The sequence below is a fragment of the Quercus lobata genome, chromosome 12 (genome assembly GCF_001633185.2).
Source record: "Quercus lobata isolate SW786 chromosome 12, ValleyOak3.0 Primary Assembly, whole genome shotgun sequence".
NCBI classification, from domain to species: Eukaryota; Viridiplantae; Streptophyta; class Magnoliopsida; order Fagales; family Fagaceae; genus Quercus; species Quercus lobata.
In genome coordinates, this window is record NC_044915.1 from 13,989,193 (window position 1) to 14,061,281 (window position 72,089).

The following is a 72,089-nucleotide window of genomic DNA, read 5'->3' on the forward strand; positions in this document are numbered from 1 at the left end:
AGAGAAGATGTTGATGTTTTCACTCCACAACAGAATTTTGTTGTGGAGTATAAACACAACTATGTTGATAAACAATGCCATTAGATGCAAAGAAATCTGGCATGTTGAATTCTAAAGCATTATTAGTCCTTATTTGTTTAATTTTGACGTTGAATTGAGTAAGAACCATGGTATGAAAAGAGACAATAGGAGACCTAACATCAGATTTAGACTTCATTAAGTAAATCCAAGTAGCTCTAGTTGCATCATCAACAATAGTCAAGAAATACTTGTAACCACCTAAGGTAGGAGTAGAGTATGAACCCCAAACATCCATATGAAGTAAATCAAAAGCAAAAGTACTGAGATTATTATTGAAAGGAAATGGCAAACGTTTTTGCTTAGCCAAAGGACAAACTCCACATGTATTATTACAAGAATTCTTTAGAAAAGGAAAAATATGACCTAGAGCTTACAACCTAGAATCTGATGGATGCCATAATTAGCTATGCCAAAGAAAGGAAAGTGTACTAGTTGAAGTTGCAATTGAGAAAGAATTGAAGGTTGTGCTCAGATTGTGAGTTGCCAGAAAATCATCAAGAGAAGTTGAAGAATGTTGTTGAATGCCACCAAATTGTAACAGGTACAAACCATCATTTGCTTGTCCCACTCCAATCGTTCTCCAATAGGTGAGGTCCTGGATGAAGCAAAAAGTAAAGAGAAAAATAAGGCAGCAAGGTTAAGACTTAGTTATGGTGCTAACAAATAGAAGATTAAAGGTGAAAGAAGGCACACACAAGACATTATGAAGGGTGAGAGAAGATGATAGAGTAATGGTTCCAATATGTGTCACAGAAGTAGTTTCACCATTGGGCAATTCAACTACAGACTGAGGAATAGCAGTGATAGAAGACAAAAAAAATTCAATGAACAAACAATGTGATCAGTTGCTCCAGTATCAATAACCCAAGTGTCAGAAGTATAAGCCCTTCTGTTAACAACCTTTGTAGAAAAAACAGAATGGGAAAATCCATACCTGCTAATGCAGAAGTTGAAGAAGATGATACACATGTTAAAGAATCATCCTTGCCTTGAACAACAGAAACAAGAGGAGAATAAGGACTAATCAATGCAAGAAGCTATTAACACTGCTCTGGAGTAAAAGCTAAATTGGTGGGACTTGAGCTAGATACTAACTCTTGTGGCTGAATGACTGAAACCTGATGAGCCATTGAAGGCTTGTTCTTGAATTTAAAGCTAGGTAGAAAGCCATGTAATCTATAACATTTGTCTGCTATATGGCCAGTCTTACCATAGTGTGTGCAAATATGTTTTTCCTTGCCCTTGACACCATTACCACCAAAATTAGCATTAAAATTTTGCATCTTTGCAACCAAAGCAGTTGAATCAACCTTTACACTAGAGTGATTAGTAACTGATCTTTGTATTTCTTCTTGAATCAACAAAGCATAAACCTTGCTAACAAAAGGCAAAGGATCCATGAGCAAGACTTGACTCCTTGTGAAAAAAAATCATTTAATCCCATCAAAAACTTCATCACTAACTCTCTGACTTGGAGATCACTAAGTCTCTTAATCACATTGCATACACATTTTCCTCATATACATGAAGGAAATGGACTGTAACTTTGCAATTAGTCCCAAAGCACTTTCAATTGAGTAAAGAAATCAGTGACAGAAACTTCACCTTGGTGTAGATTTGCAATTTCCTTTTGAAGATTGTAGATTATTAGTCAATTGCTCTGAGCAAATCAATTCCTCAGATCAGTCCAGATCTCCAAAGTCGTGTCATTATAGATGATACTTGCTTGAAGTTTTGGTGACACTAAATTGGTTAACTAGGTTCCAACCATATTGTCACATCTGATCCAAGCCTGACCAACTGAGGGAGTAGATACCAATGGAGATGATAAGGTGAGAGAACCATTAATGAACCCCAATTTGTTCTTGGTGAGTAAAGCTTTCCTCACAACTCGAGCCCATGCTGAGTAGTTCTCTCCACCAATCAAAGGTTGTGTAACTGAGTAGTTCTCTCCACCAATCAAAGGTTGTGTAACAAAAACTGTACTCGGACACTTTCTATGATGCAACAACAGGAGATCGTCCATTGGTGAATTTTGTGAAGACGAAGATGTAGCATTCTTTGATGCAGTTGCACTTTGAGTTGCAGCGGAAGCCATTGTTGTTAATGAAGGATTTTCTTAGAGAAAGGAAGTAATTTTCTCAGAGAAAATTGAGAGAAAGTATAAACCCTAGAATTTGGGATCTTGCTCTGATACCATATTAGAGAATCGGGAAAAATACTTCTCAATCTATTATTAGAAAAACCACCTATACATCTTATATATTGTACAAAGCAAAGAAAGAAAACAAAAACTAACCAACCTTTACACGTGTGAACAATAACATAACTAACTATCTCAAGTGTCATAACTAACTCACTAACTATTAAATACAAAACTATGTAGTTCTGCTCCTTAAGCTACTAGCCATTTTCCTCTATTTTCAATTCTGCAGATTCACTTGGTTTTGCTTCTGTCAAGGTGTGATTTGTTCCTTATTCCTCATGCTTGTCAATCTTCTTCTCTATACTCTGATAAAAACATCATGGTTTGGCTAGAATATTACTGTTAGCTTTTTGAATCTATTCTTCCTCTTTCATCCCATCTCAAAGAAATGGGGGCAACAAAGACCATGATTTTGGTATGCAGAGCTTGAAACGAATTGTAGAAATACTCTTGGTGAACACATTAGCTAATTGATCTATTAATAGTGACAATGTATTTGACTTAGAGATCCTTACGAAGCACACGCTCACGAATGAAGTGGAACTTGACCTTATTGTGCTTGGTTTGAGCGTGAAAAACTAGGTTGGAGGCTATTTCTAGAGCTGAGACATTGTCGCACCAGAGTTTAGGAGGAGAAGGAAGAAAAATCCCCAAATCCTTCAGGATTTGACGAAGCCAACACAGCTTAGCGGCAGTAGAGGCAAGGGCATGATATTCAAATTCTGGGAAAGATCGAGAAATAGTTGGTTGTTTCTTGGCACTCCAGGTAATGGGACTATAGCCAAGATACATCAAGAAGCCAATGGTAGAACGATGATCATAAGGATCTCTAACCTAGTGAGAATCAAAAAAGTTAAGAGAGTAAAGGGACCAGATTGAAGAAAAACCCTAAAATTAGGTGTGCCATTAATGTATCTAAGAATCCTCTTAACAACAACCAAATATACATCAGGGGAGGAGGACACAAATTGGCAGACTTGGTGGTAGATTTGCTGGGTTGGAGGTAAGCATATTGCGTTTGGTAAGTAAATCATGAGCATATTTAGATTGGTTGGGAAATAGACCCTTGGAAGTGCAGGTAATATGAATACCAAGAAAATAGTGCAAATCACCATCCTTGAGCTCAAAAGCTTGGCTAAGTTGCTTGACAAGAGAATCAAGGAAGATGGGACTATACCAATGAGCACAGTATTGTGTGTGTTTGTTTCTCCAAAAAAAAAAAAACTCTCCTATAAACCCGTCATAAATACAGCCATAAAATTCGGTGTGCATAGCTCTGAAAATATCTAATCTCTAATTGAAAGACTAAAAATATCTAAACTTCAACATAATTGTAGTGCTGAAGAGGAAGAACAAAGCTGTGGAAGAATAGCTCTTAAGCTTCTAATATTAAAAAACGGTGTTGTGTCTTTAGAATAAAGTCAATAACATAAACCATGACGTCTTGATAAAATCCTAAAGCGACTCTTAAAATGTCATCTTTTGGTTAGAATATTATCATTTTCTTTTTGAATATGTTCTTTCTCTTTTAGTATTATATCTCCCCCCCCCCCCCCCCCCCCAAAAAAAAAAAAGATAAAAGAGGAGAAACTATTAACACACACTAAAAAAAAAATCAAAAAGAATATTAAAAAAAGAAAAAAAGAAAAGACGGATCAACTAGGCCTAAAGATATACTAATTGGAGATTGGGGCCATCAGCCATGGCAAATTGTGAAAGGTTGACAAATAAATATGCCGAGTGGCCCGTTTCATCTGCCCAAGAAGAGAGCCCAATCTAGTTAGTATTACGGTAAATAATATCCGTTGTAATGGGCCTTGGTCAGCATAAGACTAATTGATGATTCATTTTTGGCGACCATTTGGGGGCAGTCTCAGTTTGTGGATTCCGTTGCTGAGTATATGGTTACTAAGCAACTAGCAGCCCGAACTGACTCAAGCTCGAGCTTGGGCCAAATATTTTCTGGCTAGTTTGAACATTTAAGGGTCATTTGGTCACGTTGTTTCAGTAACATTGTTTGTATTTTTTTGAAAGATGTGTAGATGAAAAAATATGTAAAAATACGTATAATATTTATTTAAAAATTGAAAACATGTTGTTAGACCACTATACCAAATGGGGCCTAAGTAATTTAACACCCCATTCTAAAAAAAACAAAAGTTATTTAACACCCAATAGGGTGACACTTTTTGATATTTTTAACGTAGATATTCATGGTTCAAATCTTATTTTCTCAACTATTAAATTGTTAAAAAAAAAAAAAAAAGGCAAATTACACTTTACCACCCTAAACTATATCTCAAATTACATTTTGCATCCTAAATGTATTTTGCAGTAAACTTTTCGAATGCACATTTTGCACCTTAAACTATAATCCTTATTAGACTTTGCACTCCGATGTTAAGTTTGCCATTAACTTGGATGAAAAAGTATAACATCATGTGAAATGACCCAATTACCCATCTTCTCAATTCCTTAAAAATAAAGAATAAATTACACTTTACTACCCTAAACTATACTCTTAATTACACTTTGCATCCTAAACTTTAGATTTCCATCTAAGTTAACTGCAAACTTAATATTATGATGCAAAGTATAACAAGAGTCATAGTTTAGTCTGCAAAGCGTGTATTCAAAATGTTTAGGGTGCAAAGTGTGATTTAGGATATAGTTTAAGGTAGTAATTCAAGTTTTTCCTAGGAGTATGGCTTGGGTTATATGCTTTAAAGGTTTATAGTTCTAGTGGATGGAGTTCTTCATATCAATTATCACTAATGTTGATTATATATACATACACCATAGGGGCACTTGACTTCATCTCAACTACACAGATTTTGATTTTTATCATTTCTCTTCTAAAGAAAACAATTTTAATGGATGAGAGAGATTTAAACCATGAAAACATTAGGAGTTGTTGATCAAACTAGAAGGCTGTTCACTTTTCAGTGTAAATTTGAACATTGAAAAATGTTGCTATTGATGAATTGAACAATTCGCAGTGACAGCGTCATAATTTTAGTGTAAGGAAAGATTAAAATATAAGGATGAGGAAATTAATTCTAAAAAATATAAATTACATAGAAATAAATGAACAATTAAATAGAAATTTAATTGTTATACGGCATGAGGTAAAAAAATAATCAATAATACATGAAAGATGCAACATCTTTTATAACACTATGTTCTTTCTGTTATAAATAAATAATAATAATAATAAAATAAATACACTATGTTCCAGTCGGTTAGCATATTCTTTGAAGTTTGAACCAAGTTGACGTTATATTTTGTCTTTTTTTTTTTTTTTTTCTTTTTTTGTAAAAATAATAATTAATTAGTTGACATGGTTTTTCTTTTCTTTTTTTTCTTTTTTTTTAAGAAAAACTCATCAAATTTGGTTGTTTCTGGGAAATTACATGTATGTATCCATATAATTAAAAGATAAAAACATAAATAATCAATATACATGTAGGAGCCCAAAAATGCAAAGCTCACTTAGAATGGTGAAGTCAGATTCTCCAGGCTCAGTGCAATTAATTTGTTAGAGTATGAGCTTGCAAGGTCAATTTTGATGCGTAATTATGATCCTGCTAGAGGGGTAATGGAGTTAGAGCTTTAAAGGTAATAAAAGAAACACAACGATAGAGGAATAACACTTCCTCAGGTCTGGTCGAGGAGGTAATATATATAAAAAAAGTTTCAGTGTTTAATACATAGTTTGTTCTTCAATTTTTATCCCTTTCTTTCAAGTTTTCATCCCCTTTCTTGGAGGTATTCCTTTCCTTTATATAGTCCTTAGGATTGCATCTTAGCTCTCCATTTGTATAGCCAGGTTCTTCCTTTGGATGCTTGTCCCATTAGAGCTGTGCTGGAGATGGTAAACTGTGTTGCAAGCTGTGAGGCTACTATTCAGGGGTCACTCATTCATTAATGCGGCCACCTAAGTTGGTATAGTGCATTAAATATGGAGGTGATGACTATTTTATTTAGATACTTCCTTTTTTCTTTGTTCACTTGTCCCTTCCTCCTCCCTTGGTTTCTTGTCTCATAGCACCATCAACTTGCTTGAGAATTCCCAAGGGATGCTTGCCCCTCGAGATCCTTGGGAGGTCGGCCTCTTTATCTTTCCTCCTCAGGCTTAGGCTCGCAGGTCGGGACAAGATTTGATGTGCGTGTAGCCCTTTTTTCCTCCTCGGGTCGGGCCACAGTTTCTATTCCATACTTGGTTCCTCCCCTCCCACAATATATATATATATATATATATATATATATATAAAATAACAACAAAACATAAGAAATTAATAAAAATATAATAAAATGTGATTTAAAAAAATTAAATTAAGTAAATAATTGTAAAAGTATTAAAAATAGAGAAATACTATGTTCACAATACTTTCACAACAAACTTAAGTGGTAAGTTGTTATTGGTTGTTATAGGTGGACAAAAAAGTACTCTCTTCGTTCCAATTTGTTTGTCTTGTTTGAATAGTCAAATTTTTTAAGGGAACATCAATTATTGTTTTGTCTACCTTATAAAAATATATAAGTTTATAAAATTACCTTTAAATAAATTTATCAGTTTTTTTAAAAGAGTTATTCTTAATGAGACAACTAAAAAGGTGCCCCAATTAAATTGATTTAAAAAAAATATATATATATATATATATATATTAGTTAGTTTTCTTTACAAATAGTTTTGAAAATAAAGTAAGGGTATAATAGGAATATTAGTAAACTAATAGTTTTTATTTTTAGAAACAGGACAATATTTTAGGACATCCCAAAATGGAATAGAGGACAAACAAACTGGAACGGAGATAGTAATTTAGAAGATGGATTTAAATTAGAACTAATAACAATTTATCACTTATGATTTGTTGTGAAGCTGTTGTAAATATTGTTGAGGGCCATTTGTGAGAATTCAGGTAGAAAAAAAGAAAGCCCAATAACAAGGGCAACTAAGAATTGACAAAGCAGACAGCAAAACCATTAGGCCCAAGCGGCAGGAATAATGAATCGCAGGCCCAAGAAATAAACAAATGGGTCTTGAAGAGGCAAGTGGGCTCAAAGAAGCCCGGAAAAAAAGAAATAGCATCCCATGGGCAGTGTATGAGGTAGAAAAGTGAAAAAGGGTCGCCGCAGACCCAAGGTAATGCAAACTAAGAAAGTAAGGGATTTATGGCAGGCCCATAAACCCTAAGGATGAGAATAAGGTTATTGGACCAGGGAAGCCCAAAGAAGTTAGTAAAAAGCCCATGGGAGTGTGGAATTAGCAAAAGAGCCGAGGAAACCCAAAAAAAGCAAACGGGCCAAGGATGCCCAAAGGAAAGTCAAAAGGGACATAGGAGCCCATAAATAAAAGCAAACCAGTGGCCATGCCAAGCCACTAAGAGAACGAATAAATGACTGGCTAAAAGAGGCCCAGCAGGATTAAGTTATTACAGCAAGAATAATAGTACGACATTGCAAGAAATAAAGGAAATTAAGGAATGGGCTAAAGAAATGTAAGACCCATCATTAGATAAAGCCCAGCTCTTGAATGGAGCGAGAAAACAAAGAATAGCCCACATAAGAAGTCAAAAAACACGGACGGCGAGCCTCCAGATCACGGCAGACAAATGGGCAGCAAGCAAGTTTTGGACGCATATGAAATGAAGGCACGCATAAGGCCCAGACACCACTAACCTGTACCCAGCCAATACAGAGCATGGTGAGGTCGGGGGGTCAGAGGATCAGAGGGCATGGTTTGGTGGTGGGGAGATGAGAAAATCTATTTTTATGGTTCCGGTTCAGGCCCTTTCGGGGAGGTGTCCTGCTAGGATGGCTTACTACCCAAAAGAGGCAAGTTGAGTTGGAACCATTAAGTGCATACCATGAGGGATAGGGAGAGAGAAATAACCCCGACCGTGGCAGGAAAGGGTGTCACGGCAAACTAGCAAACAAAATACACTTCCTTGTCTGGCGATGGGAGAACGATACACAGGCGGAACAGTGATGGTTGGCCAGTACACTCAGACCAGACAAAGGAAGTTAAGGGTCAAAACGGTAAAATCGGGTCACGGTAGGCACTATAAAAGGAGGGTCTTGCCATTAACAGAGGGGAGGACAATGGACTCGGAGAAGGAAATAGAAAACTTAAAAGAAAATAGAAGAGAAAACAAAGTGAGAAGAAAGAAAGAAATAGTGAGAATGCATGTACCGGTAGATTAATCCCTTCTCTCCCTCATGAAATCCGGCCCTCTGTAACAAAAAACTCGAAAACACCTACGCAGAAAACCGCTCAAGCCTATTTCCCTCAGAGTTGTTAACCTCTATGGCAGGACTCTTTCTTGAGAGATTGACTGCTTTGAGGAGGGACGTTCTCCCCTTTGTGATTCTACTCCCGCAGATTGAATTTCTGGTCGATTCCCTCTAGTATCTCGATTAACCCATGATTATAAACATTTGATTTTCTCTGTTATTCTTTTTTCTTTCTCTTCCGCAAAAAGAAAACAAATAGTATTGTTATTGTAATTGATGTTAAGGGTTATTTGGTCAATTCCTCATTAAAGTGGTTAGATATTTTCTGTTTATTTTATTATTATTATGTCTGCCTGCCACAGTTCGTCTGAAACAGTTTCGTCTGCCGTGAACACATCCCTGGCAGATTTGGCCTAGTTTGCGCACAAGTCGGACCAACTTAAGCTGAAGCTGGACCAGTCCCGACTCTCTTATCCAGAAAACTTAGGCTTAATGCAACAAGAGGCAACCCAATACCACTAGCGTAGCCCACCCCCTTACAAATATATTATGTATATATATTACTTCTCTTAAAAATATGGCAATATACCTAGCTAAAATGTTATTATTTATGTGTTATATATATATATATATATATATATGTAGGGATAAGGGCCCAAAATTGTATATTGGGTCTTGGGCTTTGGCTGAAGACGTTGATTGGTCCGAAAATGAATAAATGATAGTGAGAGTGTTAAGTTCAGAGTCCCCTAAGTAACATGCAAGTGGAAAGGTTGGGAAATGTGGTTTGAGGAGGAATATCTCTTCGGATAAGCCAAGTACAGATCGAATGCATATCCTATCACCTAAAGTGACCTTCCAGGAAACTCCTCTGTTGGGGGCATGCGTTACAAACATACTGGAAGAATGGGAGTTAGGAAATATCTAAGATAAAGCTGCTGCCATTGCATTGAATACACTGCAGCTAACTTTCTAGTCGCATTTATGTGGAGAAGACTACTGAACAGTGCTGCATTGACTATCCCAATTCATAGAGCGCTAGAAAGGATGTCCGATGGGACAAGCACTCGAGTAGTGGCTTAGATGATCAACAAGTGTAGGATCAAGATTGTCAAAAGGGAACTATATAATGTAAAAGACCCTCCATAGAGAAGGGATCAGAAATTTGTAAAAGGAAGCACTGTAACAACTTAAACTAGATCTGTAATCTTTTTCAATCAATATAGACTGGAACAGACCTCCTCGGATTGGGGCTAAGGACAAATTTACTTAGAGAGCTTTATTCCATCTTTGTTTAATTATCTTTTGAAATCCATCCTAACTATTAAGTCATTTAGTCATTTATTAGAGCCTAGTTTTCAAACACACTTTCTACAAATTCATCGTACTGAGCCTATTGGACTTGGATCCAATCACACTTTGGGCCAAGGATCAAATCCAGTCCTTATAATATATATATATATATATAACACATAAATAAAATAGACTTAGGCCCCAATTGTTTTGACTTTTGACAAAATAAATTTTATGGAAAATGTCTTCCTCATTTTCAAATATTTTGGGTAGCTTAAAAACTAGGTTAAATCGAAATCATTATGCATTGTCGAGGACAAACACCCTTTTTGATTTTGAGGCTGAAATGTTTTCAATGAGATAAGTGTTGGAAAATATTTTCTAGCATATTTTTAGGAACACAGCTAAACATAAAAATATATACAGATTTCTCTTAAAATGTTTTTAGTTAAAAATATTTTACAGAGGATAAAAAGATTTCGCATGACATCTTAAGTACTTTAAGGACCAACAAGTGGCATAACAACAACCAAAATCCAAAGGAACATGTGTGCTCATCTCAACCAATCCTCTGCTTGCAAAACAACTGGTTGCAGGGAAAGGAACATCTCACATGTGAGTTAATCCAAAACCAATTATCACACGCCCTTTACATCACTCTGTCTTGCATCTTTTGCAGAACATAAGAAAACCGTAATGGCATTCTCTATCTCCCCATTATCCATAAAATCCCTTAGCATTTCATCATCAGATTCAAAGGTTGCAAATTCCCAGCAGTCCCTCTCAAAGCCTTTTGCCATAGTCAGTCAGATAGACCCAAAGAAAAAAGACTTTTCACGGTAAGTACATATATTCTAGGTTCTAGCATAAGTTACTATTCTCAACATATAGATAATAGTTCATAGCTTACTGAATTTTGCTTGAAAAGAAGAATTGTTCTGAAACTAGGTACTCGATTGCCAACCCAGAATCAAAGAAATGGAGGAAAGTTGTTTCCACTGCACTGGCAGCTGCAATTATTACCTTCAGCTCCAACATGTCTGCTCTTGCTGATCTCAACAAGTTTGAGGCAGCTACTCGTGGTGAGTTTGGGATAGGCTCAGCAGCTCAATTTGGTTCTGCGGACCTCAGGTATAATTAGTTCAAGATGACGGTATATTTGTCAAAAATTTTGGGTTCTGAAAGTAGTAAAATTTTTCAATTTGTTATGCAGGAAAGCTGTACATGTGAACGAAAATTTCAGGTGATTTTCTATCTCTGCTACATTATTATTGAACGATATAGTCCATCATCTATAAAAAGAAGTTACAAGATGATTATCAAATTCTTCATTGTTTTGGTGCTTCATGAAACAAAAGCCCCAACTTTAAAATAGTGTAAGACGCAATTAGCTAAGTAATTTATAGGACAAATTACATATACCACCCAAATTGTATACCTTAAAATATGGAGCTAACCCGTGGTTTCACTAATATTGCTTTATGAGGCATATCCACTCATTTTTACGGAATTTGATAATGTGGCAAATGCCAATAACACATTGAGAAATAATTTAATAAAATCACTGTTTTACCTGAAAGATTACTCTTTGTGAATAGACACAAACCCAAATGAGGATTGAAGGAGAAAGTTAGAGAGAGGACTAGAAAAAGGATAAAACGATCTTTTTCTTCAATTCTTTCTCCATGGATGTTGGCATTTGCCACATCATCATATGCCGTTGGCGGCTTTCATTCTCCCTTAAGCTAAAGAAGCTTTACTAATAGAAAAGGGCTTAAGGTATATGATGCTAAAGCTCTTTGAATGCTGCACGAAGTTTAATCTACCCTAATTTAAAATTGTAATATTCTTATTGCACCTTTGATTTGAAAAGAAATTGTTGGAAAGAAAAGTAGATATTACAACATCCATGCCTCTGTTACATGATTTTTTTTTTCTCTTCCTGTCATTCAATTATTATAACAGACTTGAAAAAACAACTAAACAAGAAGTGAGAATTTCTAAATTTGTGCTGTGTGGTCAGTTTGGTAGCAAACACAGAAATTTCTTGATTCGATTTCCTTAGTGCAAACATGTGGTTATAAACTTATAATCAATCTATATGACTGATACAGAAGAGCCAATTTCACAGCTGCTGATATGAGGGAATCTGATTTTAGTGGTTCCACATTCAATGGTGCATACCTTGAGAAAGCAGTTGCATACAAGGCAAATTTTACAGGTAATCTTGTTGCCATCTCAACAATTTATATTATGAAATGGCAGACAAAATATTTACATGAAACAGCGGAGCCATGTACTAGAAACTGAGTTTCCAAAATCACGAAAGTAACTTCTTTTGATAACAGATGATAGACAACATATACACGAAATAATAGAGCCATGCAACTAGAAGCTGAGTTTTAACATCACAAAAGTAACTTCTTTTGATAGCAGGTGATAGACAACATATACATGAAACAAAAGAGCCATGCAACTAGAAGCTAAGTTTTAAGATCACAAAAGTAACTTCTTTTGATTGTAGAAAAATCATCTTGTAATACTTCTACATCAAGAATTCTCATTCTATCTCTCACCCTAAAATGATATTAAATCCATCTAGAACAGGAAGTTACTGCTTGTTTCCTACACTTTTAGTTGTACCACCGGTTTTGAAGGTTCTATTCCTGTTGCCTCTAGTTGAAGGTTCTCTTCCTTTTGCCTCCATTCCTCCATGGACATTTTGGTGCAGCCATCAAAGCCTGCACTACTATCCTGGGCCCTGGAAGTAGCAAACCAGCAGAAACATTTTCTTGCAATTTACCTATTCTACCATTCCCTAAAGATTTATCCTTCATGTCAATCACATTAGAATATGCAGATTCTTTGGACTTTTGCTTAGAATGGTGCAGATTGGACTTGAAAGTGCTTAAAACACAATCTTCCTCCTCAACGCTTCTCATGACCCTTTTCTGTACATTTTGCACATATGAACTCTTGTTACCCGAATTATTGCTTCCAGAAGCATCAATGGCCACTATCGCACAATCTTCCTTTCTAATAATTTGTGAAGATTTCAATCCAGAATCTAAAGGGTAGCTTCGAAATTTAGCTCTTTTCCGAGGTGGATATAATTTGCACAAGGACTCTTCCTCATCTTCCTTTGACAATTTAGTATTCTCATGGCCTAAAGTATCAGTGGCATTTGGCAATCCAACTCCCACAGAGTCAACTGTTGTTAACCCATCCTCTTCCTTACTAATTGGTAGAGTATTAGTTCCACAACCCAGAGGGAATCTTCGAATTGCTGAGGTTTTTCGCCGAGGTGGGTATGATATACTCAAAGTCTTTTCCACATCTTTCTTTGACAATGTAGTGGTTCCATGCTTTAAGATATAAATGGCTTTTGGCAACCCAACTCTCTCAGGTTCCACAATTCTTGACCCTTCCTTCTCATGAGAACTAGTCAACATAACAGGCTTGTTGGGTTCTTTTTCTACATCATGAAGTGTGCATAGCATCAATGATTTCTCTGAATCTTGCAACACTTTAGGGACAACTTTACTAGATGGACCACATCCCTTAGGAAAATCACGGTAAATCATGACCTTCCTCAGCTTATACTTGATTGGGACACTAGGAGAAGAAGCACTACTTGTTTTTGAAACCATTCTTGAATATCAAAAACCCCAAATGCCAATGTATTCACTGCTTTTTTTTTCCAGATTCAATTCTTGTAAAAAAGAAAAAAAAAAAAATCACAAAAACAAACTGATTTTATCAACAAATCATGCTCCATTTGGAAAACAGGAGAGTAAAAATAAAGATCAACAAAGAAAAAGAATGAAAATTGATAATGACAGATTTTCTTTTTAATATACTGACCTGCATCGATTTTCCCTCTGTGTTTTATAGCTCCTTTTTTTAGGGTTTTGTTTTTCTGTCAGAGGCCGAGTAGGATTAGTGTTTAAAGAATATATTTATAGCTTAGAGGCCTAATTTTAAGCTCTAATTGTCATGGGTCGGGTCCAGGCTGAGATGAAGTAGTTATAGGACTCATATGGGCCGGGTTGGACTGGGCCAACAAATGGACTTATCGTTTTTTTTTTTTTTCAGGTGCGGATTTGAGTGACACGCTGATGGACCGCATGGTAAAAAAAAACTATGAGACTAGTTTTGGAAAATGTGTGTTATATTCTGATTGATTAAAAAATTGTGAGGAATTATAAATGCAATCTTTGAATTTTTATATAGGTGTTAAATGAAGCTAATCTGACAAATGCCGTGCTGGCTAGAACGGTTCTGACCCGCAGTGACCTTGGGGGTGCCCTCATTGAAGGTGCTGATTTTAGTGATGCTGTTTTGGACCTTCCACAAAAGCAGGTATATATTGTTTACAATAGGCTTACTTTTGTTTCTATTTGTATCATTATTGTTAGAATTGTTATTTAGAATGGAACAAGTCTTTTTTTTTTTTTTTTTCTTTTTTTGGATTTTAAAATTTTAAATGATGTGACATAAATAGATAAATGAGATAATTTCAAATAGAGAATATCCTTTTTGGTTGAGATTAGTTGACGAACTTTAGGATGTTAGTATTTTCTCAAAAAAAAAAAAAAAAAAACTTTAGGATGTTAGTAGTTGCACTATATAAGTAAAATTACAATTACTTTCCTTGCTTTATAAGTAATGAGCCTACATACAATAAGCTTATGCCTCTTGGCCATAATTTCTCTAACAATTATATATATATATAGTTCCAATACGCCATTCTTTTTAAGTTAGTTCTTCATGAGTATCCATCAATACCTATTATCTCTTTGAGGTCCAAACTTCCATTATGTGCTTTGCAAAATTGGGAGGCACATCACACACTAGATGGTAAATGAGCCTTAAAAACATCCTTTATCATGTACTTGCAAAACCATTGAGGCATGTCCTACCTGAACAATAAGCATGCTAAATGTTCAGGTAAGCATATTTGATATTAAGCATTAGCTGTCTTTAGTCTTGAAAAGTTACATAACGATTCTGTCAGTGTCATTGACTAGCTAGTATCAAGAAGAATAGCTCAAATGACTCCGTGACAGTGATTTGTAGCTTCTTTGGCAGCCAGCTGGGTAAAAAATGCTATATTTGCTGATCCTTAGCATTTTAAGTTTTTTGGATAGACATTCATCTTCCAGCATAAATATTCAAACTTTTCTCGAGCTAGGAGGTTTTGCCTTCCTCTACTAGGTAAGGCTTAAAGTTTTATTATGCTCAGTACTCGGTAGGCATATACAGTATAAAGTTTAGCACTCCCAAGTATTTGATGAAATGTCAAACACACTATATGGGTTGATGAAAGAGCTCACTCTCATGTTTTCAAGAGAGTAGTTGTAGGATACTTGTACTTGGAAAACAAATTGAAGCTTATATTTTTGGATTGCTATATCTCTTCCCATTTTGTTGTTGGATGAATCTAACTATTATTTAGACAAACTCTGTCTTGTTATATGATTGCTTTGGATTATTCTTTTTTTTTTTTTTTAAAGACCAGAAGTGAGAGAAAATGTTTGTTTTTGTTAGAAAATAATGGTTAAGTGATTATGTAACAGATGATCTTTTGTCATATACTTGAGTATTTCCTATATGCAATGATTACTCACTTCATTCAACATTTTATTAATCTTTGGGTTTGTTTATGTAGGCTCTTTGCAAGTATGCAAGTGGCACAAATCCTGTTACGGGGGTTAGCACCAGAGTAAGCTTAGGTTGTGGGAACAGTCGACGCAATGCTTACGGTACCCCATCTTCTCCTCTATTAAGTGCTCCACCAGAGAAGTTGCTCAATAAGGATGGTTTTTGTGATGAAGCCACTGGTCTTTGTGATGCAAAATAATGTCAAGATACAGTCGTTAGAGGGAATGACATTCATTTAGCTGAACAAAGATCCATGTGGGATACTAAAATAACAAAAAAAAAATCAGTACAGAATTAAACTTCTTAATTCCATAACTTTGTAAAACATATGGAACAAGATGGTGAATTCATTTGTATGAATTTTTGAAAAATTATGTTTAAAACAGTTTTGTCTAATTGCTCCATAATTGCCATACTTTGTATGTGCTAATGCCATCTTTGTTCTGTAAAGTGAGAAACGATGAAAAACAAAGTGCAAGTTCACATTGTTGATAGGGTGTAAACATTTCTTGACTATTTCCTTTTGGCTGAACATATACAGTCTTGATCACACTATGTTGTAGGTAGTCTAGCTATTATCCAATCATATTGCCAAATTTTCATATTTAAACTGTAGTTTTTGATAGACTTTGGTGTTGGTGGTTAACATATATCAGGGTTGGTCATAGAACCAGTAAACTGAACTTTCAAAAATACCATGTTTTGGATAGACTTTGATGTTGGTAGTAAATTATACTATGTTGAAACTAAGAAATCCCTATCTAATGCTCCCTACATGTATGCTAATAGGTTAGTAATATAACTACCTGAAGATCTTACCTTCTGTTTAGATGGTACTTTTGGATTCTGAGATAGGAACAAGTAGGATGTACGTTTAATATCAAGGTGTTCGGCTATTAGAGAATGACACCTAGACGATGTGAGTATGTAGATTGATAGAGAATATTACTAGAGGCTTTCAAGTTGATGTAGAAAATGTGGGGATTTTGAAATAATTAGGAGTGATGTTCTGTAATATATCATATATGTTGCAAATAAATATAGTCTTAAATTACTATTTTGCATATCAGCCAAAAAGAAATTAGTATTGTGCATGGAGGGAATAAACTTCATATATAGTACTTCCGGAAGGATCCATATCTTATAAAAAATGATTTGCTTAAGCTTTATACAAGGATAAATGGCTATAATGAAATAAAAGCAAGTCTCCAAACTCCTGAAACTTGTATGATTCATTGGACTTCCTATAATTTATCAGAAAAGGGCTTTCTCCTCTAGGCACCAACCGATTTTCTTAGCGTCTGATCCCTGCTTTCACGCACCACAAATAGCAACCCTCAAGTCTCATCATCACATCCCCTGCTTCAGAAGAGTGAATAGATTATGTTATAACACTTTTCTTTTTGTGATAAATATTATACTACTTCAACTTTGTTAGATAGAGATATAAAGGCTCAAGCCTCGAGTTTTCCGTAATTAGTTTAGATTTGAATTAGGACCTATTTTTATACAAGCAGCATAATTTTAATTCTACTTGTATTAAACTTACCTTTAGTGCACGTAAAATAACCACAATGTTAATTTATGGCTAGCCTAACATTACTCTCTCTCTCTCTCTCTCTCTCTCTCTCTCTCTCTCTCTATATATATATATATATATATATATATTCTAATTGTAATACACTATAAAAGACAGTTTGGAGTAATGTCTCACAAATTTCCATTTATTAGTCGAACTATTGATAGTTCCACAAAGTTGTCTAATTCATTCATACCCCTCACTGTGACACTATCTTTAACCAATGTATTCCACCTTCCGAAATGGTATCCTCAATAGATGTCTTCCGAAATGGATGTGCTCTATTACGATCGTCAATGTTATTGTCCTTCGTCCACCATTCATTGTTTTGTCGCTACTAATAGTTTCTATCTTGCATCATTGAGTCACTGCTCCTCTATTGTTTTGCCCCAAGCAATCGATGTACCCATTCTCCAACCATAGTAGTTATCTACTGGTCACAAGTGTAATTGTTCTCCAGCCATAGTTACTATCTTCCAGCTTTCATCTGTCATTGACCATTGTGTGTTCCACTTTACATCATGTCAATTCTTTCTACATTTGATTTGGTCCTTCATGTTTAACCTTTCCTTCACAATTTATCATTCCAAATTGAAGGCTACTTCAAGGTTCCGCCTTAAAGTTTGAGAGAAGATGTTAGAGATTCAAGGCCTAGGGCTTGAGCTTGTTGTAACTATTTAGATTCAATGTACTAGGACCTACTTGTAGTGCAAGTAATCATATTCTTATAGCCTTAGTTAGTCTCTCTCTATTTATGCCCCCAATGAATGCATGATATTACATGATTCGAGATAGTAATACATGTAGCCACTAAAAGCTTGTCGCTTTAAAACTAAATCGTTAAGCTGAACTACATTAATTTCTACATACTTACATTTTCTCCTTGTATCATTTATAATCTCAACAAACAATTCTAATAAACTATCTGTCTGAGTTATATCTCACCAATTCTAACAAACTTATCTACGGGAGCTATCATTTCTGTGGGAGATATACTCATGAATTTCCCACTATCTCCAGCCTACAAAGTTGAACAAGGATTTTTTGGTCTTCCCCACCAAGACCACTACAATGACTAAAGCTAAAAAGGCAAATATGACATCCATGTGCAGCATCTAGCAAGTAAATTATTGATGTGCAGTTCTGCATGCGATTTATTGGACCTTTATGCATCCTTAAATTGTTCCTTCTTATATAGGGAAATTCTTAGCTAGTCCAGGACTACAAGGTCAACTTGCTGACCTTATAGTCCTGGTCAATAAGCTGATGCAACGGTAGAAAAAATAGACTACGTCATCCTAATTGCCACATCAGCACAATAACCATTGATAATCCTAACGTCTATTAACCTATAAAATGGTGAAAGCAAATTCAAAAAAATTCAAAATTTTAGAATGTAATTGGTGGGTCAGATTTGGGTTTAAATATAAATTTCAAAATCCTCTCTCTTCATTTCTCCCTTTTCTCTTCTCTTCAGCTCTCTCTCTCTCTCTCTCTCTCTCTCTCTCCATTTTCTCTTCTGTTCTGCTTTACCTCCACCAAATTTGAAAATCTCTATTTCTTCTAACACAACTTTATCTATTTCTTTCATTGCTTTTTTTTTTTTTATTCTTTTTTTAAATCTGATTCATTTATTGTTGAATGTTTTTGAGATTTTTATAATGGGTATGAAGCCCAGTACCAGTAGAGTGTGCGTGTGTGTCAATGGCCAAGGACTGGCTGGTGGAGATTTTGTTAGGTTGTGTCCTCTGATGCCAATGTTTGGTTGTTGGGTTTATCGGTTCCTTGTGTTATGTTTTTGTTTTCATTTCATGAGTTTAACAATTTGGTTTGAGTTTAAGATTACAGAAAACAACGTAGGGAAGCTTAGAAACACATGAATTTAACAATTTTGTTTGGTTTTCTAAACTTCACCTGTTACCTGGTTTGAGTTTAATATAATCCCTTTTGTATTGTCATTTGGGATTGGTAGTAGTTCCTTATTTTTTTTAATTTTAATTTATTTTGGAAATGCACAAAAATTGTTTGTGAAAATAAGTAAATAACTGTTAGAAAATTTGAAGCTTAATGCTAAGCCATTTTATATGCAAGATTTACAGTTTTCAAGGAGATTCATCAAGTTGATAAATCTTAAACTACAAAAGAGATCTACATATATCAAAGAGATCTACAAAGCAAATTCTAACCAAACGTAAAAGCTACAAAAGCTATAGCACTACCAAAGAAATCTCGCAAATTCTAGCCAAATGCAAAAGCTACAAAAGCTACAGCACTACTGAAAAACTCTCACAAATATGAATGCTGCAACTCACATATATCAAAGAATCAAACCACAACACCTCTCTAATTTTATTAACCACAGCCCAAAGAGAGAGGTAGAGCCTCTTTTACAAGTTGAATTTGCTATGACACTGCTTATTCAGGAATTGTAAAATCTCAAAGCTTTTAAAGATGAAGAAAACTAAATAGAACTTAGTTTTCTTATTGACGCGTAAAAGTGATTACAAGCAACTAAGAATAGATATAAAAAATCTAATCCCTTATATACAAAATCTGGAAAAGAAATAAGCAAAACTAACTAACTAACTTCCTTGATTAAGCGGGAAAACTATTTTAATCTAACCACTAATTACAAGCTAACACGTGGACCTAATTCAAAACAGACATTAGAACTAATCTGTCTATGCGTTTCGCTAAAACAATTACTAGAGAGATTGCAAAACACAGTTGTGTCACTAAGTGTCAGGTCCTCATTTACACAAAATGACCTCGTTTCTTCTTCAGTCTCACTCAGTCTTCTTTTGCGTTTTGTACTGTGGACCTGTATCTTCATTTCAACAGTAGTTAATATGCCAAAGTTGGTTTCCAAATTTTTTTGAGTCTTCTTTTGCACACACACCTCTCCAAGCAAAAAATAGAAGTCGACTAGATCCAATAGAGATACACGTAGCTTTAAACCAATGGTCTTTCATGCTTACAAATCATATCAGGATTAGCATTCACAACAACTGCCCTCCCAAGTATGGAATGTGATCCAACAGTATCTACATAAAAAAATAAAAAAATAAAAAAAAAGGGTTAAGAAAAAATTAAGATATCCAAGCCAACAATTTAAGTAAACTAAACATATTGCAGGAACATATTTGCAAGAAAATGTTTCCCGAACAGCCTATTCACTGGGAATGTGAGGAGGCTTTTCTACTATTTTTAATTCCTCCTTTACTCTATGTTCCTTTTTTTTTTTTTTTAAGGAAATATTTGAAAACAGAAAATTGTTGGGTGCAAAGCACCGTGTGGGTCTAGCCCACATGCATGGGTCAAGCCCATATATGAGCTTGCTTCCAAAAGTCTTCAAGTCAGCCATGCCTCTTAATAAGACTTGACTCAAGCGTGTCTAACACATTGAAGGAAGAAAGAAAATTGGGTGAAGCAAAAAGCAAGGGTCATTCGGCCTAGTGAGTAGAGTTGAAGTAAGAGAGCCATATTCGGCCATTTTGGTGTGAGTTCCAGAGAGAGCAAGACACAGAGAAAGAGAGAGCTTCAGCTTGAGAGGTGTAGTCTTTGTAAAGAGATAGAGAGAAACACAGTGAGAGTGTGAGAGAGTGAAAAAGAAAAAGGAGACATTTTTCTTTGCTCAAGTTACACACAAGGAAGATAAATTGGTGGAGTTCTCATAGAGTTTTTGAGTACTACAACCATGGAGAGTTGGAGTATTCAGAGGAAGATTTTGTTACTGGCTTTGTGGTGAGATTGTATTTACTCATTGAGATTTATTTTTTGTATATCCAATTTATTGTGGACTCAAGTTTAGCATAAACTTGATAGTTGTAATCTCTATTTCATAGTGAATATTTTTCGGAGCTACCTCGTGGTTTTTCCCTCTACACTGGAGGGTTTTCCATGTAAGATTTAGTGTTCTTGTGTGGTTGTGTTTATGTGGTGCTTGCTGGAATTTTTTTTTTGTTTCCATAATATTGCTATTGCTTGGTATTTATATATTTTAATTCACACTAGACAAAGAGGGGATTAGGATTTTTCCCCAATAAGTGGTATCAAAATTTTTTGGTTGCTTGGATGATTTGATTGTCTTGTGTTGGATTAAATGGATAATATGACTATGAATACTATGGTTAAACTCTCAGCATCGAATTATTCGATATGGAAGCCGATGATGGAGGATGTCCTTTATTGCAAGGATTTACATGAACTTATTGAGGGTGATAGAGTCAAGCCTAGTGATTTGTCAGATAGAGACTGGGAGAAATTAAATAGAAAAACTATAAGGTGTATTAGACAATGCATCGATGTCAGTGTTTTTCACCATGTGTCTCAGGAAACAAATGTAGAGGCTCTTTGGGAAAAATTAAGGAGTCTTTATGAAAGAAAGACAGCTCAAAATAAAGTTTTTATTGCAAGAAAGCTTGTGAATTTGAAGCTTAAAGAGGGTAAGTCCATTGCCGAGCACCTTGGTGAGTTCCAAGTCTTGGTTAATCAAATGGGTACAATGAAGCTAGTAGGAGATGATGAGTTGCAAGTTTTATTACTTCTGAGTTCCTTACCTGATAGATGGGAGACTTTGGTAGTGTCACTTAGTAATTCTGCTCTGAATGGTGTGTTAAAACTTGCCATGGTTAAAGATAATTTGCTTAATGAAGAAACTGGAAGAAGGGATATAGGCAAGGATATTGCACAGGCCCTTATCACAGAGAACAAGGGGAGAAGTAAGAGTAGAAGTTCTAAAGTGTTTGATAGGCCAAAAACGTATTGACCCCTTGTGATGAATTAATTGATTAAGTAGCCAAGTTTATTAATTAATCAAATTAACATGTAAAAGTGTGGTAGCACAAACAAATCACCAATTAAACTAAGTATGCAACGGAAAATAAATTGACACGGTAATTTGTTTACGAATGGGGAAAACCAACATAGCAAAAACCCCACTGGATGATTTTAAGGTCATCACTCCTGAGTATCCACTATTATCACAACAAGCGGTTACAAGTAAAGGATCTCAATACCTTATACCAACCTATAGTTGAACCCTTACCCCAATATCCAATTGGACTTGTTCTGTAGTAACAATCTCTCCTTGTAATGCATGGCTTCCAGTACGTGACTAACCAATTGCGCGGATCTTAGTACGCAACTTCAATCACTAATTAGAGAAAGTTGTTGGCTGTAAAGTTCTTCAGTTCATTACACGATAAAGATCTAGAAGATGCTTGGTCACAAAACCCTACGATGCACAAACACAGCAACTTCTTCACAAGAAAAATGAACTAGGGTAAAACTCTGTCTCTAGTCACAATTTGCTTGAACAAACTTTGCTCAACACTTGTGCAACTTGTGTCCACTTTGACGGCCCTTAAAATAATCCTTTTATATGTCTAGGGTTTTGAGAAACAAAAGCCCAAACATACAATCACGGATTAGAGTCAAAACAGAACTGAAATTTTGCTTTTCATAAACCTTGACAGATACCCTATTTGTTGAGCTGCTGTCGAGCCATGGAGCTGAACAGCTCTTCAAGCTCGATAGATGGCTAGCTGTCAAGTTTTAATGATAGACACTTTTCAGACTTGAATCTTGGACAGACTTGCATAACTTCAACACTTGATCTTGAAACAAAATTTCTTGAAGTATTAAACACATCCTAGATCTACCAAAATACAAGTAAAGTGCGTTTTGTCAAAGAATTAGCCAATTACATAAAATAGTGACATATGTTCTTAACAAGTGAATCACATATGTCTTAACAATGTTGAATAGGTGATTGATTTAGCTACTTCCTGCCATGTCACTCCTAGAAAGGAGTTATTCACTTCATACAAGGCGAGAAACTTTGGGAGAATGAAGATGGACAATGATAGTTATATGGACATTGTGGGAATTGGTGATATTTGTGTTAGGACTAACACTGGATACACCCTGATTTTGAAGGATGTGAGACATGTTCCAAATATTTGCCTAAATTTGATTTCCACTCATGTTCTTGATAAAGAAGGTTATGAAAATTATTTTCATGATGGAAAATGGAGGCTTAGCAAAGGATCATTGGTGTTTGCTTGAGAGAAAATTTGTTGTACACTTCACAAAACACAAGTAAAGTTATGCAAGGATGTTGTTAGTGCAGCTTAGGAGGATTCTTCGCCTAACTTGTGGCATAGGCGGCTGGCTCATATGAGTGAAAAAAAGGTTGCAGATTTTGGCAAAGAAGTTTCTCATTCCCTTTGCCAAAGGTATGTCACTAAATCCTTATGACTTTTGTTTATTTGGTAAACAATATAGAATTTCATTTAATATACCCTCTACTAGAAAACCCAACATATTAGATCTTGTTTATTCTGATATATGTGGTCCCATTGATGTTGAGACTTTAGGTGGCAATAAATATTTTGTTACATTTATTGATGATGCTTCACGAAATGTGTGGGTTTATGTTTTGATGTATGTTGAGAATGGCTAATCTGCCTAAGTCATTTTGGGGTGAAGCTGTTCTGACTGCATGCTACCTAATTTATAGATCTCCATCAGTTCTTTTGGATTTTGATATTCCAAAAAGAGTATGGATAGGGAAAGATGTTTCTTACTCTCACTTGAAAGTATTTGGGTGCAAAGCATTTGTTCATGTGCCTAAGGAACAAAGATCAAAGCTTGATAGTAAATCCACTCCATGTATATTTGTTGGATATGAAGATGTAGAATTTAGTTACAAGCTATGGGATCCAAAAGAAAAGAAGATGATCAGAAGTCGAGATGTAGTTTTTCATGAGAATGAAAACTTGACAGACTTTGAAAAAACTAAGAAGCCTAAAGCTATAGTTGAAGGTAATCCTGATCTTACACCTACCTCTTCTTCCTTAGATAATGCCACAAATAGGGAAGAGGTACAAGATGAGAATTATGGTGATGAACCAACTAAATTTGATGCTGATGAGCTAGCAGGTATTGATGGTGATGATGTGACAAATACAGATGATGTTGAGTAGAAGGAGTAGCCTCCTCCACTAGAGATGGTAGAACCTCAAGTGAGAAGGTCTACGAGAGAGCGTCGTCCAACGACTAGATACCCCACCTTTGAGTATACTATGATTACTAAAGAGAAGGAGCTAGAAAATTTTCAGGAAGTACAGTCTCATAAGGATAAGCAAAGCTGGTTGAAGGCTATGCATGAAGAGATGAATTCTTTGAACAAGAATAAGACTTATGACTTGGTGGAACTTCCTAAAGGTAAGAAGGTATTGAAAAACAAATGGGTGTTCAAGTTAAAGAAAGATGGTGATAAGTTAGTGAAATATAAAGCTCGATTGGTGGTCAAGGGTTTCAATCAGAAACAAGAGATTGATTTTGATGAGATATTCTCTCTAGTAGTCAAGATGAGTTCCATTCAGGGTAGTTCTAGGATTAGTAGCTAGCTTGGATCTTGAGCTTGAGAAACTTGATATGAAGACTGCTTTTCTTCATAGTGATTTGAAAGAAGAAATCTACATGGATCAGCCAGAGGGATTCAAAGTGAAAGGGAAAGAACACATGGTTTGCAAGTTAAACAATAGTTTGTATGGCTTGAAGCATGCTCCAAGACAGTGGTACAAGAAGTTTGACTCATTCATGGTGGGTCATGGGTACACAAGGACAAATGCAGATCATTGTGTGTATGTTAGAAAATTTTCCAATGTTAAATTTGTTATTCTTTTGCTATATGTGGACGATATGTTGATAGTAGGACAAGATACAGCTGTGATTGGAAATTTGAAGAAGGACTTGTTCAAGTCATTTGATATGAAAGACTTGGATCTAGCAAAACAAATTTTAGGTATGCAGATTCTATGTGACAAGAAAGTTAAGAAGCTATGGTAATCATAAGAGAAATATATTGAGCAGGTTCTTGAAAGGTTCAATATGAAGCATGCCAAGCCAATCAATACACCTCTTGGTTCTCATTTCAAGTTAAGAAAGAGATCTTGTTCTTCATCAAAGAAAGAAAAGGGAGATATAGCGTCAACCATTTATTCCTCAACAGTTGGGAGTTTGATGTATGCTATGGTTTGCACACGACCAGATATTGCTCATAAAGTTGGTGTTGTTAGTAGGTTCACGGTTAATCTTGGAAAAGATCACTGAGAAGCAGTGAAGTGGATTTTCAGGTATTTGAGAGGTAGCTCTAAATTATGCTTGACTTTTGGTGATTCTAACCCAGTTTTGGAGGGTTATGTAGATGCAGATTAGGCAGGTGACCTTGATGGTAGGAAATCTACATTTGGGTATTTATTTACTTTTGCAGGGGGAGTTATATCATGGCAGTCAAGATTACAGAAGTGTGTTGCCTTATCTACAACTAAGGCTGAGTATATTGTAGCTAATAAAGCAGGTAAAGAGATGCTTTGGTTGAAACAGTTTCTCCAAGAATTGGGTTTAAAGCAAGATGAGTATGTAGTTAATTGTGATAGTCAAAGTGCTATAGACTTGAGCAAGAATTCTATGTACCATTCACGCTCGAAATACATTGAGGTGAGATACCATTGGTTGAGACTAGTTGTTGAACAATAATCATTTGAATTAGAGAAGATTCACACAGACGAAAATCTAGCTGACATGTTGACCAAGGTTGTGTCTAGAAAGAAGCTAAAGCTTTCTGCCGGGTTGGCTGGCATGAATTCTGATTAAAGACTTGGGTTGAAGATCTCCTCCGTAGTGGGCTGGAGGGGGAGATTGTTAGGTGCAAAGCATCGTGTGGGTCTAGCCCACATGCATGGGTCAAAGCTCATTTATGAGCTTGCTTCCAAAAGTCTTCAAGTCAGCCATGCCTCTTAATGAGACTTGACTTAGGCGTGTCTAACACATTGAAGGAAGAAAGAAAATTGGGTGAAGCAAAAAGCAAGGGTCATTTGGCCTAGTGAGGAGAGCTGAAGTAAGAGAGCTATATTCAACCATTTTGGTGTGAGTTCAAGAGAGAGCAAGACACAGAGAAAGAGAGAGCTTCAACTTGAGAGGTGCAGTCCATGTGAAGAGATAGAGAGAAACACAATGAGAGTGTGAGAGATTGAAAAAGAAAAATGAGACATTTTTCTTTACTCAAGTTACACACAAGGAAGATAAATTGGTGGAGTTCTCATGGAGTTTTTGGGTGCTACAACCCTGGAGAGTTGGAGTATTTAGAGGAAGATTTTGCTACTAACTTTGTGGTGAGATTGTATTTACTCATTGAGATTTATTTGTTGTATATCCAATTTATTGTGGACTTAATTTTAGTATAAACTTGATAGTTGTAATTTCTATTTCATAATGGATATTTTTTGGAACTGCCCTATGGTTTTTCTCTCTACACTAGAGGGTTTTCCACGTAAGATTTGGTGTTCTTATATGGTTGTGTTTATATGGTACTTGCTGGAATTTTTTTTGTTTCCATAATATTACTATTGCTTGGTAGTTATATATTTTAATTCACACTAGACAAAGAGGGGATTAGGATTTTTCCCCAACAAAAATAACCACTCAAATTAAAAATGCAAAGTTAAATTAGCTTGTTCCCAAGGACACATCATGAATAGAAATAAACAACCCCCAAGCTTTTCCCCTATTCCCACCTACTACAAACAGAGGGTCATGTGTTTAGGCCGAAAGTTGTGTTCAGGGTCATATGGCTAACGCTCCTTCCAAAATCACCTTTAGGCACCTATGATTCCATGAAAATGGTGGTTACAACTTAAATTTGGCATCAAGTTTTTCCTTCTATTTTCTCTGGAACCGAACAAAGGCTAAGAACTTCATTGATGATTCAGAGCACTATAGATGGAAACGCAAAACAACACTTAATTGAGTAAAAATGTAAAACACTTTTTGAGCTTTTGAAAGGAGAAAAAAATTTTGTATAGCAATGGAAACAGTGGTTAATTAAGACATTTACAATTGATTTCACATCCAATTTCTCGACAATCAAACAGAGGCTAACACTAATACATAAGTTCAGTAACTTAGAAAGAGAGAGAGAAAGAAATATTAGAGAGTGCGATTTCATTGTCACCTTTTGAACCTTGTGGATTTTCTTCAACCTGTGCATGCTGATGATCTACAAAATTAAACACAAAACATGAGAGATGAATTTCTAAGTTTTCAGTGACAACCAAAAAAATGAAAAAAGCTACAAGAAGGTGAAAAAACCAGTGAGACCATGGCTGTGTCGGTTGGGAGAGAGTTACAAGAAAGTGATTTTCATTTTTATGTTGAAGAGGAGAAATGAAATATAAGAAATAAGCGGGTGGATTGAAATTTGAAATTTGAAATTAAGGTGGGCCCGAAAACTTTTGAAATTGGTGAAAGAACTATTGAAAACAGCAAGCTAACGGGAAAGTTAATGAGAAGACCAGCATTTGCCATTGTTGATGAGCTGTACTATTTAAATGATGTTAGCATTTTCATTTTACATGTTTTGTTCTTATTGGCTGGGACTACAAGGTCAGCTTGGTGACCTTGTAGTCCGGGACTGGGCAAGAATTTCCCTCTTATATATGCCAATCTAAGTTGGAGCCCTTTGAGAATCTAGCGGTGGATAACCATCTCCAAATCTTAAATTTGTACAATGTAGGTGTAAGATGTGACAAACAAAATGGTAGCTAGGCATGGTTTGGTTTTGAGAATTTAGGACCTTTCCTTGATTTTTTTCCCTCCACAATTATTTGTATTAGTCAAGCTGGACCTTCTTACTATCTTTTTTACATTGTAAGGACAATGAGGTTTAGAATTGAAAAACAACTTACTTTGATTGTCATCAGAGTGAATTTTATTGTTTATTGGTCAATTAGTAATATATAATGGGGGTATACAAAGAGATGACTTCTAAAACCATCCTTTATTTAAATGACAAAGTTCGATAATAAACTACAACTCTACTCAATATCTTTTTATTGGATGTGAATTTTGACAAATCCATTATTGTATTATATTTTTTTCTTAAATCTTCCATGTCTATAAACTTTTTAGAAGATCACAGATCAATAGGTATGTTATTAATCAAATGTTTAAATTTCAAGTTGTTATAGTCTACAATTGTCTATTAAAAAAATTTTATGGATTGCATAGTAAATAATATCTGATTGGCATGAAATTTGACATGCGTGTTAAAAACATAAAGAACATACAATTTAATGGTTAGATTTTTAAAATATGTAGCAATGTTAATTTTTTGAGTGAAAGTTGTAACCTTATTTGTAGCCAAACTTTGTCCTTATTTAAAAGGGAGAAATACCACTTGGCTCTGAAAGTGGTTTGATAGGTATATGCAGCATATACATACAATTTCCTAGGGGAGGGCCACAGAGTGTGTAAATTGAAGAATTGTAAGGTTGCAGTTTGGGAGAGTTTGATAAACAATTTTTGTTTTACACTTTACAACCCCCCCCCCCCCAAAAAAAATCAAGTTACAATTAATTAGGGTTTCTCAAAATCATTTATATAGCCTTGATCTACTAAGGACCCAATTTGGGAAAGATAGAACCGTAACAAGGATGTCTAGTGAGACCAAAGACATGCACCTCCAACCTAGACATATCTTTACTAGTAGTGAGATGTGGTATTTAATAGGGTCAAGAGGACTTGGATTTGGCAGGAATTATCCCTCAATATCAGACTCTTTTTTGTTGTTGTTGATTAAGGGTGAGGGACTGAGAGGACATGCATCTAGAGCAGGAGGGAGACTTGGATTGTTTGGGGGGGGGGGGGAATGGCCCCCCTAATTTAAAAAAAATATATATATATAATATATATAGGGGGGGGGCAATGGCCCCCCTAATTTAAAAAAAAAAAAAAATATATATATATATATATATATATATATATATATTGGCACCAATTTTAGTAATTTTGTTCTATAAAATCGCACTTTGCCCCCCTTAACATTATCATTGATTTTTTTAAGAGTACTACTCTAGCCACAAACTTTTCTATAATATTTTTACAACAGTTTGTGGTAGTAAATTTTTATTGGTTTGCATCTGGGCCCATCACTTACACCACATTTTTATTTAGTAAGAACATTCTTATTAAGAATGCTAGAAAGCTAAATTTAGCACCAACACAAAAACACCCATTACATCAAAGATCTCATACTTCAAATATTTTGACACTCAGCTACAGTGAGCTGTTATCTCTACTGTAGTTGGCTGTTATAATAAAATAATATTAAATTAATCCATCTCCTTTGTTTTGTCTTTCTTTTTCTTTTCTCCCTCTCTGTGTCTTTGAGTCTCACTTCACTTCTCCCTCTCATCTTCTCTCTATCTCTTCTCTGTGTCATCTTCTTCCTTTCCCTTTCTTCTATTTTTTTTCCTTCTTTTGCTATGGTTGAAAATATCTCTCTTTTCCTATTGTGTGTATGATTTTTGGATGATTTGGGTTTGAAAGGTTGGATTTTGTGGTGGTTATTGGTTTGATTTTGGCTTGTGGGCACTAAAGTGGTGGTGGATGGGTTGTAGTCACGGTGGTGGTGGTTTTTTTTTTTTTTTAGTAGGTTGATTTATGGCGGTGGTGGATCGGGTTCACGGTGGTGGCAGGTAGTGGGTGGGTGAGTGGGTTTTGGGTTAGGTGGTTGATGGTGGGTGGGTATGGTTTGTGGTGATGGTGGCTAATTGTGGGTTGATTTTGGGTTGGGGTTTTAGGTGATGGCAGGTGGGTGGGTGAGTGGGTCTTGGTTTATGGTGGTTGATGGTGGGTGGGTGTGGTTTGTAGTGGTGGTGGCTAGTGGTGGGTTGATTTTGGGTTGGGATTTACGGTTATGGCAGGTGGGTGAGTGATGGTGGTTGGCGATCATGGGTTTGCTAGGTTGAGAAGAAAAAATGTGTGACTTTGTTGGTGATTTTGGTTCAGAGAAGAGAGGGAGATGGGTTTGTCTTTTAGTTTTGAGTTTGTTTTTGTTTGTGATTTTGGTGGTTGAGGGTTGGGGTTGTGGGTGGTGGTGGGTTTGTGAGTAGTGGAAAAAATGAGAGGAGAGTAAGAATAAAAATAATTTTAAAAAATAAAAAATAAAATATTTTATTAAAGTGGTAAAAAATATAAAACTTTTGATATTAGGTGTATTATAAAACATGGTGTTAAAATAAATAAAGTAATTTTTGAGATGCTAAATGCTATTTTTTAGCATTCTTGATGAGAATGCTCTAATAACCACTCACCAGATTAATAATTTGTCAAAAAAGTTTGTAATTCTAGCATTTTCCTCCTTTTAAAGGCCACATCTAAAATCTAAAGCAAAATAAACAAGTCCAAAAAAATTATTTAACAACAAAAATTACCAATAGTAAAACTAAAAACAATTAAACTCAATAAACCAATTTTACCCAAAATAAACAACTAACTCTTTAAAAAAATTTAAACAAAATTATATTGTTCATACCTAGATGCACACGTTTAAAAAAAAAAAAAAAAAACCGTTAGCTATTAAGCAACTAAGCCGAAAGCTAGAGTCGCCACATGCAATTAACAGCAAAATTACCCCTAACTTCAAGTCTTGGCTCCAATCTAAAGGAGAGTCTTCGGTGGATTTTTTTTTATTATTATTTATTATAAATTCTTCCATGGATCTTCTGCTTCATATTTGTGTACCCTATCAAATCAGCCCTGGTGGGCCCTATAATTTGGTCCTAATGGGCTGGGATGGACTGGATTCCAATTCTAGGCTTGCTAGCCCGAACCCTCTCGTACGCATATATTGTGTTACACCACATATATGCCTTTAGAATTCAAATTCACGTATTCCCTATAGAATATATATTACAGTTCATATTGGAAATTATATATGCCTATCTTCATATACATAAAGGCAAAAAAAAGATAAAACAGATCCAAAGAAAAAAAAGGACCACATTCTCAGTGTTTCCAAATTCATCCTTCCTTTCTTATTAAGTTATCGAAAGCCCACACGTATCACATGCATGCACCGGCCCCAATCATCCTATCTTTCAAACAATACCTAATCATTTAACAGGATCTTTTTCTTTACAAGACCACAACCCAACATTGTCATCAAAGGATTAATGGAATTCATATGAGAGAAAATTCACACTCCAATATATAGCATCCTTGAATATTTTCTGTTTTGGCTTATGTAATCTCATAGCTAGTTTCTATTTGATAAATTCCAAGATGCAAGCATTTGTGCAAAAATAGCTACAAAGCATACTACATATATGTTAAATCAACATCTTTTGAAACAAGTATTAGGTTAATGGCGGCTTGAGTGTTAACTCACCTAAACTCACTACAAAAATTGTGGACTTTTGCAATGTTTGATTTGTAGCGTTTAAAAAAAATGCTTCAATAGATAATGATATTGCAATGTTTTCTTAAAACACCACTAAAAGAGATATATTTCAGCGTTTATTAGAGTGATTGTTGCTAATTTATTTGGATTTTGAAGCATTTTTTAAAAAGCTTTTATTAAAACGCTACAATAAGGATTTTTTTTTTTTTTTTTTTTGGTGCTAGAATTCTAAAACCTAAAAAATTTGGCACAAAAAATTTTCAAATCCCCAAAGCCAAAAAAAAATACTCCCAGGTTCACATTAAACCAAAAAAAAAACCCAAAACACTTCCACGTTCCACCATAACTTCCCAATCATTTTTTTTTTCTCAAAAAACAAAAAGCCCTAATGCCTAATTTTACTCTCCCCAATTTTTAATCTTGATCCCATCTTCCATTATCTTCTCGAAAAAATTCTCATCTCCCACTCAAAAAGAAAATCTCATCCTAATCCCATCTTCCATTATCTTCTCAAAAAAATTCTCATCTTCCACCAAAAAAGAAAATCTCATCTCCTACCAAAGTTTTTCTCAAGCTTTGGCATACCCACAAACATCACACCATTGCGGTTTAGCTCTCTCTCTCTCTCTCTCTCTCTCTCTCTCTCTCTCTCTCTCTCTCTCTCTCTCTCTCTCTCTCTCTCTCCTATTTGCTAATTATAAATTTTATTTTATATGAGGGAGACAACAGCAAGTGCTCTACGATCTGTCACCCTCTCTCCCTATTTTTTGTGGTTCTAATTTTGTTGAGTGAGGTAAAGTTTATTTATTTATTGAATTATTAGGAAATTATGTGTGTGTTTTGCAAATGACATTATTAATTTTGATTATTGTAATTTGTGTTGCAGGTAAGAAACATAAATAGCAGTTCGTTGCAACAATCAATCATCCAGCATGAAACAAAAATCATTATTTTGTAACAAATGTAAATTTTATTGTTGAATTTCACAACATTGATATTTTTACTTATAGTGAATTGGTGAAACTTGGTGGTGTAATCACATTATGAATAAATGAATTTTTTTTTTCATGTGTACAATATTTGGAGCATCGTGTATTTGCAATTTAAATATGAGCTAGTATTTGTAATCAAGTTACTAAAATAAATGTTTATGAGAAAAAAGTTACTAAAATAAATTTTAGTTTTTAAAAAAATCAATTATTGGGAAAAATTATTTTAATAATTAAAAAAAAAAATTTTTGAAACTTTTAACAGAGTTTTGAAAAATGCTGCAAAACGTACTTTATTGCAGTGTTTGACAAAAATCACTACAAATTTATTATTTGTTGCAACATTCCATAAAAATTGCAAAGAAAACGCTGCAATACAAAAACTTTATGGCAGCGTTCTCAAAAAGCGCTACAATAGGAAAATTGCTACAGTACTATTGCAACGGTCAGAAAAGTGTTGCAAGAAAAAGTTGCAAAACATTTTGCAGTGGTTTTTTTTGGGGAGTTTTGCAACATTTTGTGGCCACTGCAATAGAACCAATTTCCGGTAGTGACTATATCTTCCTCAAGTTAATTATGCTCTCTCTCTCTCTAGAGAGTAGAACCCAAAAGATGAAAAAAAGGAACCTTGCAAGTTAAGGTCAACTAACAGAAAAAGTGACACCTAGAAATAGATAGAGTGGGAAAGAGGCAGCGGCTTTTGCAAGTTGGGAAGTCTCATGAGAGCGGACAAACAAGTTGTGGACAAGCCTATATCCCGACTCCCAAGTCAAGTTTGACACCATCTATTGAAGTAACAAACCAATCAAAAGTTGCTTAGCCTTTACTTTTCTCTTTTTTTCTTTTTTCTTTTTTTTTTTTCCTCAAGTGGACCAACAAACACCACCACTCAAACAAACAAGAGCGAGACATCAATCAATAAGGCAAAGAATTGGTTGTCTCTCCTTTATGGTTCCCCCCCAAGCATTTCCAATCAGGGAATGCGCCCTCTTAGTCTGTCAACTCTCTTTTCTCTTGTCTCCTTTTGAGTCATGCTAGGACAAACTCCTTCCATCTCGTTCGATGTATACTAACAAGCTCTCCGTAAATAGAGGGCGAAAAAACATCAAATACAATGATTATATAATGTCAAATTTTCAATGTACTATCATTAAGCTATTTCTACAGATCCTATGTTATACTACGACAACAGCAAAGGACAAAATGTCTTCTATAATTCCATGAGTATAGCTACTTTTCTACGGTACTTGTGGTACATCTACATATGGACTGTATCACATAATTAGTATATGTTATCATTCATGTAATTTGTATATTTACCAATCATTTTTTTAGAATTGAACTATTTTAGTGAGATATGGAGCTTTGATTCTTTTCCTTTAACTTCGATTAAGACATTAAGTTTTCTTTCAAATTTAAGGGTCAAGAGATCAAGTAAAAAGCTACATTGAGTAGCAAAAGACTCTAGGTAAAATATTTCCATTAGGATTTAATCCTATCATATCTCACTAGGTAATTCTCACTGTGAGCATACTGCATACCATGTATAATTCCAGGAACAATTGTAGCCATGAATTGGTATTTTGTTGTTGGTTGGAAGTTTTAGGGTTGATATGACAACACCAAGCGATTGAACTTGAGAAGCTAATCTATGTGTGGTTTAGCTATACAATTTTTTTTAATGAATTATATGACTTATTTAAATAAATGACAAAGTTTGGTTACAAACTTGGTTGTAGACTAAGAATATAACTTCACTAAATATCTTTTTATTAGATGTAAGTTTTTACAAATCTACCATTTGATTACATTTTCTTTTTATATTCTCTATACTTGCAAAATTTTTATAAAATTAAAGATCAATAATTATGTCATCAATTAATTGTTTAAATTGCAAGTTTTTGTAGTATAAAATTATGAATAAAAAAAAGTTTATGGATTATATAATAATTAACATCCAATTGACACATAGTTTGACATGTGTGTTAAAAGTGTAAAGAACATGTACTCTAACAGTTAGATTTTTAAAAGATGTAGTAAATTTAATTTTTTTTTAAAGGAAATTGTAGCCTATAATCAAGTTTGTAGCTAAACTTTATCTTTAAATAAATCTCCACGTAATGGGTTGGAGGAGATTCTCAAAATAAACCATTTGGATCTTTGTTCAATATTTTATCAATGAGTATATTTTCTTAGTATATATATGAGAAAGGAATTAACAAAGAGAAAAAGAATGGGAAAAAAAGAGAAAGATAGAGGATTGACTTGAAAAATTATATTCATCATGAGGATTGTTTAATCACACAACATGTCGGATGCCCAACTGGTTTTTCGATTGCAAACTAAGATAAAATGACAAAGTAATGAGAAATATAGTGAAGTCCGGACACTGAAAACTACGGAAGTTTGGGATTTGGGGAGCCAAAGGAAGCACGTGGATGATGCTGCCTCACCTGCGATTGTTTCACATGGTCAATAATGTCATCTTAGTCTGCAAACAATATTTTTAATAAACCCTAATTATTCAGTCACACACTGCATCAAATGCGCATGGTCTACTTGTTTTTTGGGCTTTGATTGCTGGGGCTAGTGAATCCACCCTCTCCTCTCATATGCCTGACAGAAATGGAAGTCTTAGTTTTTTATATTCCTTTTTATCACTAGTGACGCAAGAATATTAATAAAGCTAAGAAAGATTGTGAACAAACCCTAATATGAAAGATAGTAGGACTAAACGTCAAACTTGGTCAGAAAGAAGCATTCGCTTTCTAAGCCTTTTCCCATGAGGAGTCTTCTCAACTCTCAAGCATGCTCTCTCTCTCTCTCTCTCTCCAAGCCAGAGTTGATGCATTATGAGTCCATGACAGCACGCCCAATCATTATGTCGCTTGCAAATTTCTCGTTGCTTAAAAGGGATTTTCATATATATGTGCTTGACTTCAACCCAAGTAAGAAGATCCTCGAAGGTCAATATTCAAGCAACCAAATAAATACCCTTTTCTTTTTTTCTTTAGTTCCACTAACTATAATAACAGGCTTAAAATTTGTTCCCCGCAGTTGCTACTTAAAGCCAGGAAAAGTTTTGAAACATATTTCAGGCGGTCAAATGCACACAATATCTTCCACGCTCGAACTGCAGCTCAACTTGGGAAGCTGAGGTGGGTGACTCATATCTTTTCTTAATACATGTCTCAAATCATATTTTCTTCTCGGTTATCTTCCTAGATTGTTGAAGTTTGAGAGCAACTTGGTAAGCTCTTAGTTGCTCTGATTTTAGTTCGAGATTCAAATATTAAGGGAAACCACCATCTTCGTTGATAGTTTCTGGCTTCATTTTACGGTGAACTTCTTGTACAGGTATGCATTGGGTCTAAATTAGGTAGGTAGGGTCGGCGAATTTCTGAATATTGAAAGTCTTGTCATACTTACTGTATTTGATCGAATTCAAGTAGTCAATCATGCATTCGCATGTTTTGGTTAACAATAAATCTAGCGACTTTGGTTAATATGTGTGCCTTTGTAATGGTTTAGCTAGAGAATGACAATGCTAGTTGCACGTCTCAAGCCACATTAATAACTATTCTTTGTAATTGTGTGTGTGTGTGTGTGTGTTTTTTTTTAGTGTGTGTGTGTCTGAATCTCATTTGTTTTCTGTATGTATCTCAACAATGACTTTGTGGTTATGAAAATTTAATTGGATGGGATGTCCTGTATCTTGAATAAGCTGGTTAGCCATGACTGCTAGTACTAAATGCCTATATATCTTGCATAGCACCCCTTTCACAAATATTTTCATCCCTGAGCTCACTGCTCACAACCCTTCATATATAGAAACCCTTTCACGCATGGAGTGCATGCATTCCCAGTAGGGGCGCTAGCAATCATGTTGCTCTTCTTATGACAAGGTCTATAATACAAGGAAAAGTGGGCAGGGAAGCTAGTAGGGTAAATGCTGTATATGGCTAACAAAAAAGGCTTACCATTGATCTGTGACATGTATACGGGCCTTATTAACTTTTGTCATTTTAATGGGAGTTATTTGAGTTCTTCAAGTAGCCACTCTTGCAACAGCAAAACCACTCGTTTGATAAACTGCCATATGTAGAGTGGAGATATTTTGAACTTATGACCACCTACTTTAGTATCATAATTTTTTATTTGTCCCAAAATCTTAAACAGTTAGAAAACAATAAATTTAACCATTCAATTTCTATACTATTCAAGCGGTCAAGATGTGGTTATTTTCAGCTACAAAACTATCTACAATTACAGGTTTACTTGATGATATGGTTCCTCAATTGTCTTTTATCGATAATTATTTTTTCACACTTGTTCATGTATACTTTGTACATACAACATTCATAATTTCACATGTGATATCCTTTTTTTATTTATTGATTTTCACATTTAAAATGTGAATGGACGATATACAATACGAAATGTGAGAGAATTAATGTCCTTTAATTAAGTACACCCTGCCCCTTCTTCTCCTTTGAATAAAAATAAAAAAGTCCGTGAAAATCATAACATTTCATGACAGCATTAAATACGATTCAACCAATGGTAAGAATTTTTATTTTTGGTACAGTTGCCCATTTGATCTCTGAGAGTAAGTATTCATGAGGCAGGAAGATTGGTGAACCGAATGGAGTTCCATGAAATTACACCATGTAGCTTTCAATTTTTGGATAATTCGATAGTTACAACGAAGAGGAGGGATTTGAACCCTAGAGGAAGTGTCAATCAATTGAACTACAAAGTTTAGTGAATCTTGATTTTAGATGTTGTTTTATAACAAAATTGCAACTTTGTTTTTAAGTGTGACCAAACATAAAATGTGAAACTTCTCTTATTTATTAACCACTAGAAAATACGTACATTTTTTACTTAGCAATTCTAGCTACTTGTCCGTTTCAATTGGAATGGTAGTAGATCTATTTAAATAAAATGAGGGGAGGAGTAAAGGAGCGACATGCTTCTTCAGATAAAAGCAAAAGTTAGAAATCCTTTTTTCTTTTATAGCTTCTTCATGTAAGAAATAGAACATACTTATGAAACAATTAGACCAAGGGTGTACATAAACTTTTCAAAATGAAAAATAAGCTGTAATAAGGCAAATTACATTCAACATTCACCGAGTTAGTTCCAAACAGCTCTCGGCCATAAGTTCACATAGAAATACTAGCTTATTCATCGTAGGGTATATTTGGTCTACCTAGCTGCCCAGTATTAATCAATACAAAGGGCACCATATATAGACCAATAGCTAAAGCAATACCATTTTAGTTTTATTATGTACAGAAACCTGGATCAATATTTCTTTCCTTTTAAATTGTACTTCCTATGATTAGTATGCATCATCTAATTATGATAGTATAATATTTTCACTTCCACAGATCAATTTGGCAACTTGAGGCAGATGTTGAGGCAAACTCTTCTGTAATTTCTGGCCTTTTGGAGTCATTGGATAACATATTCATGTGTTCTGCCACATGAAACACAGCTTGGGCGTTGGAGTAATTCGTTTCCTTTGAAGCATCTTGATCATGGCTGAGCTGAGATGCCACAAATTTGTCAAGGACTCGCCAATCGGTCACTTGATCCACCGCTTCATTGTTACTATAAAATGAGCTAAGATGGCTTTGTTGCATGTGTTCTTCTTGTGTAAGGGTTGAAGACTGCAAAGCGCTTCCATTACTGTTCCTATCGAAGCCATATGGGACAACTGAGGTACAACTTAGACTGGCACCTGATTGAGGAACTTTGGGGCTTTCTAATTGAGGGAGTTGGAGGAAATTAGGATCATGAGGCATATTCATACTGTATTGCAACTCAAGCTCTTGCTTGCAAGGATAGTGGTGGTGGTAAGGTGTATATTGGTGAGAAACTCGCCTTGGGGAATCAATTTCAGGCATGAATGAGACTGGCTCCTCATACCAACATGGTGACTCATAGTCCCCCACTTTCCTCACTGCTGCCATTCGCTTTTTGAACACTCTACATACCACCCATCCTTCTTCCTGGTGCAATTACAATAATTACATCAATTTTGAATGCAGCAAAAAAAAAATATGAAATATCTATGAAAATCCTCCAATCTGCTTAACATGAAGGCACCAAAATTATAGGAGAAAACAATAAAATATAATTTCATCAAAAGTCCATTTTTGAGAACAGAACAGAAGCGAGAGAGAGGAAGGAAGTTTTTTAACGTGAGAAACTCAATATTTCTGTATATCGTATCTATGCAAGAGAAAGTTGACCTAGAAGCTCTTGGTCAGGTCTTGAATCAAGGTTAATTAATATGAATTGATTCAGGCCATAACCAAAGGCTGAGCACAACAAAGATGAAAATTTTGCATTAAAAACTATACATGCTAACAATTTTCTGGTTTCATGGAAATTAGCATTGAACCAACAGAATTTAGAAGTTCAGGGCTCATGCACTTAATATATTTGTTCATTTATTTTCATGACATATGACTTATCTATATGTTGAACCTAAAGCATAGTTTATTCACCTAGAAGGAGAAAGAGATATGTGAGACATGTTATTTTAATGAAATTTGCATGCACAGGTAGCCCAAAAAAAAAAAATCATTAATCTTCATGCATGACCCTTAACTTTTTATGCTGCAACGATGATGGAATTTTTCTAGTTCCCACTTACCTATTGCAACCTGGCTTATTTCTTTAGTAGAGGTGTTAATAGACATTCTGAGGCATGAACCTTTATTTCACTTTACAATTGAAAAGGAATTGTTACAGTGGGCTAACTATCTTTCTTCTTTTTGGTAATGCAAAATGTAAGTTTTATTAGTCAAAATGAGTAGCCAGCATGATTTTTGACTAGCTCCCTTGCTAACAAGATATTTAAGAATGAGAGGGCAAACAATATTGCTACCTCCATTTGCTTGTTCGGATTTAAGTCTTTAAGTCAATGTAAATTAACATACAATTTGCATATATTCATAACCAACACTATATTTTATTTTCCAAAAATTCTTTTCTTTTCATAGATTAGAATTTGCACCTATGACTGATAATCAATGATAATTGCTCTCAATCACCAAACCAACACACACAAAAATTTCTTTATAACGTAGGTAAGATTAGAATCCAAATATCTAATTTGACGACAAAATTTTTTACCATTTGAGTTGAATCCATAACATTGTGTTCCTTGATATTGTTTTTTTTTTTTTAATGATTTTCCTTGTAACTTAACTAGTTTGATTAAAAATAATTACCCAAGGTTATTTTGAATGTGATTTTAATTTGATAAAGAAAATTGTATCCAAGTTTATAAGAGGTAAATCATCAATGTTTCCTTGAACATCAAAGGGAGGATGATATAATTTACTCTATAAAAGATTATAATAAGTGCTATTGACCTTGGAAATATAATTTCCCTATGCCCTATGGATGTGTGAGTAGTGTATCATATCATATGAGAATAGGTCATTATAAAGGATGCTCAAAACCAATTTACTGTCATATAGTTTTTGTTTTACTTTTTCAAAAAAATAAAAAATAAAAAATTATCTCCATTAATTGAGACAATAATATTGAGATTCTCGTGACACTATAGATTGTAATTTACTTAGGCCGTAGAAATTACTTTTTTTTTTTTTTTCTTTTTTTGCATTAAGGCTGTAGAAATTACTAACTCTTGATAATGTTGTATTTAAAATTTTATAGACTAATTAAGTAATTAAACAAATTTCAGTTGGAGTCCAGGAAAGAAAAAGGTAATTAAGACTTGCCTGAGGTGTTCCATTTTCATTTGTTTCCAGTCGATACTCATGCATGATCCAATCTGACTTTTGACCATTAGGGGCTCGTCCTTTATAGAACACTAAAGTCTTTCTCATGCCAATAAGGCTATGCCTAGCGTAAATAGCCTTATCTCTTCCCGTAGCTTTCCAGAATCCTGCTTTTGTAGCTCTATTAGTGCGAGTTCCAGTTGGATACTTCTTGTCTTTATGGCTGAAGAAATACCATTCATTCTGATCTTCAGTTCCTATTTTGCACAACTCTGTCCAAATTAGCAAATAGTCAATATGAATGGCCGATATATATATGATCATCTAAACTGTTTTTCAAATTTCATTTCAAACTTTAATAACCATTATTAGAGGATTCATGCATGGCAATACCTTCAAGATCCCAAGGTTCAATTTTGTAGAGATCAACGTCTTTGATGACATCTAGATCAATCCTTTTAGCGGCAATCTTTTTCCTGAGGTAATAATCAACAAGTTCTTCATCTGTTGGATGAAATCTAAAGCCTGGGGGAACATGTGAAAAGGCATTCATATTTTCCCAAGAACTTGAAACCTGCATTTTTTTTACATGGTAAGTGCTATCAGCCATACAACCTTTGTTGTAGAAGAATGTAAAAGGTGGAAAAGTACACTATTGTGAACAATTGTCCCAATTCCAAAGTTAGAAATCTAAATAGAAGCATAAAAATAGTAATAAATGTTGGTTAACAATCTAATTAAAGAAAGTTTTTATAGAAAAAGAAAAAAAAAGTAATTAATATTTGACAACTTTTTTCATTTCCCATAAAAGTAATGCCAAAATTTTTCTAAAATGAATTGTTAATTAATGTCCTAAGGGCACTCATTAGCATTTTCCTAAATGTTAATATGCCAAACCCTAAAGAAGAGACAATCAGCTAAACTTTTAAAGCTTCATTGAAATTGGGAGAGAGAGGGAAACAAAAAACACACACACATATATAACATTTACTCAAAAAAAAAAAAAAAAAACATATATAACATTGATGGATTAATTGCACATATCAAGAATCAAAAACAATAATAAATGTTACTTGAATACAAATCTTTCATCTCAGGTATTCTACTTTATATTTCATCAATTATAGTGTACCGCATGTTTTTTTTTTTTAAGAAAAATGCCACTTACATGACATATTGTAATCGGTAAAATATAAAATGAAACACTAGCCAAAACCCTAAAAAAGCTACTATTGACTCAACTTTTAAAGCTTCACTCAAATTGTGAGAGGAAAAGGCAGATTTAAAACTAGATTAATTGCACGCATCAATCATTAGAGTTAAAATGATTTAGCCCAAAAACATTGGAGAAAAAATTATTTTATTGCTTCCGAAGTTTAACATGTCCAATTGATTAGGAAACAAAATCTTTTGTCAAATTATGGAGATAGATCATATTGCTTAAGTGTCACATGGACTTGTTTTTTGGCATGTAGTGTCACATGGACCTAATTAAGCAAACACGGCAACAATATGATGACAGAAAAAATTATGTTAGACCATGGCCAACCAAAAAGAAGGTTTGATTTCTTCACATCCAAAGTAGAGAAAAATTAATCATTATAGCCAATAACAATTAATTTGATATAATTTTGAAGCTCTAATGTGAATCTTATCCAGAATAGTAATAACAATAAAATTATTTCAACAAAAATTGTTAAACTTGACATATAAAAAAGTTCTTTTAGTATTCAATTTTTACTGTCTCAAAACAGCTTATACAAAGAAAACGACCTAACATTATATGAAAATGCTTCATGGCTAACATCTAACATGACCCCCTACGGCTGGGAAATCAATCAAAAATATTTTTTTTAATAAAGATGTCAGCCTCTATAAAGGGTTTGTAATCGGGATGAGTACTACAAGTATCATATATATCCCATTCCTAACACAAAATATTAGGCTTACGTACAATTCTTTTTGATTAATATAAGGCTTATAATTCTTGTTGATTAGTATCAGAATTGAACAGGAGATTTCAAGTTCTACAAACAAATGAATATAAAGACTAGTATGACGTGAAAAATTACCATGTTCATCATACTTTTTGTGGTGCATTACAGTAAAGCTACCTCCATGTTCAATTGAAGGATTTGAAACTAAGAATCAATCTTCATTCTATTAATGTATCTCGTTGCTTTGATCATTCTATACTAGATTGCAAACTTCTTTTATGTCTAACCATATATTAAAAAAAAAAAAAAAAAAAAAAAAAACTTTCTTTTTATAGAAAGCACATCATGACCGTAATTATATACCATATATCAACTCAAATTTATCTTCTTTCTCAATGGATTACAACTACTACAAATCAATGATAATAAATTTCTCTTAAACATATGTTGTAAATCATCCATTTTGTAATTAACCATGGTATATATCACCATAGATTCAAAATAACAGCTCTTTGATTTAATAAAAAAAAATAGCCAACTTATGTAGTATGCAAAACAACGTTTCTCTTACACCACTCTAAGGATAACATGATGAAATGTGAGTGAAATTAATGTTGTTCTTGTATAACAAATAGCTTCATTGATTGTAAAAGTGAAGCAAACAGCTAACTTTAGATTTGAAAGAAAAATTGTTTACCACCGCATACCCTTGATGCAATGGTTACTCCATAAGTATAAGTGCTTGTAGGATGTAGGGGGTAAGGGCCGGGGTTCAAGTATTTAAGATGGAGCTTTACACACATATACACTCTTGTATCATTAAAAAAAAAAGTTTAAATAGAAAATCTAAATAAACCACTTTTTATGTACATATTAATCAATCACTCGCAAGTTATTACTATTGATATATTTTTGCATGAGGACTAACTCTTTATTAATTAATCTAGATAAAAATGAAGTTAGGTTTTTCTTTAGGCGAGTATATGCATAAAGTTCCATTCCAGAAATAAAAGATATAGGCATGGATTACTAAAAGTTTATTCTTCAACCAGTGAAATATAAAGAGGAATTTATTATGAAAATAACAAGGGTATCATATCAGATCATAGAAAAGATTGAACATTTGGTAGACAAGATGATACTTTGTAGCATCTTCATTGATATTCAATGCAACTATGATATTCATCTCTGATTCAATAAAAGTACACAAAAAACAAGATTAAGAAAAAGTGCAAAGAATGAATACTAATGCAGAAAAACATCATGATTTTGCAATTCTTCTACAAGATGCTGGATAATTCTAAGCAAACTACCCATATTCCTGTCACCTCTACACATGATTTTAGAGTTAAGAAATTCATATACACATAAACTGAGATCTAAATGCAAAACAACTCAACTCTAGAAAAAGACGTATAGAATTAGAATGAATTCTTGCATTTTCATCTATCTAGAGATCCCATACAAAAAATCTGAGAAATCAGAGGGAAAAGAGTGAAATAAACTAGTGTCAATTAGCATTATCAATGAAAGTAAATCTCAAAACTGAAGCTTCAAGATCAAACTCAAACCGTTCCATAACCAGCTGAAAAAACCCACAACCACAAGCGTCCACTCTCTTTAGGTTTTATCACATGAAACGATCATCCCACAAACATTCACACAAAGAAGGATCCGAATGAATTACAAAAAATAAAAAATAAAAAAATAAAATAAAAAACCCAAATGGCATGCAAGAAGAAGAAGAAAAAGAAAAGCTCACAAAAGCCACACAACCTTGATAATCTTCCAACAGCACAACCTTCTCCGATCTGGAAGAACCCAACCTCGTATCCACCAGACAGCTTAAAGACAAAAGACTTTAAGATAGCTTTCGTCACTCTTGCTTTAAACTTTTTCACAAGCCCAACGAACCTGACAAAAAAACACAGAAAGAAAGAGAGGGACAAGAAAGATAGGATAGAACAAAAGTGATCCTCGGGAATTGAACTGAACTTCAAACGATAGTACCCTCGAGAACTGTCTGATAGTTGTCGAGAGAGAAAGAGAGAGAGAGAGAGAGAGATCAGATCCCGAGGAAAGGAAAAGAAAGTATAAGAGGAAAAAGAAAAAGGAAAGGTATTTGGAATGGAAATACAGAGAAGCGATAGGGTTAAATAGGAAGCAAAGACAAAAACAAAAACAACAACAAGCACATGCCCTAATAATCCATCCCTCTCATAATTTCTCTCTCCTTATCTTTTAAGTGCAAGCTTGATTCCTGCAAAAGCTTTGCGCCAAAAAAAGGGAGGCGCTAAAATGGCTCAAGAGAGAGAGAGAGAGAGAGATTGACAACCTCCAGTACCTCCCACCAGCAACTGATAAAGACCAGAAAAGAATGTTCTGCTCTTTGAGGTTGCCGGAGAGAGAGAGTGATGAATGTAAGGAGATCGAACGGTGTGGATGAGTTGGGACTACTTAAAAAGGACTTGACTGACACGAGACTAAAAAGTATCTTAAAGAAATTTATTGACATTAATGTATTATTGTGATGATGATAGGTAATCAATGTGTGATATTTTGGTGGTGACCTTGAGGTTGAGATGAACATCCTCCCGCCAAAAGTTACACATTTCTCTCTCCTTCTAAGATTTTTCCACTTCAATTTACACCGCGTGGTGCACACGGTCGATCAGATTCATAATGATGATAATAGGGGTTATAGGCATATTAGCCCTTCTAGATTACCCTTATAATTTTCTTACAATAATAATTTTTCGTTTGGTTAGCTTGTTTTAAAAAGAAAAAGAAAGGAGGAACTAAAATTGTTTGACCACAAACTATGTCACTTTACTTCAAAACTATTTGGTAATTAAAAAAACATAGAGTCTTTTATGGCATTTAACATCATGCACTGTAAGCCTACTTTTAGAGCGGTCATAGGGAGTTGAATTGTGATCCCAACAAAAACAAACGAGATAATGTTAGGAATAATAATTTGCATGGAAAATAATTGGGATGTCTGATTTCTCCAAATCCAATTTTGTTTTAAATCACATTTATTTTGAAGTAAATGATTTGTGTATACATCAAGAGCCATATAGCTCAACAGCCACTTCCTAATGTTTTTAACGAAGACATGCATGATTTAAATCCTCCTTCGTCAACTATCGAATTACAAAGTAAAAATTAAAATATATATATATATATATATATACATGAATATTTTTAGTCTTGTGACTTATTTAATAGTTATCTAACTTTTTTTTTTTTTAATAATTAATTGTTACAATAATAAAGGAGGGCTGATTTGAACCTTAGTGGTCTCTATTGAAAATACTAAAAAGTATTAATTAAGTTATAAGACTTTTGAAAATAATTATGTGATTTGTGTTTAAATGATTTAATACACATTGATGGTCTTATGAAATGGGTTAGAGAATATTCTTTCAACCAAACTAGGAGGAAAACTTTATCCTAAGATGAGAGGTACAAATTTACGCTTTGACCCATGTGCTCATAGTAAATTCTTGAATTAAAAAGGAATGAGTTTATTTTGAATATGAGAGCTGATGAATGACATTTCATAGGATAAAATTGACGTCATATAATTTATTAATAATTTTTCATTATCTTGAGTTTTAGTTAGTTCAAGTCATTGGTTAAAATCTCTTTTTTCTTAATAAGGATTTTGGGTTCAAATCTCATCTACACCAATAAAAATAAAAATAAAAAAACCAATTAATATCCATATATTTAAATTCAATCATATCTTCTTCTTTTTTAAACTTTTTTCATTATGTTTTTTAATAATTACACAATTTGGATTAACATTCACCCCTATAAGTTTTCCCACAAATAAAATCTAAAACCATCTTTAAGAACGAACCAGTAGTCACATACACAATTTTAAATATCCCCATGAGATGAGATAATACGAGATAGTAGTATACGCCAATGTAATCTTGCCTTAACACTAGAGTATTTAACTAATAATTGCAGTTTAACTTGGTTATTACTAACTCCAACAAGCTTTATATATTGTGTCAAACAAGCTAGAACAGGAAGCGCGTGGAATTATTACAATTTACAAGCCAGAAATATCTGTGTATTGTCAGTGTAACAAGACCTACCCTTTCCTTAACCGTGTTGCACCACAAATTCATCAACTTTCTATTCCTAAAGTTGGCCAACACTGTGTATTGTTTTGTTAGCCACAGCTTCACACGTCCATCCCTAAAAAATGTTAACACCCCACACACACACAGAGACCCAGCTCGAGCCCACTTAAAGTGCAGCTAATTAATAATGTATTTCTGAAGAATGCCTTATAAGGTTCTAGCAATAAATTATTTAAAATACTAAAAAATGATATCCCTGAGCCCTCACCAGCAATTGCACGCGGCCCCTGGTTGGTTGGTCCGCAATATGATAATCATAAAAACTTATTACATCCTGTATTTTTATACTCTTTTACAAAGCTTTCACAAGCTGGACCCCTCAAACCGACCTTAGACTATACGAATGGGACACTTCTCCAAATACCACTTTTTTTTTTTAATATAGTATAAAAGAAAGAAAGAAATTTATATAATAGTGAATGATAAGCTTGGCTTAGTTTTTGCTATTCATAAGCGAAGCCAAGAGAGACGAAGAAGCCGAAGTGAAATATGAGAGACTGAGACTGTGACAGTGTTTGTGTGGTTTATTCTGTGGGCTGTGGTGGAGAGAGGGTCCCACTGATCGAACGGAATGATGTTAAGGACTGAGTACGTGGCGGCTAATGGTCCGGCGTGGGCTAGCCCACGATCATTAGGCTCACAATTTTGGGTGCAGGCCGGTTGTGCAAAGTGGGGTCCACCCCGTTATCTCCGTTTGGTTTTCGGTCCCACTCGCCCTTTTTTGCCAGTGAAGCTGATGCCCTGTTGGATTGCCACGTGTAGTGATGTGTTTGGTGCTTGCTCGTGCAGGCAAGTTAAGTCAAGTTAAGCCACTTCTAGGCTCTACCTTCACCTTTTTTTCCTGCGTATCGGGCCGGTTCCTAGCCCTAGGGTTAAGATTGAGATTGAGATTGTTGTTACTTGTGATTTGTTCGTAACAAGAAGTGAAGCAAAAGTCTTACACGTGATCCAATTGTCATCTTGTCCCTACCACATATGCTCGCATGGAAATCCAACATATATCTATCAACTTAATTATTCCTAATAATGGGAAATAAGTTTGTGTTTTATTAAGTTGATTGGAGAATTGCATAATACGTAAATACACATTGGTAAGTTTTGTGGGTTATAAATAACTCAATTGGTAAATATTTTTATTATTGAATAAGAGATTTGAGATTCAATCATTATTTATACTAAAAATCAATTCATATATTGATTTAATAATAAAAAAAAACAATTATCATGAAACGAATGTCATATGTACCTTATAATATCAAGTTGTATATCTATAATATTTATATGGTAACTTATAATAATTTACCTACAATGTATCAAACATAAATTCTATTGAATGGGAGCGGTGTCACTTCACTTCAAAACTAATTGATAATAAAAAAGACAAACTTAAGTCTTTTTATAGTCAATAGCCTTCATGCTTGTTAGCCTATTTTTAGAGCGCTTATAGGAAACTGAATTGTGGTCCTCTAACAAATTCAAAGAGGGTTAAGAAGTTTTTAAAAATTAAAAATAAATGTTGGACAGTTGTTTATTGCTAAAATGAAGACCAATATTATATGCACCTAAAAAGGCACAAATTAGCATATTAATGTACATAAATATATTTTAAAAAACAAAACCAATTTTAAATGGTAAAAATGCAACGCAACCATTAATTTATAGAACTAACATCTCTAAAGTATAGTTATTTTATTTGGAAACAAAAGAAAACATGAAAAGTCTAGGCCTATATATAAACATTGCTTTGTTAACAAAATTTCTTTTTGTTTCGTTCCGCATCAATGACCATAAAGGTTAGAATTAACAAAACTTCATCAGCGCAAGTGGTGAGCTAAAACCCAACAACTGATGGGGTCGTTTTAATGATTGCTGATATAGACTCATTATTGTTTCGGTTCCCCACGTTCAACTGAGGATGGACAACTCCTCAAAAAGGTCCTATTAAATTTGCAACTATTCTTACTCGCACCCTTCCAACTTTCAAGCCCCTATTCTCATGACTCATGCCTGTGACTCTATGAGCGGCTTCTCCTACAAAAGTAATAAAGTCAGGTTCTTTACCTAAGTTTTAATATTACTTTTATGGGAAGTATAGGAAGTTGTTAAAAAAAAATAATTATTTTTTTCTTTTTTCATAAAAAACTTCTAAAAATACTTACTAAGTGTGTGTTTGGACAAAGCATTTTGCCCAATCCGCGCGTTCTGTATTTTTTAGTGGATTTCAGGGGTATTGTTCACTTTTTTACTAAACTCAGCAAAACAAAGATTTTTAGGTAATTTTGGGTCTCACAACATTATTCAAACTTTTAAAAATTATTTTATTGCAGTATTTTTAGAAATAAGTTTTCAGTTTTCAACAAATAAACAGTATCCAAACACACCCTAAATCATACTTTTAAGGCATTTGTTAACTTTTCTCATAAAGTTATTATAAATTAGTCGGTCATAATTTGCTTACTGTTATTTATCATGTTTAGAATGATAATTATCCGATCCATTAGATTTTGATATATGTTTTAAAACATTTCTTATAGATAATGGACATGACTTATGTCTTATATTTATAAACTCGGTATTCTTTTTCTCAATTTTTTTTTAAAAAAAAAGTTATTGATACATATTCATATTATTTGAAAGAAAATGTAATAATGTTCCTTTAAAAAGTATTTTTCTTTGAAATGACAAAAGCATAAATTTTTTGATTCCCGTTTATATTCCCACAACTTAAAGATCCACCTTGATACGCACCTTATGTCCAGAACAAGTTTACATATTAATCTCCAAATTCAACCAATGTAAAATGTTTCTACCCACTTCCAATTTTATATTGGATGAATATGGAGATTCTCACTCCATTAATCCAACAAGCAACAAAGTCAATTAATTTCAAGAAGAAAAAAAAAACCATAAGGCAACCATGTCTAGCAAATCATAAACCTATATGATAAAAATTGGGTCTAGCGGCTGTGCCAAGTGGTCATCTTATCTCTGTAAAATATGGTTAAATTTTCATTAATTAGGATAATTCACTTTGGGTAAAATTCTATTAACTATGTTTCAATAAATTTAAAATTATACTCCAAAAGTTTAGGTAAAACTCTATTAACTAAATTTTAAGAAATTTAAAATTCCACTCCAAGTAAAATTTTATTTAAAAAAAAAATTCAAGAATTTTAAAATATAAACTGTATTTTATTTTAATTATTTTGATCATCTACCATAGTAATTAACTATTTTAATATAATAAAATTTACACTTTACATACCATCTTTATGCCCAGTAACTCGATATATGTTTGCATTTTTATCATTTTAATTTAAATGAAACTCTATTGCAATTTTAAGTGGCTCACTGAAATTTCAATAATATTTTTGAAATATATTTTTCTTTTTTATCAAATAAAAATTAATGCATGCATCGCACAATGCACGGCACAAACATATTACTACAAGAAAAAAAAATGGTCATAAGATCAGAAGAAAAAAAAGAGAAAGATGAAGGAAAGGAAACTAAGATTTACAACTTCTATTTGATATTTGGAGTTATATAATAATTTGGAGATAAGATTGAGAATATATGCCTAACAAAGTATGGCAAAGAAACCCAAACTATCATCATCGCCTTATATATACATGCTCAAAAACTAAGATTATTCAAACCCTCGTAGGTGGTGACCCTTAATTTCACCTACCTTATTTAATTAATAGAAATCCTCTATCTCCAAGGACGGAACTAGGATCAAAATTTAGGGGGGGCAAACCTCAATAAAAAAATTCTTTAAAATACAAATTAGCATATATTTAATGTTAGGCAAATATCAACAAAAGAGAGGAGAAACAAAATAACCGTTCATTAATATATTTTAAATTAAAAAAAATAGAATTCAACATTCTTTTAAATAACAAAAATCTTCTATAGTTGATTTTGTACTAAACTTTGCAACAATTTCCCTTTCAATCCTAATTTCTTTTAATTAATGATACATGAATTTATAAAATTTATATAATAAAATTTGTAATACTAATGATTGTACACTACACATTAGCACCATTTTATTAATGCAACTATTCAATTCTATAATACCCCACATAAAATTAAACTAATTTACTAATAAACAACCAACTAGTAAGTAGTAAGTTAAAAAATAAAAAATAAAAATAAATATTTTAAGTTAAAAATTAATAGCCAAACACACCTGACATCCCACCCCACACATTGATTAATGGCCACCCACGCACCCCACTCTCACTCACTACAAGTACATTAACTTGGTTTGTAATTTGTATTCATCTATCTTTCTTCTTCTTTTCTTTGCACATTTTTTTTTCTTTTCATCAAAAATAATCATATCTTTTTTCACGAAAATTCAAATAGTCAATCTTAACACTCATAAAAAAAAAATAGCTTGAATCTAAGAAGAAAGAGTAAGAAACAACCAACACAGTAATACAGATATTGTAGTATAGTTGTTTGCTAGTTAGGTTTTATCATTTTCATGGGCCAATTTGTAACTTATTGGGAGGAGGGGGGCCAAAAATAATTATTTTGGGCTCAATTGTTAAACTATTAATTCATTAAATGTGTATACTATTACTATTTAAAAAAAAAAAAATTTGGGGGGGGGGGGGGGGGCAATGGCCTCCCTCTGCCCCTTTCTAGTTCTGTCTCTGTCTATCTCACTTTTGAAAGTTCACTTGGTGTATAAAACATTAGTGAATATTTAGACCTCCAATTTCAAAATAACCAATACAAGCTTATACTCAAACAATATATGTACGGAATGAGAAGTACAAGCAATACCCAAATAAACAAACTACTCTAAACCATAATTAATCACAACATAGTAGCAATTAAAAGGTAAGAGTAAGGGTTAGAGAGATGCAAACACAAAGATAACACCGGCACGTATTATCGAAGAGGAAACCAAAGAATTCAGCAAAAAATCTCTCCTAAAATGATCCACTAAAGAATAAAATTAGGATACACGAATAGTAATAGACCCTCCAAACCTAATCTATCCAATGCACCTAAGTCCTCCAAGCTTCTTGCTCCAACAAGGTTAAACCTAACCGTATCTTCTTTAACTTTCTAAATCCCGTAATAAGCCCATTGCATCAACCAAATAAATTGGTCATCTCTGAACTGCTTCCCAAGCACCAAACTACCTCCTCACCAATATGGGTATGATGAGATAAGGATTTGGTTAATGAACCTCTTAAGGGTATGTCAATGGAGAGGGTAAGAGTAGAGAAATTTGGAGAATCAAATGTCTAAGATTGTGGATGTGTCAATCTTGTTTTTCTCTAGGGTTTCTCTCTCAAAATTCTCTCTAGAAGCTCTCAACATTTCATGGGTATAAGGGTATTTATAGTAGGGTACGTGAAGAATGTGAAAAGACATTTTTCTACAAAATAGGGTGTTTTGGCGACTCACTCGCTATTGGAATGAGTTGCGAGTTTAAGTCACGAGATAACTACTAGGCCAAACTGTTCTTTTTTGTCCTATAGTGCTCCAGCTGTTGTGACCCTTCAGCTTCTTGCATGCTTTACACGTGGCATTTTGGTGAGTTGCGAGTCACTGGGGAGAATCCTCTTAAATGCACACACACTTAAATTCTTCACACTCTTTCACACGCAACTCTTACATGATTCTCACGTAAATATAGGGTATTTAATTGCTAAAATACCAACAAATTTGACACGGAATAAAACCAATACATGGTTGAATAAATTCAACCTTACAACTTTAAATGTTTCACTTTGTATTCCATAAATTATAGTATGTCATGTGTTTTATTTTTATTTTTTTTTTTGAACTAGCTATTGTATAAGGAAAAAAAAAATACAAATTACAATTTGTGAAATATAAAATGGAACACTCAAAATGGAATAAGACTCTAAATTTTGGGATTAAGGCAGCTTGTTATTGATGTATTTACCTTCCCTAAATGCAAAACTTGACTTCTAATTTTAGTCGAACCATAGTCACAACTAGGCCTAAGATATATAAGTAAACAAGAAAGACATATCTACGTGTTTGCTTTTCTCAGTGACGAAGGACAAGTGGTTGTCCAGTGAGTTGAACCTGACTTGTTCTTTTTCTTTTGGATGAATGCAAAATAATTTATTTAAAAAAGAAAGAAAGAAGGAAATTTATACTTTCATAAACCTATTTATTACAACTTTATTAGAATGTGGCAATCTATTTTTGGGTCACGGGACCAAGTCTTTTACCTAGAAAGGGTATGGCGTAAAGCTTTGGCAATATCAGTACGAGGCCATACGTTTCAGACCAATATATATATTTTTATTTGTCTATAAAACATCAATTGGTGTACAGCACGAAAGGTGACTGTTTACCATCTTCATATTGATTATTGGCACGAATGACATCTTGACTTGTGCTTCCATTTTTCATTATTCCTAAATGGAAAATTGTGGATGATCAGGTTGTTTAAGCTGATAGGAAGCTTTTGGCAATCTAGCAGAACATTGCAAATTCTGCTCACTAAGAGAATAGGATAGTAGGGTCACAACAACCCTTTCTTGGCTGCTGCTTTCCTAGCTTGAAGATTGAAACTAAAATTCTTTATGTAACCATAAAACAGGTACTATTATACTCTCAAACTACATATTTATAAATACCTCGTAACAATGACAAAAAATATTGAATACCTCTGAAAGAGAAGCAACAATATATGAAAAGAATTAGTTGTGGCCCTCCAGTTATGGTTTTAAATGATAAATTATGTGACCATAAATGGCTGCATTGCATTTCTCAATTATTATCAATCTTATTGTTATTGTGTTTGTATTAGTTAAACTAAGTCAAACTAGCTACTATTGACCAAAAAGGAAAAGCAAGATAAATTAAATGAAAGAAGACAGCATACCTGAAATCATCTGGTGTGTGAAGTGTGGTGACAGAGAGAAAAGGAGAGAAAGTTGAGGAATGTTTCAGTTTGGTTTTCAGTTTGTAAGTACATGCGCAATAACACGCGGCAGACAAGCATTAATTTATGACATCAAATATTAATTATCTATCTATCACTGTCTTCAAAGCATATGATTAGAGAGGACCTAACAATATATAATCCATCTCTCTTTTGCAGGTACTAACATTTTAGCACGTGATTAAAAAAATTGTAAGAGCTTTTTGTTTGTTGCAGAAAGAGCTAGAAACACTTTGCTCACATCACACTTTTATTTAAGACCTCGCAACCTTCTGTGTATCATTCATTTTTCACTTTTGGTATCCCACCTGAATCTCATGGTGGCTAGGGGTACACTAGGCAGTTTTTCCACCTTGCCTCTTGTTCCAAACAAGCTCCACCGCCTACTTAGTGGTGGAGTTAGGAATTTATTTTTGAAAGGTTATATATAAATTTGTGTGTGTGAAATGTAAAATAATAATTGTAAGGACACGATTCGTAACGAACCGTAGCGGTGTGGGGTTCGTACGTAAAAGGCCCAGACAATATGATTTGTAGAGCGTGGGTGTAAAGAACTAGGTTAACTGTGGTATCTACCTCCAAGATTTTCTCTCAAGCCCGTACAAGGTTTTTTTTTTAGTTGGTATAATGAACGTTTTTCTTTAGTCCCTAGTGCAACTCTCTCTCCCTCCTCTTACTTCCTTCTCTCCAGTTTCTGTCTGTTCTTTTCTTTCCTTCTTTTTCCGATCCCCTTCTTCATGTTCTTCTTTTAGTTTATATACTCCCCCTTGCGCTCCATTCTCGCCGAACACGTGTAGGTTGTGTCCGGAGGATTTCTTTCTGTCCCATCTGGCACCTCCTGGAACTTCCTATGGGCAGCTGTAAGGCTGCTTCCCTACTGTTCAGGTATCACCTCCACATTAATGCGGTCAGAGAGTTGGTTGAGAGGTCATTAATGCGGAGGCAGCTGTAGTTTCAGATATTTGTTTGTCTTATCTCTTTCATCTTTAGTCGGCTACTCTACCCTTTGAGATGCCCTAATTCTGAGATCTGATCGCGGCGAGACCACGTCCCGATCGTCCTCGGACACGTACTGCCGAGGAGCATGATATCCTCGGACGGGTATACGGCCTCGGATGGGCCACTGGCCCAACAATCCTCAACCAATTCTAAATCCTATGGGCCTATCAATCGAACGATCCCCACAATAATATACAATACTTCATAACTCAATTTTTTCCCTTTTATTTGTAGAGATAATTGGTAAAATACTTATGTGTTCATTTTAAAGATGATGAATGTTTAATTATTGTAATTTTTTAACATATATATTTATGGATTGTATTTTATTTAAATGAAAATTAAGTTTATTTTTAGACTTTCTTAAATATATATATATATATATATATATGTATATTATCAAGTATGAGGAGCCAAAATGATAAGGTTATTTAAAAATTTACAAAATTTTTAGGATATTTTCAAAAAAAAAAAAAAAAAATTTCAAAAATTTTGGGGGGCCCAGGCCCCCCTTGGTCATCAAGTGGCTCCGCCACTGTGCCTACTTCGAACTCTTCAAGTTACTTTAACAACTTCCATTGAATGAAGGAAAGTGTTCTAATGAAATTTGTTAGATTATAATTAATTATGGTGTATTTTGATGAAATTATTTTCATTGTTTTTATTCTATTTAAAAAAATAAGTTGCGTATGTAGAAGTAAAATTTCACTTTAAGTATGCGTTTGGGATGAGCTGAATTTTTCAGTTTATCTCTACTTTTAGCTTATTTTTGCTACTATTCATAAGTCTCACTGCACTATTCAGTTAACTTTTAAATTTATCTACAGTACTTTCAGCAAACGGACACTAAAACTGAATAGCTTATTTTGTTGAAATTGAATAAGTTGTTCCCAAACGGATACTAAAAAAAATAATAATAAAAAAAAAAAAAAAGAGAGAAGTAAAAGTGAGGTTTTCAAATTTGTATTTAAAAAAAAAAATAAATAAAACCATCTTTTTGAGTTTTTTGAACTTATTTGGCAGGATTCATGTCAAAAATACTTTTCCTATTTTCTACAATGGTTTCAACAAATAATGAAATAAGTAATTACTAAAGATCATCCAACTGTACACCTAATCAAATAAACTAAAAAATTAACTGCAAAATAAAGCCTTAATGGACTAATGACCTTGTGGCATAGTGATATTTCTCCTCCCTATTAATTAACGAAGAGGTTTGAGATTCAGTCTATCATGTATATATAAGATTTGTATGGTAAAGGGTTCTTCTATCATTTGAAAACAACTTTACAAATTAATGAGTATTTTAGTAATTAACACGTCACTATCATTGCTAACAAAGTTTTTTATGCCCTCTTAATTTTTGTTGTGGTATGCACATTGCACAGTACTCTTCGTACATGGCTCTATATAATGTTAATTAATTTTAATTCGTTATAATAATCATATATAAACATAACTCAAATGTTACTGATGGGTCAACTGCAGGCAGCATGTTTAATGCGCCTATGCATCATTGCTTTGTCTTTGCTGCCTAACATGCCAGTACGGCAATTAGTTTTACAATGTACACTTGTGAAAACATAAAAATTTAAAATTTTGATCAAGTAATTACCATCCTTTACAAAGCATTTTAAACCATGTCTTTCTAGGGATTTAAGTGATAATTCAGTAGTAAAATTATTTTTTATTCCGGCCCTCACTATCTATCTACCTATCTAAAATAAAATATCTTTGTTAATTCTCAATTAGTTTTAAAAATTGAGCCAAAGGCTACAAGAAAATGATTTTTCTTTTTGGGTTTTCCCTCCTGATCACTAGTTTTGAGTTCCAAATGGGAAAACACAACTGTTCTTGTAATGATAATCCCAAAGTAGATATATGTGCAAATTAAAATTTTACCTTCGTATATGCAATCTTCATCAAATGCCAATTGGAATAGTTATACTTGCCTACCTACAAAAACCAACTTTTCTTGGACCCCTCGCTATAAACAAGAAACTCAAAGGGCTGAAGAAAATGGTCTTCATAAATTCTGTGATGCTAATGTTTGATCTACCAATGTAGACGGGAATGTGACATTATATATGAATTCACCCACAAAAGTAATTGTGTTCATAAGTTACGTAGTTTTCCATCTCCCAATGAATTTAAGCTCACCCTTTGTAAATTGTATGCTATCTCGCCCATTGAAATACTTGCACTCATTACCACAACCGTTTCTTCCACTAAGATAAGTTCTATAATTTAAATCATGGATGCTCACAATTGAAGAAGAATATTTGTTAAGAACTTAATGGTCATAATAATTAATTTAAATAATCATCAAACTGCATGGTGCTAATGGCCATAATTGTTTGAAATTATCACTAACGTCCCCTACTTCACCATTGATTTCAACAAATAAAATATAATATCCACTGATTTAAGAGTATAATTTTTTCGGCTACAAAATTATACTCTTAAATATAAGTAAATGGAAGAATAAGAATTATAAATGAGACTCTCTTTAAGCTTGAAGCCTAGCATACCAACAACAAAAAAAAGGAGTATAAATGTCTAGATCCTAATAAACTCGTATCCAATTTTAGAATAAGATCTAACAGTATATATAATGCTGAGTTAAATTTAAAACCTAAAAAAATGGTGAAAATTTTCCGCTCAAGAAAATAGTTTTTTTCCCCCAAGGCCTACAAGTAATCTTCCCCATGTTTTATAATATAATATCTAATCATGTTTTCAGCTAATTTCTTATTCTAGAATAATTAGATATTATAGCCCACCGAACCCTATAATTATTGTTGTCATTTACTCATTTATCGAAAATAGTAAATAAAGTAAATAAAGTAATATTAGATTATAAAAACCAATATTAAATTTCGTTATTTGACTGCTGACTATGTTAGTCAACTGTTCTTCTGGCACGGAAATACACGCACACTATAGCATCATATACTCCTACTATTTGTTGCTCAAGGCGTGATGACTAATTATTACTACAATTTTAATGTTCTTTATAAATAAATAAATAAATATGGTCGTGGCTCTTTATAGTACGTCTAAATCTGATGACTACTTACGAATTAGAAGAATGAAATAAACAAGAATAATGTTCAGTAGCGACTAGCTAGGAGGCTAGGACTATGATTGCAATTTGGTTTATATGTCCCCTTCAGAATAATAATGCCAATTATGCCAATAATAATAAGATTAGGAAATGAGAACAAATAAAGGGTGGGAGTGGAGTTCTGAATGATTACCATCATAAAATTTTATCCCGACAAATTTCACAATAATGTAGAGCACGATTTGGAGCTAGCGAACATGAAAAAGGCATATGTAATGGTTAAAACACCTGGGTCTAAGTAGCTAAATGGAAATTAATTAGGCAGCATGCTGGTAATAGTTTTGGTCTATGAATCATGTTGACAATGTGCCGACTGCGTTGAAAAGGCCAGTGCTAGAGAAAACTAACTCTAGATATATAGAAAGGTATGTTCATGATATAAACATGTTCAAAGTTTGATATATGCTTAAACTACAATATTGCAAAGAATCTGCATTTACTATAGAACAGTTTTAAGGCAGCAAGGTCAGGCACTAACTTCCAACTACAGGTCATTGACACTTATAAAAGTGCAGGTGAAATTATTCATTACCTAATATATTTGTTCTTCTCTCACGTTAAGGTCAATTACACATAGAACCTACTATTATGTAAAAATAGGTGTAGTATGCTTGATATACGGAATAATTTCTCTTAATTGCTATAATATAAGCCTAACGGGTTTAGGCTTAGTATACTATTGTACTACATTTTACTTGTATTATATTCTTATTACTTTTATAGCACAAATACCTAACTTATATAAAAAATGTAGTTTCTTACATAATTTTATATATACTTCAATATATTAAAACATACAGTTTTTAACCGTACAAATGGTATATCAATAGGGACATATGTCACAATAAACTTGTGATTGTCATTTTTATAATAAGCTTATAAGCTATAATCCTTAGAAGGTTTCGAGCTCTTAAGCAGATCCTGATCAATAGAGGGGAAAAGAATGGGGATAAAAATGCTGTTGATCATGACTAGGTCCCACTCTAAATCTTTCTACGAAATAAATTTCACCATGATTCATATTTCACACCCTAAGGAGTAGGCATGAACTGTAGGATAGGAAAACTTTTCATAATAAAGAATGGTGGAACAGAATGGATCAAAGGAGCATTACCTTGGGCATGATATCATTCATTCTCAAAACAAAATTCTATAATATGTTATCATCAGTGAACAGGGCTAGGGTTGAAATTGGTGGAAATGGGACGGAACAGAAAATCGGGAAACAAGTAAATTTATGTGTTTTCATCGTGACAGTAGGACTTAGCAAGCCAGGCCCTCTTCAATTTTTTCCCCATTGATGATTCGATAGTTACAATAATTGAGATTCAAACTTTGATTCTTCTAGTAAAGGAAAGCAAGTTATGCGATAAGGCTTTTGATGCAATTTCATTGATTTTTAAGTTGTCATGTGTGGCATTTCATTTCAGCATATAACAATAGTGAAAATGTTTTGCTACAATTTGTAACCTACAGATATTCAACAGCATCATGTTAAGGTAATTAAAAACACACACAAACACAACACAAAACAAAAACAAAATTCCATGAAGTGGTCCTCGAGTCGAAAGGTATGCAACTGCAAATACATAAACCTTGCTGTGTCTCTCTGTGAAAAGCCAGGTTGCCATGTCTGTTGCTTTTCCCCAAAACACTTTAGGAGCACTCGTGGTTGAGATTCACTGGCCAACTCTCCAATCCAAGCTGTTCACAAAGAGGGACAGAGTGAGAGAGATCTACCAAAGTTTTATTTTATTTTATTTTTCGTTAGTTAGTTATTCTTGTCCCACAAAACAATTACAGGTGATAAGGAAGCAATCCCCCTATGGATTATTGTGGGGGCTCCCACAAGATAAGGTCATCAATACGGGACCCTGTATAATTATAAGGCGATGTACCCTATATTGTGTTCACATTTATTATTAGCAAATGGGTTTTCGCTCAACATTCCAACCCTTCCGGAGAGCACCAACCAGATATCAAATAGTCTATTGATCTAAATAACGTATTAAAATAGAAGCAAAGTAATGATCCAATCTAGACCCTACTTGCTTTATATCATGTGTTATTTCAATTAAATTTTACATGTTCTAATTTATGCTACGTGTATCTCCAATTTAAGGTACTTTTAGCCCACTAAAACTACTTTTAAGCCTATAAGAAATTATTTCTAATTAACTAATTTTAGTTCAAGTTCATTTGAAATAAATTCAAATTTTCTTACCAGAACGTAAAATTAATTCAAACAATAAAATCAGTAAATACTAGGATTTTGAATGATGGAATTATAAAAAGTAGTAGAAGCAAGATTTTAGTTGAGAAGGAAAACATTAAAATCAAAGGTTGAAGACAAAATTAAAAATAAAAATGTTAATTAATATAAGTAAAAAAAATTAATTAGTTAAAAAAAATTTAGTTGACATAGATTGAATATAAGTTTTTTTTTTTTTTTTTTCCGTGCTTGGTGTTATGCTTAAGGTACTTCATAATCTAACGTGACTATAAAATATATATTAAAAAATCAAAGACATAAGTAAAAATAAGCAATATATGGTCATTAATAAATAAATCTAAAATCAATTTAAATATAAGATATTCAAACAAGCCATTATTAATTACTAAAAAGAAAAATGAAAAACAAAATTAACATAGAATTATTAAAAGTATGATAATACACTCAAAATTCTTTAAATGTTCTATATTTGTCTTTTGCATTTGTCTTTTCTTTTTTACAGAGATTGTATGTGTGGGAGCATTTTTTGCTCTAAGGAAACTCATGTTTATCCTTAGGCAATTTTTGCTTGTCCCGCATTGAAAAGATGGTCTTCCCCTTTCTAGCTTATAAGGGATGAGCCAAAAAATGCTCCCACAGTATGACTATTATATTTTAAAATTAACTTAAAGTATCAATGTTTAACCATTTTATCTTAGCTTTCATTTCCAACTATTAAAAGGTGTTTTTAGATCATAGAAGAATTTTTTTTTTAAAAAAAAACAACAACTACTACTACTACTAGTATAGTAATAAAATTTGGCCCATTGATTACGGAGGTACATTTTATCATTTTAAAATATTGGATTTTTTTCCTTGACTATATTGGGATAATCATAAAATTAAAAAAAAAAAAAAAGAGTGTCCAGATTACTATTAAAAAAATTCAAAATGTATATATAATTTTTATTGATCTTAGGAGTTTTCTTTTTGGTATGAATTGGTCTTAACGAGTAGATTGTTTCTTGTAATCAACAAGTGTCATCTGTCATCTAAATAATCATTCACTGTAGATAGACATGAGCAGTAATGGACCCAAAATTTTGAGTTAAAGGGAGCCGAAATATAAGCAACAAAAAAATAATGATCATATAAGCATTCATTCAGTACTAACATACTATTAAACAAAGACAAAGATAAAAACACAAATTCATTGTTTATAATGCAATCATCTACTAACAAAAACAAAAACACAAAACATCATTATTTCTTACTACATTAGAGTATTCACATCAACTTGTTCAAAAATTTCTATCTATTTTAAACTTTTAGTACAAGAATCTACTTTTTTTTTTACATACTCATTTTTCAAAACACCCAACATTAGATCATCTATTTTACACTACATTTAATTAAAATATTATTTCTTTATCAATTTTTTTATTATTATCCCAAATCATATTTCTCTTTTTATCAACCATAAATCATTGCCTCAATCTAAAGAATTACTAAAATATTTATTTGCATAGTTACAATAATGATATAAATTTACATAATTACTGTAGCACAAGTGTATTTTTACACAATAATATCTAGACTGATGTGGATGTATTTTAGGATTGATTAGGCAAATTTGAGGTCTTATACTATTTTACAACAACTGGTACAAATATTTTTACAATAAAATCAATGTAAAATTGTAGGGGGAGGAGGTCAAGATTTTTTTGAAATATAAAATTGTAAAAAATAACCTACTCTTTTTTTTTTTCCTTAAGGCCAGGGGGCCCAAGCCCCTTTGGGCCCCTGCCTAGGTCTGTCCCTAGACATGAGAACAGTTAAAAAGTTATATACACAACCAAAAAAAAAAAAAATGTTAGATAGACATAATCAAACAATTGTCAATAAGTTGTAAATATGATGATAAATATCTATCTTGTTAAAAGTTTTGTAATTTATTTGACACCTCCATATATACAAAGTACTTAGAGGTTTAATAGAAAAAATATTCGAACTATATATCTCAAAAAGAAAAAAAGAAAAAAAACGTATTGGTTTTAGATGATTCTTTCCTATTTGTATTTTTGTATCGCTCTCGCTATTTTTCACTCAAAAAAATTATAAAAAAAAAAAAAAAATGTGGTAAGCAGTTGTTAAACACTCTCCAGTACGTCTTCACAAATATAAGCCTCTTTAGAGTTGCTGGATCGATTACATGTCCAGTCCAGACAGGACCATTTTTTTGGAAGCCCAAAATTAAAGCTTTCATTGAGGCAAGACTTTAAGACCCCAATCAATTTTTGGGCTTGGCTCTCATCAACATTGCGAATGGTCCGTCGCTATAAGGATTGCAAATTTGTCTTAAACTTTCAATGGATTTGGTCCGTTTATTGTTTTGATACTATAATCCGGACCTTAGAAAAAATTATTGGTTGCATATTATAATCCAGTCGGTTGCACCTAACTAATTGAACCAAACAGATTTGAATTTAGTTATTCACAAAAAATATTGACAGTTGTTTTTTTTATAATGAATTATAGATTACTGAATCATTAATTTTCTATAAGTTAGCTAATCAAATAAAAAAAAGCTATAAACACTACATTTTTCACAAAAAAATGCAAAATTAGTAGTTGTTAGGTTATTATTAATTCTCTTATGATTCTACTACTAAGTAGTGACACTATTTTATTATCCATTATTAAAACTTGTCACATTAACAAGACCAATTTTAATGTCATAGTTGCATAGCAGATTCACTTTAATTAGAGTGACATATTACAATCCCGTCGGTTGGACCCTTAATTTCAACTACAGTGCAGATTTGAAATTAGTTATTTACAAAAATTATGACAAACGTTTATTTTTATTTTTATGAAGAGTTGGGGTTTCTTGACTTTCTTCCATCTCTTTCAGTCAAAAACAAAAAAAAAACAAAAAAAACAAAAAAAAAAAAAAAAACAAAAACAAAAACAAAAAACAAAACAAAACAAAAATGGGGTTTCATTTTCATAAGTTAGCTGACACCTAGTGTGTGTGCAACAGTGCAAGAACTTCTAAAGAGATTAAAGGGTTGATTTCATCAGCCAAAAGTGGTGAGTCATGATTTAAGATTTTAGTTCGAAGATGACCAGATTAAAAATAATATTTAACATAAAATTAGTTTTAAAAAATTAATTAATATATTTAAGTATTTTTTTTTTTTACAAAACATAAGAAAAATATGATTTTTAATGGTTTAGGAATCTGTTATTCAGATCATTGTATCTTTCTTTATTTTTCTTTTTTTTAATATATACTAACACAGTCACGATTTCATCACATGAATTATAATAATATTATTATGTCATTGTGATGGAGATGGTATCAAAAGACTAACTACTCTATCAAGTAACAAAAAAATAAATAATGAGCCAAAGATTTTGTAGGGGTATTGGGTCCAGGAACTCATTATCTATGTATATATTAGGCCTAGGGCCCAATCTGAGGACGAAAGGTTGTCCGAGAAGGAGTAAACATTATCAAGGGAGTCCGTGTTAGTAAAAGAGAAAGTTAGTTTTGGTCATAACGGCTTAGGAGGGTGGGTCAAGGATGAAGGCCTCCTTGGCTGACCAAAGCTGAGGTCCGAAGAGATGGTCTTCCGTTCAGGGGAACGTTCCAGGAAATTCTATTGGTACGAATAAGCATGACATAAACATAGGATAGGAGAAAGTCCTAAAATATCTAAGGAGAAAACTGCTACCACCACATTAAATGCTCTGTAGCTAACCCTCTAGCCGTATTAATGTGGAGGTAATGCCTGAACAGTGGTTTTTAGCCTTACAGCTACTACATATAGACTTCAGGAATGTGCTGATGGGACAAGTATCAAGACCAACCATCTAACCTGCACGTGGAGGGTAAAGATGAAAGGGGAAGGGAGTATAAAAGGAGAGAGAGATACTGAGAGAAAAGGATCGAAATCAAGAGAGAAACACTGTAGCAATCAAGAACCAAATTTGTAATCAAACTTGTGAGAAATATATAAGAACTGATCTCCTCGGACTGTGCCAAGAACGATTTTCTTTACTTTAAATCAACCTATCTTCCTGTTCTTGTCATTTGAGCCTACTTTATTTGTTGTCCAATTCATTTTAGCCCAGTTTTCCAACCCACTCTCTACAAATTCATTATTTTGGGTTTTTTGAGCCTGAGTCCATCCATCATTTAGGCTAGGAACCCAAATCCGGTCCTTACAATTAGTGTCGTCTATGGGGAATTTTCTGGTGTTATAGTGAGTCTGGCGTCCAGCTATGGTAGGTTCAGGTCCACACCAAGCAGAATCTAGAGGGTCCCAACGTGAAGATCATTTTGTCAACCTCGAGTGAAGAAAAGACTGGGAGGGGAGTGTGCATTTCTCGGGGTGTTAGCCACCTCTCTCATGGGAAAAATACCAAAACCATGCAGCAGGAGATTGATCATTTAAAGAGGAAATTGCGCCATGAACGGAGAAGGCGAACTCCCTCCATTTCTGATTTCTCTTCTGATGATGAAGAGGATGGTAGTTATAAGCAGAGATCAAGGACTCCTCCCAGTAAGTCTTTCTCGTATGATGAGGACTACCACCATGAGCACAGAAACAGAAGCTCATCTTCCAAAGGCCTAGGGAATGATGCGATGAGCAGAGCACTTAAACAAATTTCTAGGGATTTTGCGGGATAATCTGGTTCTACGGCTCATCAGGTGGTTAACACTGTGTTCCGAGAACCAGTGCATCAAGTTTTGGAGAAGATTAAGAACGAGCCCTACTTCAAATGGCCAAACAAAATGGGAGGAGATCCCTTAAGGTGCAACCAGAGCCTCCATTACCAATACCACCAAGAGTAGGGGCATACCACTGAGGATTGCAGAACTCTTTAGAACCATCTGAAGCAACTGGTCAAGGAGGGAAAATTACAGCAGTTTTTATATTAGTCTAACGGACAAGGAGACCAATTGAGGTCAGGGGCGCAGGGGAATGCTTCTTCAAGTCCCCCGTTAGGCACAATTAATGTCATCTTTACTGCACCCAGGAGAACTGGTTCTTATCCTTCCAGGGTGATGTTTGTAGCTCGGCTGCCAATCGAGGACTCTAATTTTGAGCCAAAGAAGGCTAGAGTGGAGATCCGACTGGCACTGAGTTTTTTGGACGAAGACAAGATTGGAACCATCTAGCCACACGATGATGCTTTAGTGGTTACCTTAAGAATAGGAGGATATAATGTGAAGAGGGTGATGGTAGATCAGGGCAGCGGTGTAGAGATTATGTACCCTGACTTGTACAGGGGGCTGAACTTAAAGCTTGAAGATCTGACAGCCTATGATTTGCCTCTGGTGAGTTTTGATGGGAAGGTTGTCATCCCAAGGGGTCAGATTAGGTTACTCGTGCAGGCAAGTTCAAAAGTGGTTGAAGTGGACTTCATTGTGGTAGACGCATACTTTCCCTACACAGCCATTGTGGCCAGACCTTGGCTTCATGCCCTAAGGGCCATTTCTTCAACTCTGCATTTGAAAGTGAAGTATCCATGAGAGGACCAGATTGAGGAGCTTGTGGAGAGTCAATCCATGGCTAGGCAGTGCCTCGTGGTTGCAATTATGCATCAACCTAAGGTTGAGTCCTTGGCCTCTGTTAAGGAGGGCTTATAGCAGTCAAAGTCTCCAGTGTTACCTGTCAATGGGCCGGCCAAGGAGGCGAAATATGAGGATTTGGAGAAAATTGTTGTGGATGATGATCTGGAGAAATTTTTTCAGGTTGGAGCTCAGCTGTCTCCTCAGGAGAAGGAAGAGCTGATAGAATTTCTCAAGAGGAACATTGATGTGTTCGCGTGAAGTGCTTACGAAGCTCCGGGGGTAGATTTGAGCTTCATCTGCCATTATTTGAATGTCAATCAATTTGTCACCCCCCAAAAAGCAACCACCTCAGTGATCATCTAAGGATCATTTTGATGTTGTCAAAGAAGAAGTGAAGAAGCTCAAGCAGGCTGGGGCTATTAAGGAGGTTTTTTACCCTGAGTGGTTGGCCAACACCATAGTGGTGAAGAAGAAAAGTGGGAAGTGGCGAGTGTGTGTAGACTTCACAGACTTGAACAAGGCCTATCCAAAGGACCCCTTCCCCATGCCTCGAATTAATTAGCTAATGGATGCAACTATAGGTCATCCTCGGATGAGCTTTTTGGATGCCTTTCAAGGGTACCATCAGATACCTTTAGCCTTGGATGATCATGAGAAAACAACTTTTGTCACTCCTATCGGAAATTACCACTACAAGGTAATGTCTTTTGGTCTGAAAAATGCAGGGTCCACCTATCAGAGGATAATGACCAGGATGTTTAAGCAACAGCTAGGGAAAAACATTGAGATTTATATAGACGACATGGTGGTTAAGAGTAAGTTGGAATCTGAGCACGTTAACGACCTCGGGAATATCTTTGAGATCTTGAGGAGGCATAAGCTGCGACTCAATGCTTCTAAGTGTTCTTTTGAGATCAGATCAGGGAAGTTCTTAGGGTACATGGTTACTCACTGTGGAATTGAAGTCAACCCTGACCAGATTAAAGCAATTTACGATTTACAACCACCTCGGAATCCCAAAGAGGTCCAAAAGCTAACAGGGATGACTACTGCTTTAAACCGATTCATCTCTCAGTCAGCAGACAAGTGTAGACCTTTCTTTCAATTGCTAAACAAGTGTAAGTGATTTGAATGGACCGAGAAGTGTGTTTTAGCCTTCCAGCAGCTGAAGGAATATCTATCTCGTCCCCTCATTATGTCCAGGCCCGAGGTGGATGAGGTCTTGTTTGCCTACATCGCGGTGGCTTCCCATGCGGTAAGCTTAGTGTTGGTACGGGTTGATAGTGGTGTGCAGAAGCCAGTTTATTATGTGAGCAAGTCACTACATGAGGCCAAGGTCCATTACCTACCACTGGAGAAGGCCATTTTGGCAGTGATGCATGCTACACATAAGCTCCCCCACTATTTCCAATCGCACACAGTTGTCGTCCTAACCCAGCTCCCCCTTAAATCTCTACTTCGGAGTGCTAATTACACAGGGAGGATTGCCAAGTGGAGTACGATCCTAGGAGTCTTTGATATCAAGTACATGCCTCGCACCTCTGTCAAGGGTCAGGTACTCGCCAATCTGGTAGCTAAGTTTGTTGAAACCCCATTCGAAGAGAGAGTAGAGAAGTAGAACATGAATGAAAAATCAGTTGGTGCAATCTCTTTATAGGAACCTTTGTCTTAAAAGGTATACGTTGATGGTGCTGCGAACCACAGAGGATCTGGAGTGGGGCTAGTTTTGATATCTCTAGAGAGGATCACAATTGAGAAATTCTTAAGATTGGGCTTCTCGGCCACAAATAATGAGGCTAAGTATGAAGCTCTGTTGGTAAGGATGACCATGGTTCAGAAAATGGGTGGAAAAATAGTGGAAATCTTCTCTGATTCAAGGCTAGTTATGGGCCAAGTTCAAGGAGATTTGGAAGCCAAAGATCTTAGAATGCAGGAATATTTGAACCAGGTAAGACATTTACAGTCTAGATTTGAGTCTTTTAATTTGTCACAAATCCCTAGAAGTAGAAATACACATGCTGACTCTCTTACCACATTGGCAACATCCTCAACACAAAATTTACCTCAGGTGATCCTTGTGAAAAATTTGTGTAAACCTACAAAGGTAGGGGGAGATGGGGTTCATGTTCATCAAATAAGGGTGGGTTCTAGCTGGATGGACTCTATTGTGCTATTCCTTAAGGAAGATGTCTTGCTTGAAAGTAAGTCCGAGGCCGACAAGGTACAGAGGAAGGCTCCTCGGTTTTGGTTGTCCGAGGACCAAAAGTTGTACAAGAGATCTTTTTCTGGCCCATATCTGCTATGCATACACTCTGAAGCAGTTGAGTTACTCCTAGAAGAATTACATGAAGAGATTTGTGGAAGCCACACAGGAGACAGATCTTTATCTCACAGGGCCCTCACTCAAGGCTATTGGTGGCCAAATATGCAGAGGGAAGCACAAGAGTATATGAAGAAGTGTGACCAATGCCAAAGATTTGTACCAAACATTCATCAACTGGGAGGAGTCCTTAATCCTCTGTTCAGCCCTTGGCCTTTTGTTCAATGGAGCTTGGACATTGTAGGTCCTTTCCCTAAGGCAGTAGGGAATAAGAGGTATTTGTTGGTCGGCACGGATTACTTCATCAAGTGGGTTGAAGTTGAACCATTGGCAAATATTAGAGATGTGGATGCCAAGAGATTTGTTTGGAAAAATATTGTCACTCAATTTGGAATCCCTCGTACCCTCATCTCGAACAACGGTCTTTAGTTCGATAGCAAGGCCTTCAAGAGGTATTGCTGTGACCTGGGCATAATAAATAGATATTCCACCCCAGCATATCCATAGGAGAATGGACAGGCTGAAGCTATCAATAAGGTCATAATGAGTGAGCTTAAAAAGAGGCTGGACGACAAAAAGGGAAAATGGGTGGAAGAGTTGCCACACGTCCTTTGGACATACTGGACTACACCTCAAAAGTCCACTAGGGAAACCCCTTTTTCAATGACTTATGGTGCTGGGGCTGTTATCCCTCTAGAGACTGGATTCCCAATACTGAGAATGAGTTCTTTCACTTCAAGCAACAATAGCGAGTTGTTAGGAAAGAGCCTAGACTTGAAGAGAATATGCCATGGTCCAATTAGCCTATTATCAACATAAGCTCGAGCAAGGGTATGATGCTAACGTGAAGCTAAGGCCATTCGCACCTGGAGACTTGATGTTAAGAAAGGTTCTGGGTACTGCAAAGAACCCAACATGGAGAAAGTTAGGGCCCAACTGAGAAGGGTCATATTGCATCATCTTGGTGACTGGAATAGGTGCATATCATCTTGAAGACCTAGATGAGAATATTGTACTACGCCTTTGAAATGTAAATAACCTGAAAATGTATTATTATTAATGAAAGTCCTCCTTGTCACATTCTCGTTTATTACATTATCTGTTAAGTTTCATATTATTTTTATTCCAAGTATCAAACAAAACCTTGGTCATGCCTGGATCCTCAAACCACATACCTTGAGTAAATTGATATGTTAAGTCACTTTTCTGAGTATTAAACAGAACCTTAGCTATGCCTGGTTCCTCGGACCACATACTTTAGGTAAATTAATACTTAATGACATCTTTCTAAGTATCAAACAGAACCTTGGTCATGCCTGGCTCCTCGGACCATATACCTTGGGGAAATTGATATGTAAAGTCACTTTTCTGAGTATTAAATAGAACCTTAACTATGCCTAGTTCCTCAGACCACATACTTTGGGTAAATTAATACTTAATGGCATCTTTCTAAGTATTAAACAAAACTTTGGTCATGCTTGGCTCCTTGGACCACATACATTGGGTAAATTGATAAGTTTAGTTACTTTTCTAAGTATTAAACAGAACCTTAGCTATGTTTGGTTCCTCGGACCACATACTTTGGGTAAATTAATACTTAATAGCATCTTTCTAAGTATCAAACAGAACATTGGTCATGCCTGGCTCCTCAAACCACATACCTTTGGTAAATTGATATGTTAAGTCACTTTTCTGAGTATTAAACAAAACCTTAGCTATGCCTGGTTCCTTAGACCACATGCTTTGGGTAAATTAATACTTCCTAACATCCATCTAAATATTAAACAGAACTTTAACTATGTCTGACTCCTCGAACTACATACTTTGGGCAAATTAATACTTCCTATCATTTTACCAAGTGTCAGGGCAAAGCCTTAGTTATTTCAGACTCCTTGGACTACAACCTTAAAGTAAATTAGTGCTTCTTATTAATTACTTGAATGTCAAAAACGATCAGCCACTCTAAACAGCAACAATTTTCACTGTGATAGCAAGCTCAAATGGACGCTCATAAGCATCACTTAAAGCATTTACAGGCATACCTGTATTTGTTTAAGAATTGGTTATCCATCTGGTCCCTTAAACTTGCTAATGAGTAGGGAAAAAAGTAAGTTTAAGCTTGTATGTATGCTACATTACTGTGTATGTCCTTAAAGTTAAAATTATGCTTTGCTGAGGTGATGGACTTAGTGGATTTAATTTGTTTTGCTGCTGACCATATGAGATGGGATAGCTTTTCTATTGCTTATGCAGATTAATAAAAAGAGTTTTACGTCATTACTATGATTACTAAGTGTTAGATAAGATAGAAATTATATCAACACCAGTATGAGAATCATAGGAAGAAAGAAAATATGCATAATTTTCATTAATTAAAGCCTTAAAGCATGGCAGATTGAGTACAAAAGGGGGCAGCTTGGTTACAAACTTTAAAAACCAAAGTAGAAGTTGCAAACAAAACAAAAGAAAAGAAAAACAAAAAGAAAGAGATATACTAAAGTCTACTTCTTTTTTATTACAATTTTTCCTTGGGCAGAGCCTTGGATTGGGAAACTGCAGCCTCCGAGAATCCTTGGTCTGTGCCTTTGGGGTCACCTTTGGTAGATATTAGAAGACTGGCAAGGACAATCTCCATCCTGGGTGCCTCCTTGTCTTTGGTAGGATCTTGGGGAATAGCTGGGGGCTTAGTGGCATCAGGGGCCACTTCCTTAGTCACCTCAGCATCCTTTCCTTTCACCCCAGGCTGCTTGGCCACTTTTGGAGGGCTGCTAGAGGAGGGAGGGACCTCGATGGGGCTACTTTTCTCGAGATCTGCAATCTTGGGAGGGGTGTCTGCCTTGGAGCTATTGGAGGAAGAGACAAATGGCTGGGGGGGTAGTAGACACTCTCTGCCTTCCTAAGTATAGATGAAGCCTTAACCCCATCTTAGTTGAGAGTTTCATTCCATACTTGGAGGCAGTAATTCCTATATACCCCCGAGACCTCGACCCTAAGGGCTTTCTCGATCTCAGCCACTCCAATATCATACCCTTGCAGCTCGGCCTCCTCCTGAGCCTTCTCTGCTTGATCTTTGGCCTTTTCGACCTCCTCCAACTTTTTCTTCAGGGAAATGATCTACTCTTTGGAGGCAGCCAGCTGGTCCTCAACATTGCGAAGAAGCACCCGTTGGCCTTCTGCTTGCCTCTTAGCACTGTCCAGGGCAGCTGTAGCACTTTTCCTTTCCCTCTCCTCCTCCAGCAACTTGCTCTTAAGCTCCTGGTTACTTTTTCAGCTACGTGGAAGGCATCCACGGCCGCTATCCTTCTCCCCGCTTCTTCCTTCATCTTTCGATGGAAATAATTCACCATCTCCTCAGTTCGAGGCCAAGTCCCTCTTCAGTCTGAGGAAGACCTTATGCTGCCTCATAGACCTAAGGTCAGCCATATCTTTAGGCAGCAATAGGGATTGCTCTACCGCATCTGCCACATACCCAGCCGTGCCTTGCTAGAAGTCTCAGATGGAGGCGTCACTGAGTAAAGGAGCCCTATCTAACTCCATGTGTGGGGCCCAAGCTGGGGCTGCAGCTCTGTGGTCGCTCCTCCGCTCTGCCTCATTGGCTGACCTCGTCTGAAGGCCTTTATGCTGCTTGGTCCCCCTTTCCCTTCTCCTCCATCTTCCTCTTATGGTCAATAAGGTCAGCTCGGAGGGTTTGGGTGGGTGGAGAAGGGGGGAGCTTGTCTGGGCCACCTTTTTAGGAGTGTCCCTCCCCGACTAGGACTCTAGCAATTCTTGCAAGATTGATCTCTATTTTCGTTGAATCCCCATGTTGTCTGGTGTAAGGGTGGATCCTCGGTGGTGGCTGGATTGAGATGGGGAAGACTGCCCGATATCACCAGGTGAAGTGTCCAAAGATAAAAGTTGATTAAATACCTTGAAGTCATCCTCAGAGTTGGACACTTCAACTATTTCTTCTTCTTCTTGTTCCTTTTTCTTTCCCTTGATGATGGGATGGGAAGAGGAAGCCTCAACCTTGGGTATACCTTCTGATATGGGGTTGGTGGTGAGAACGCCTTCTAGAATTGGGCTAGAGATCAAAAAACTAGGAGCAGCAACACTAATTTGCTACAGCCGAGGATCTCTAGTTTTGATGACGCACTTAGGTGTCTGGAAACTCTTGGATATTGGAATGTAGTCCAATATGAGGTGAGCTGCCTTGAGTTAGCCGTCTGTGTGGACAAACACCTCAGCCTTCAGGATCTTGTCCAAACTTGGCTGGTTCACAAGGTTGAGGTTGGGGATAGCAGCGTCCTGTCTACAAAACCATCAGGAAGAGCAAAAAATATCATTAGTGAAAAATAATGCAAATCAAAGGAAATTTCATGTACAAATACAAAAAAAAAGAGAAAGAAAGGGGGGGTAACTTTGAAATAATCATCTGGTTTCCCCTCTCTCGTCGGGTAGGAGAGGCCATTGTGTCATTCCCCTGACACGATCAAGAAGTCCTTATTCAGGCCCTTGTTGGATTCGAGGAGACATTAAATGAGCCTAACCTCAGGGTACCTAGATTTTAGGTAATACCCCTATCCCTTTTAAGTGGTGGAGGTTGTAAACCTAGTTGATATCATGGTGGGTCAACCCTAAGCTCATTCTTTCGTTAAGGGTGTCTACACTCCCTAAAATTCTGAACATGTTTGGGGCACAGTGGTAGCGCCACTCAGAGTCCAAGGTGTTCCTAAAAACACCCTGACTT

General features: G+C 34.7%; 3 protein-coding genes across 3 annotated transcripts; 1 reads left to right on the plus strand and 2 right to left on the minus strand.

The window, feature by feature from the left end:
* The first annotated feature begins 10,363 nt into the window (after positions 1–10,363).
* LOC115971656 (thylakoid lumenal protein TL20.3, chloroplastic) lies at positions 10,364–15,975 on the plus strand. The gene is made up of 7 exons (XM_031091659.1): positions 10,364–10,656; positions 10,766–10,948; positions 11,031–11,060; positions 11,932–12,038; positions 13,913–13,947; positions 14,051–14,179; positions 15,489–15,975. The coding sequence occupies exons 1-7, from the start codon at positions 10,514–10,516 to the stop codon at positions 15,678–15,680; spliced, it is 819 nt and encodes a 272-aa protein (XP_030947519.1). The 5' UTR covers positions 10,364–10,513; the 3' UTR covers positions 15,681–15,975.
* LOC115971655 lies at positions 12,129–13,904 on the minus strand. The gene is made up of 2 exons (XM_031091658.1): positions 13,682–13,904; positions 12,129–13,529 (listed from the first exon to the last, which is right to left on the minus strand). The coding sequence occupies exon 2, from the start codon at positions 13,465–13,467 to the stop codon at positions 12,493–12,495; it is 975 nt and encodes a 324-aa protein (XP_030947518.1). The 5' UTR covers positions 13,468–13,529; positions 13,682–13,904; the 3' UTR covers positions 12,129–12,492.
* Positions 15,976–37,327: 21,352 nt separating the features above from the next.
* On the minus strand, positions 37,328–44,362 carry LOC115970898 (NAC domain-containing protein 7-like). The gene is made up of 4 exons (XM_031090516.1): positions 43,780–44,362; positions 40,460–40,640; positions 40,067–40,338; positions 37,328–38,320 (listed from the first exon to the last, which is right to left on the minus strand). The coding sequence occupies exons 2-4, from the start codon at positions 40,617–40,619 to the stop codon at positions 37,685–37,687; spliced, it is 1,068 nt and encodes a 355-aa protein (XP_030946376.1). The 5' UTR covers positions 40,620–40,640; positions 43,780–44,362; the 3' UTR covers positions 37,328–37,684.
* Positions 44,363–72,089: the final 27,727 nt, after the last annotated feature.

What these genes read in the sequence shown, in the direction of transcription:
- LOC115970898 (XM_031090516.1), bottom strand. Translation starts at nt 40,619, where the DNA reads ATGAATGCCTTTTCACATGTTCCCCCAGGCTTTAGATTTCATCCAACA. An exon ending in TGAACCTTGGGATCTTGAAG is followed by an intron (nt 40,339 to 40,459) that starts GTATTGCCATGC and finishes TAATTTGGACAG; the next exon opens with AGTTGTGCAAAATAGGAACT. An exon ending in ATGAAAATGGAACACCTCAG is followed by an intron (nt 38,321 to 40,066) that starts GCAAGTCTTAAT and finishes TAATTGCACCAG; the next exon opens with GAAGAAGGATGGGTGGTATG.
- LOC115971656 (XM_031091659.1), top strand. Translation starts at nt 10,514, where the DNA reads ATGGCATTCTCTATCTCCCCATTATCCATAAAATCCCTTAGCATTTCA. An exon ending in ATACAAGGCAAATTTTACAG is followed by an intron (nt 12,039 to 13,912) that starts GTAATCTTGTTG and finishes TTTTTTTTTCAG; the next exon opens with GTGCGGATTTGAGTGACACG. An exon ending in ACACGCTGATGGACCGCATG is followed by an intron (nt 13,948 to 14,050) that starts GTAAAAAAAAAC and finishes ATTTTTATATAG; the next exon opens with GTGTTAAATGAAGCTAATCT.
- LOC115971655 (XM_031091658.1), bottom strand. Translation starts at nt 13,467, where the DNA reads ATGGTTTCAAAAACAAGTAGTGCTTCTTCTCCTAGTGTCCCAATCAAG.